General features: G+C 31.6%; 1 protein-coding gene and 1 long non-coding RNA gene across 2 annotated transcripts; one reads left to right on the top strand and one right to left on the bottom strand.

Annotated features, from left to right (window-relative positions):
• Positions 1-1,140: 1,140 nt before the first annotated feature.
• Positions 1,141-4,234, bottom strand: LOC127698314 (uncharacterized). The gene is made up of 4 exons (XR_007980785.1): positions 4,166-4,234; positions 3,175-3,272; positions 2,377-2,497; positions 1,141-1,452 (listed from the first exon to the last, which is right to left on the bottom strand). It is a non-coding gene; the product is annotated as an uncharacterized LOC127698314 (long non-coding RNA).
• Positions 4,235-10,844: 6,610 nt separating this feature from the next.
• On the top strand, positions 10,845-19,118 carry LOC127698287 (1-deoxyxylulose-5-phosphate synthase YajO-like). Its single transcript, XM_052201680.1, has 8 exons — positions 10,845-11,043; positions 12,720-12,865; positions 14,728-14,878; positions 16,058-16,231; positions 16,521-16,618; positions 17,073-17,254; positions 17,643-17,782; positions 18,723-19,118. Exons 1-8 carry the CDS (start codon positions 10,921-10,923, stop codon positions 18,843-18,845), a joined length of 1,137 nt encoding a protein of 378 aa, XP_052057640.1. The 5' UTR covers positions 10,845-10,920; the 3' UTR covers positions 18,846-19,118.
• The last annotated feature ends 51,575 nt before the right edge of the window (positions 19,119-70,693 follow it).

Here is a 70,693-nt window from a genome sequence, read left to right as displayed (position 1 = left end):
GATCTATACAAGTGTGTTTTTGTTGAACAATCTACTGAGCTTCAGAATTATACCACAATTGTCGTGATTACGAAATGTGTTAAGTTTTTAAGTTCAATTTCGATTAGCGGAAGTCGAATTTATATTATAAACGCGATTTTTTAAGCAGGTGAATATTCGAAGTGTCATGCACAGAGAGTTTTTTAGTTATTTTACCGTTTTTTTTTAATCATTATTATCATAGTTTAAGAGAAGATAAATAAAAGAAGCCTTTGAATTTGGATCATAATAACGGGATGAGTACTAGGTAGTGCAGTCAAAGAATTCTAAAATAAATTGAACACAGTTATTTCGTAGAGCAATTCTTTTTTTGGACAATAAATTCAAATAGAAAAAAAAATCGCTCCTGCTCTATCTATATGTTCGTTGTATTTTAGCACCCCAGTTTTTTTTTCTATTCTGTATATATGTTAGTACCCTATTACACTGTAAAAACAAGTGTTTCAAAATAAAACACTTTTAAAACACATATCAGACACAGTTTTAAAACACTTTTAAGTGTTTAGTTCTAAGCACTTGTGTTTTATATAAAACGTTAAAAATGTTTTATACAGTAATCACTAATGTTTTCCTTCAAAACACACATGTTTTGTCAATAACACTATGATGTTTTACCTAAAACACTTCAGCGTTTAATATAAAACACTTTTAAGTGTTTATGAAGGAGACACACTTTTAAAACACTTTTAAGTGTTTATAAATGAGATATGTTTTTGTTTAAACACATGTGTGATTTTTTGTGTACACCGCAAGTGTTTTTGCATTGTATGTTTTGAAATGTGTGTTTTTAAAATGTGTTTTAGCTAAGCATTAGTATTGTTCCTTTTGCTCTTCAAATGACAAGATCTGTATCATTGGCTTGTATAGAAAATCTTACCACTAAAATTTGTCCTTTGCAGTTTCCTATACCCCGAATATTTTAAACTTGTCAGGTTTCATGACTGGAGTATTTTGTCATTATTTACTCATTAATGTTAGAACTAAAAAATACCCTGCATAGTGCAACATGTTGTTTGTTTCCAAAACAAGGTACATGTTATACCAAGAGTAATCTCCTACACTAATATAAAATTTTGTATAGGCATCATAAATACTGAGAAATAAAAAAAAATGTATGAAATTTTATTCATTGCAATTATTCTTTATAAAATCACAAATATTTTCCAAGATTGATACAGTATAATAGATGTAACATGTAAAATAATATAAAGCTTCAGTCGCTATATCTGACATTTCTAATTGTTCTTGTCCCTTTCAAATATAAAGCTGATCTGAGTCCCTCCTCATGGTGGCTTTTTGTGTACTTATCCACTTCGTTTTCAACAACATTTTCATGTATGGATATGAAAGTAGTCGACTTCTTCCCTTTGCCTTTGAGTATCCAGTTTCAGAAAGAAATTTGTACTCTGCCTCCTGAAATATTGTTCAATTCATTTATGTATGGCCTTTGAAGGTAATAAAGTTTAAATTATAACTTAAAAGTGAATTTTTACTACCTAATATACTTGAATCTAGATGCCCCTTTTCTTGAAAATAATTGTGAGTTGATATATTGTCATTCTAAATAGAATCTATTTATACATTGAACAGTTAATTACAAAACATATGCAGATATATGTGTAAAGTCCATTAAAAATCAACAGATACCAAATTTATTGTGTTCAAAGTGATTTTCTGGAGAGAAAAAAAAACCTTAACCTTGAAAACTAATGGACAAATGTTAAGACTGAGTGCGCAAAAAAAGAAAGTAAACAAATCTGAGAATTGCTGCACTGTTCCCTGATAATAATGGTTAACAGATCAGTGGTAAACCTCACTTTTCCATTATAAAAGGGTTAACTGATAAGCAATTATTCAGCTGTACTTTCATATGGGGTTAACATTATACATCTTTTTAGTTACACCATTCTATTAATAAGCAACCAATCATATTACTCCTATAAATAAAGTCCACAGTAGATACATTTCGGGGTCTAAGACCGGCTTTTAATGCTGACTATGCGTTATGGGCTTTGCTCATTGTTGAAGGCCGTACGGTATACCTATAGTTGTTAATTTCTGTGTCATTTGGTCTATTGTGGAGAGTTGTCTCATTGGCTATCATACCACATCTTCTTTTTATACATATATGTTGATGTACAGATATTATGTCATATTGAATTTTTAATGGTAATATATATGACACCAGTTTATTTTCATTATAATACTCAAAATATTGATGATATCTGTCATAAAAAATGAATTATCATATCTTGTTAATATCTTAAACGAATAAAAATGATTTTATAAATAGGAGTTGCTTGAAAAATACATGTTACTATGTAAATCTAGTCATACCTTCAATTCTTTTTTTGTTTATCTTTGGTAAGACACCTCAGAACTTTTTCAGGTTTACTTCCTATAACCTTCATATTCATTTATACTTCAGCATCTTGATAAACTAAAATTCATCCAATATCTGGAACAGAAATATTTTTTTTTATGATATTTAGTCTGCAATCGTATAATTTATATGTACAATGTACGAAAATGTACATTGTTTGAATTGATAGCTTGCATTTGCACTTTTGGTTAAGGGTTTTGCTCATTGTTGAAGGCCATACAGTACCCTATAGTTGCTTACTTCTACATCATTTGGTGTCTGATGGAGAGCTATCTAATTGGCAATCATACTACATTTTATTCTTATATGTACCTACATGTACATCCCATTTTTGTAATCAATACCGTCAAAATGACTGAAACCTGAAACACATATTATTTTGTTTGGCATGACTCTACCAATAAATCTAAGTTTGTATTTTCAATGTTTTTTTCTGTTTTCTTCTCAATGAAATCATGGTCATATGAGGACCCTTAAGCTTACATGTAATGCTCTGGTTAAAATGTTGACTTTAAATTAAAAGGTAGACCCTGATAATATGTACTGCAACACACAAATACAAATATCTCAAAACCATTGTTTTTCTTATGCATGTATATTAACATGACTCAGTATATGTACATTTATGTTTCATTATTCAAAACAAAGTCAAGACAACTGTTTTGTTTGGAAATATTGAAGTCACAGAAGGATAGACATAGGTAGCACTATATGCCCCTGCCACTTATGGCCGGGGCATAAAAATAACATACCATGATTTCAGGTGTTTCTTCTTTTTCTTTTTTTTTTCTTTTGCCTGTTTCTGTGTTCTTCATTTTCTTCTTTTGAATGCTGTCCAATGTACTCACTGCTGAAAAACAGTAAAATAAAATATGATACAATATAATAGACAAATGAGGTAGTTAAATTGGATAGGCAACACAATTATGATTGCAGGCCATAAACCTAATTTGTCTTACAATCTTTAACTTTAGCCTGATATTCTACTTCCTTGTAAAGTCTTACATTTGTACAACAACTTATACTAAATAAAATGGAATTCTGAAGACAGAAGTACATTTTATCCTGAAAATTTTATATTTGTTCAGTTAACAGGTTAATTGTTGCAACATAATCATGACTTTTTTTCAATATAAATATTTAAATCACTAGCATGACCTAGCCCTTGCTACAGAATGTACATATGAACTGAGACTATATAAATCTATAACAGTACATGTATAGTCTCAGGTGTAATAAACAGAGGCAGATTTAGGGGGAGGGGGGGGGTAGGGGCCCCCATTTGTTGGTTGATTATCTAAGGAATCACTGAAGCATGACTGGAGCGGGCCCCCTCTTAGGCAGTCAGTTCCCCACCCTTATGAAAATTTCTGGATCCGCCACTGAAATTTTCTATATTTGCTACTGTACTGTCAGTAGATATCTCCATTTTCATTTATTTTCTTTCAATCTTAATAACAGTTTACATGCAAAAGACACATACACATACATACCCACAAATCAACAAACTACATTATTACCATGATTAGTATTACACCAGGGACTTTCTATACTAAGTACTTACTATAGAAAGTCCCTGATTACACACACATCGACACAGGAACAAAAACAGTGAAACGCCTTAAGTTAATCCGATATGATGTCATGTATTTTTTCTATTGATTATGAGATAACAATTAAGAAGCATAATTTACATTTTGTAATCTTATTGTTAATATTATAGTCTTACAAAAATTAAATAACATCTTTGTTGTGACTTGTGTGTCTGTTGAAAAACTACGGGAAAATAATACAGAAGATTGCTTTCAAGGGAGAAAACTTATCTTGCTAAATATATTGGTACGCACTGAAACCCGGACCGGACTCCGGACCCGGACTTTGGTATGAAACCCGGACCCGGACCCGGACTGGGCGCCGGACCCGGACTGGATGCCGGACCCGGACTGTGGGTTTTTTAACCACTTTAATGCTTTTAGGATTACTGTCATGATAAACAGTATAAATAAAAAAGAGTGAACCAAAATTTTCCCACATTCCGAACGCAAAATTAAACAAAAAAGAATAATACAATAAATAGATAAATAAGTAAGTAAATATTTGTGTTATACAAAATTACTCAAAGAGTTCAATATTTTTGCTTCATGCTTTTGTTTCTTAAAATGATAATTAGTGGTTTTATATGAAATGAAAGCAAATTAAACACTTGTCATACAAAGAGTGAAGAGCAATAGTTTGAAACATTCGAAGGGTGTATTTTTATGTGTAGGCCTACTGTTTTTCTTCTTCTAGCAAATACTGAAAAAAGAATTCCTCCTTTTCTAAATAATTTGTGTGTTTAAATTTCTATGATTAAACTGTATAAATAGATATTGAAAAAGGAAATAAAGATGAAATAATTGCGACTTTTTGTCTTATGATTTAACGTCTTACTTCTTACATCTATATATAGTATTTCCTGGTTAATTGTTCCCTCTTTAAACAATAAACTGTTAAACATTAATTGAAATTTACGATTTAGCCTAAAATTATGCCTTCCAGTTGAATTGACAAGAAATGATTTATTGTTTTGACAGTCTTACATCCGGGGGGGGGGGGGGGGGGGGGCACTTACTTTGGAATGAGTTGTAGGGATGAGCCGCTGGAATAGGTCACTATTTCATGCTCCATGATATATGAAAAGGATGAGAAATTCAGATTAACTATGTCAATAGGTTGACATTATCACCTGATTGATTATGTCATAAGTATCTGAAACTAATCACATGTCCATATTTATTTTTGATGCGGTTAAACCACAGTTGTAAATGCATCAGCTATGTGAAACCAAGTTAACCTCTATTTATTCCAATGTGATATTTCCACTGATGTTAGTTATAGATGCAATAAATCCGATCATTTTGACATTTGAACCTAATTAACATTCAAAGGTGTGTATACATGAAACATGATAACAATTATCAAAAGAAATTCCATAGTGTCAGCGTCCTTTTATACGAGGGAAAGGCAATGTAACTTGTTATCAGTTTTTCATTATAAAATTAAAATAAAACTCAGTGAAAGTGAAACTGGGGTGTTACTACATTTATCTGACCAAACATATTTTATTGTCTATTGAAATTGAAATTTCTTCATAATGAAAGATATAAAAGCGGCAAATAGATGAACAAATATGCACATCGACAGAGATATAAAACTGCAGACATTATTTGATGAAAAGAGGTTTTTCATGTTTATTCATTTACCCTTTTGCTTATTTGATTGTCATCGAAAAAAAATGACAAAAGACGTTTATAAGAGAAAGAGCAAAATAATACTAGGTGAGTCCGGGCCTTGACCTGAAGTAACCCCGGACTTATATAAACAGCAATAGAGAAATAAACATAATTAATTGCTAGATTGAAAGATGTGTTTTTTTTTCTTTTTTTCTTCTTCATTTATTTCTTCATTCAATTCTTTATATGTATGTTTAGGCGATTGTCATCGGAAAACTCAATAAAAGACACTTAATCAGCGATTAACGATGTAATACACAATCTTGGACAGGTGAGTCCGGACTGTGTCCTGACATGACCCCGGACTAGCTTGAAGTTACTATACTAGGGATACCTGTGTGTATTGCATTACGATAGCTATTAAACTGTATATAAACTGTTTATTGTCGTAAAGCTTGTTGACGGAAAACTTGATCAAAGGAAAAGTTTGGACTAAAATCTCCATTTATAAAAGATATTTATCCGAGATTCAACGAAATAATTTAATGTTGGTCATAATAGACGAGTCCGGGTGGTGACCTGAAATGACCCCGGACTAGGTGTATTTGCAAAACTGACAAAATGTGCACATCGACAGAGATGTAAAACTGCAGACATTATTTGATGAAAAGAGGTTTTTCATGTTTATTCATTTACCCTTTTGCTTATTTGATTGTCATCGGAAAAAAATGACAAAAGACGTTTATAAGAGAAAGAGCAAAATAATACTAGGTGAGTCCGGGCCTTGACCTGAAGTAACCCCGGACTTATATAAACAGCAATAGAGAAATAAACATAATTAATTGCTAGATTGAAAGATGTGTTTTTTTTCTTTTTTTCTTCTTCATTTATTTCTTCATTCAATTCTTTATATATATGTTTAGGCGATTGTCATCGGAAAACTCAATAAAAGACACTTAATCAGCGATTAACGATGTAATACACAATCTTGGACAGGTGAGTCCGGACTGTGTCCTGACATGACCCCGGACTAGCTTGAAGTTACTATACTAGGGATACCTGTGTGTATTGCATTACGATAGCTATTAAACTGTATATAAACTGTTTATTGTCGTAAAGCTTGTTGACGGAAAACTTGATCAAAGGAAAAGTTTGGACTAAAATCTCCATTTATAAAAGATATTTATCCGAGATTCAACGAAATAATTTAATGTTGGTCATAATAGACGAGTCCGGGTGGTGACCTGAAATGACCCCGGACTAGGTGTATTTGCAAAACTGACAAAATATGCACATCGACAGAGATGTAAAACTGCAGACATTATTTGATGAAAAGAGGTTTTTCATGTTTATTCATTTACCCTTTTGCTTATTTGATTGTCATCGGAAAAAAATGACAAAAGACGTTTATAAGAGAAAGAGCAAAATAATACTAGGTGAGTCCGGGCCTTGACCTGAAGTAACCCCGGACTTATATAAACAGCAATAGAGAAATAAACATAATTAATTGCTAGATTGAAAGATGTGTTTTTTTTCTTTTTTTCTTCTTCATTTATTTCTTCATTCAATTCTTTATATATATGTTTAGGCGATTGTCATCGGAAAACTCAATAAAAGACACTTAATCAGCGATTAACGATGTAATACACAATCTTGGACAGGTGAGTCCGGACTGTGTCCTGACATGACCCCGGACTAGCGTGAAGTTACTATACTAGGGATACCTGTGTGTATTGCATTACGATAGCTATTAAGCTGTATATAAACTGTTTATTGTCGTAAAGCTTGTTGACGGAAAACTTGATCAAAGGAAAAGTTTGGACTAAAATCTCCATTTATAAAAGATGTTTATCCGAGATTCAACGAAATAATTTAATGTTGGTCATAATAGACGAGTCCGGGTGGTGACCTGAAATGACCCCGGACAAGGTGTATTTGCAAAACTGACAAAATATGCACATCGACAGAGATGTAAAACTGCAGACATTATTTGATGAAAAGAGGTTTTTCATGTTTATTCATTTACCCTTTTGCTTATTTGATTGTCATCGGAAAAAATTGACAAAAGACGTTTATAAGAGAAAGAGCAAAATAATACTAGGTGAGTCCGGGCCTTGACCTGAAGTAACCCCGGACTTATATAAACAGCAATAGAGAAATAAACATAATTAATTGCTAGATTGAAAGATGTGTTTTTTTTTCTTTTTTTCTTCTTCATTTATTTCTTCATTCAATTCTTTATATATATGTTTAGGCGATTGTCATCGGAAAACTCAATAAAAGACACTTAATCAGCGATTAACGATGTAATACACAATCTTGGACAGGTGAGTCCGGACTGTGTCCTGACATGATCCCGGACTAGCTTGAAGTTACTATACTAGGGATACCTGTGTGTATTGCATTACGATAGCTATTAAACTGTATATAAACTGTTTATTGTCGTAAAGCTTGTTGACGGAAAACTTGATCAAAGGATTTATCTGACCAAACAGAAGATGAAAAATATCTAAATATATAAGGTAGGTCTGTTTTTAGTTAATTGATATATGACAAGGTATATATTTTTGATAAACAAAATATATGAAAAGGGTGTGGTACTTGATGTCTCAGCTGCTCACCCCTACCAAAAAAAGTTTGAAGTCCCCCCCCCCTCGAGAGTCTTACTTTTATTATTTGTTTCCTGTTAAGAAACATCAATTGGGGCTGTTGTTATGTCACTGCACGTGTAATATAAGTCTCATGTTTTATGGGGCGTATGACATTTGCGCCGATTTTATCCGAGATTCAACGAAATTATCAAATGTTGGTCGTAATAGGCGAGTCCGGGTGGTGACCTGAAGTGACCCCGGACTAGGTGTATTTGCAAAATATAGGCATCAATAGAAATATTAAACTTTACACATTATTTGATAAAAAGAGGTTTTTCAGTTTTATTCATCTAACTTTTTGCTTATTTATTTGTCATCGGAAAAATTAACAAAAGACGTTTATCCAAGAATCAACAAAATAAAACTAGGTGAGTCCCGGAAGTGACCTGAAGTAACCCCGGACTAGGAGTATAGGAATTATATATATATTCAATTAATTGCTGAATTATATATAAAGATGTTTTTTCTTCTTTTTTTTCTTTATTCATTTCTTTATTTCTTTAATTATTTAATTGTCATCGGAATAATCAATAAAAGACACGTAAGCAGCGATCAACGATGTAATACCCAATCTTGAACAGGTGAGTCCGGGCTGTGACCTGACACGACCCCGGACTAGCTTGAAGTTTACTATACCTGCGTGTATTGCATTACGATTACTAACTGTATATAAACTGTTTATTGTCGTAAAGCTTGTTGACGGAACATTTGATCTTACGTGTAATACATAGAAAATTTAAAAGACTTTTATCCGAGATTCAACGAAATAATCAAATGTTGGTCGTAATAGGCGAGTCCGGGTGGTGACCTGAAGTGATCCCGGACTAGGTGTATTTGCAAAATGTAGACATCGATAGAAATATTAAACTTTACACATTATTTGATAAAAAGAGGTTTTTCAGTTTTATTCATCTAACTTTTTGCTTATTTGATTGTCATCGGAAAAAATACGCATACACAGTTTAAAAAAAAGAATTAAATCAGACAAGGTTTTTACCTATTGACAAGCTATTTGTATAATAAACTACATACAGGATACGGAACAAGTTGTTTTTTTTTTTAAATAAATATAGTCAGTCGTTTTTAAAATGTATAGGAATTATAGATAAAATCACTTTTATAAATTATCTCATAGTTCAAAGTCAAACTAGCGGTGTTCCGTGTAAACAAAATTTTCAAAATCTGATTTTGTTCATAACGCTTTAATTTAATAAATTTGTTTAATTCGGTCCTTCCCTAATTTGATCATCAGCATGGCTACTGATTTATTGCCAGAGGTATTGTGAGGAGACATGACCAGGTATTTAAGCGATTTCCTGTCGGACTAAAAACACTTAGTATACAATTACGTAATGCTGGTTCATGCATCGCTGACTGCTGACCATATATACCACTGTGTATACATCAGAATACACGGCCGGTAGTTTGGAACGTTCAGGTGTAATATACATACACATTTTGTTTGTTTTGAGTCCGACAGTGATACACGATACATTTCTTAACTCATATGAGGCAAATTTACTACCACTTGTTTATGTATAACAAATTTGTAAATAAACACACTGTATGTATGATTTATTTATTATTATTATTATAATGCATCTTGTTATAGTTCTCCAAAAATTACCATCCTTCTCCTGAATAAAAAAGGAAAATATAATTCTAAGAAAATTCACTTTCCCCTATAATTTATCCAAAAATATTTCCATGTGTTTTAAGGTCATTTGTAAATATGCATACTGTAGGTAGGATTTATTTTTATTATTATAAATTATAATGCATCTTGTTACAGTTCTCCAAAAATTTAACTTCCTTCTCTTGAATAAAAAAGGAAAAAATAATTCGAAGAAAATTCACTTTCCCCCTATAAATTTATCCAAACAATATTTCCATGTGTTTTAAAGTTATTTGTAAATATACATTCTGTAGGTATGATTTATTATTATCATAATGCATCTTAATACACTTCTCCAAAAAACTATCTCCCTTCTCATGAATAAATAAGGGAAACATAATTCCAAGAAAAATCACTTTCCCCCAATAATTTTTACCCAGTCCGGGTCCGTCAGTTAGTCCGGGTCCGGCGTCCGGTCCGGGTCCGGGTTTCATACCAAAGTCCGGGTCTGGAGTCCAGTCCGGTCCGTGTTTCAGGACGTACCGGTTTTATATAATTGGGGTCCTAAATGGGGTGATTTTCAGATGAACAAAAATACAATTTGTCGAGTATTGTCGTTCGTAAATCAGTCGTTTCTTAGATTTTCTTTTGTGAATACACACACGAAAACTAGTCAGGCTTATCACTATATCACATGGGAACATATATATACTGTTTATCCTCGCTAAACGAAGAATTTATTACTATTTTTCTGTTGTTTAAGACACTTACGTTGACGTTTAGACGTCTTTTGTATATGTTTTAGTTGGGTTGGTGTTAATTAAAAGGAAAACAAACTGATTTTCAATAGGACGAGATAGGTGAGTGTATTCTAATATGTCATAATGCAGTTGTTTTCTAGTGTAAGATAGGTAACTCAAATATTTCATTATCGTAAACAAAGATTGGGCGAAGGTTATTTTTAAGAACTATATTTCAGAATTTTAAACAGATTACAGAAGTTAAACGAGTATAGGTGAAATGACGACCACTAAAGAGAGCTGTGGTGTAGAATATACCCATGTTGGAAAATCAGGGCTTAAAGTTTCCAACGTATGTCTTGGAACTATGACTTTTGGTAAAAACGATGATCACCCAGTAGCTGTAAGTAGCCAACTGTAAAAATAAGTAAAATTTTTAACAGGGTAAAAGGGCTGTGGTGACCAAGAATCGGGTATTCATTGGTCACTCAATACAAAATTTGGTTTGGGTTATTCCTACATTATGCCTGATAGATGAGCGTTTCGCTCGCTCAAAAGTCAGCGCTTCGAGTGGTGTCAGTGGTGCTAACCACGAGTCTGCTTGCACGTCTTTTGACAACTGGTAGTCTGTGCAGGGCTTAATTTATGCGTGTATTTAATTACCAGAATAATGGAATATGACTACTTTCTTGAACAGTAACACTTTATTTTGCAAAATTAGTTATAAAAAAACTGTCTTTATCAGTAAGAACAAATCGACCTACTTTTAGCCAGAATATACTTATTGAAGATAACCCATTAATCTGTTATGCAATTGTCACTAGACCAATATTACGTTTTTATTAAGTATCGAATGTATGTGCAAGTCATAGTACTCTGGGGATTTAAATAAAATCTTTAAAATGATATGCTATATAAAAACCGGGTTTCTTTTGTGATCATTCAAAACTCAAAACAAACAAAACAGAAAACAGTAAACAAATGATGTCATTTCAAATTAACTTTTTCGGTTTTGATGTATTTAGTACAGGTTTACATTTGATAGTACTTTTACCATTGCAATTATTAATTGTGTCGGCTGCTGACTTATTGTGCAAATGAAACAAGAAGCACAAATTCTTACAGATACAATCAATTCAAAGTTTGAGAAACAGATCTATAAATGTATAAAGTGTACGTATAAATGGCGAAAAAAATGTTTTATTCGGAATTTGTTCGTACACTCTATACAATTACTATAAATTGCGATTTCTGGATATACATTTGACAGAAGCTTATATTTTTTTATATATGATATTGCGAATATAATAGGAGAATAACAAATATAAAAAAAGTATTCATCTCGTGGACAAATAACATGCTAATTAACTCATCGATAATTAGGTCATCCGCATCATGCATTCATGAAGTATTGTTTTCTTATGTCACTCGTTGTTTATTTTTCAAAATTCGAGTTCTTGAGTTAGTTAAAATTATTCTATTGGTATTCAGAACATACAAGTAACAAAATAAACAATCACTCTCAATTTACTGGCGTATTGAATTTTAAGCCTAGTACCTTCTGCTAGCTATTATTCGTGTGTTTCTTTGTCCTATATGTTCTCCCATTTATTTGTATTGTGGTCCTGTCATGTGATGTTGTCGTTTTGGTGTTGTGTTTGACGTTGCCATAAAAGCGGGAGGTTTGGCATGCCACAAAAACAGGTTCAACCCACCATTTTTTTCTTAAAATGTCCTGTACCAAGTCAGGAAAATGGCCATTGTTATATTATAGTTCGTTTCTGTGTGTGTTACATTTTAATGTTGTGGTTTTGTTGTGTCGTTGTTCTCCTCTTATATTTGATGCGTTTCCCTCAGTTTTAGTTTGTAACCCGGATTTGTTTTTATCTCTATCGATTTATGAGTTTCGAACAGCGGTATACTACTGTTGCCTTTATTTACTCTGACAGTATTTCCAAATACTGTAGGACTTGTAAGTTGGCAACAATATCGTAAGTCTCTCTCTCTCTCTCTCTCTCTCTCTCTCAGGTAGATGTAAATTCAGCTAACATATTAAGTAAGATATTGTGAATATTTTAGGTGTACAGCTGTCCGACGCAAGCAGATGAGGAAAAGTCTCACAAATTGTTAGACCGCTATGTGGAACTTGGGGGCAACTTTTTGGACACTGCTAATGTGTACTGTTTTGGCCTGTCTGAAAAAATAATTGGAACATGGTTAAAGAAGTAAGCTCGATTATTGCAATTTGTAATTTGTTAAATTTTACACACTAAAATAACTTTAATGCTATTATTTTATTGTAAACGACGACGTATTTATGTTTGTTTTATATTTTAGACCCGAAATTGGCCAAAATACCCAGAATTAGCTACCAAAAGCGTAAAACTTCAGTATTTTTCTCAATTTTCAGTAATTACAATTTCCATCAATGTGTTTTTCATCTCTAAATATTGTGAACTTCTGCACAAAGATTCTATTTTATAGAAACACAATGTAAAAGATGTAGATATTTTCATTATATATAAAAATAAGGAGATGTGGTATGATTGAACCCCTTACTGTTTAGTAGGCTATAAAATTCCCTACATGATAAATGTAAAAAAATCCAAACGATTCATGTTCAAAATAATAAACGAAAAAAATAGAATAAAATGAATTACAGGCTCATGATTTAGGACCGGCACATATAGAATGTTGCGGGCTTAACAGGATTGCGATCTCTCAACCTTCCCTTACATGGGACAGAGATGTAAGAGCACAAATTGATAACAAACGCTAAAAAATAGTTGAAAAGAACTTAAGTGGGTTAGAGAATACCTAAGGAAGTTAACTCCGTTAAATTCAGCTGAACGTTTAATCACATAGTATTAGTAAAGAGAAATCAAGCATCTAAATGGTCAAAATTATTGTCAAACTGCTATATGTCTAACGAAATTATTCATGTAAATTGTGTAGTTTAAATTTCTTGAAATTTTTATATATTTATCAACAGGTCAAAATAAATATTTTGTCCAAATTTCATGAACATTAAACGAGCCAAATCTATTTTAATCAAAGTGTTGGGTACCTACCCCTTAACTCATCAGATCGATACAAAGTACAAAACAACTAAAATAAAAATGTTACAACAAAAATACCGAACTCCAATGAAAATTCAAAAGTCAATAAAAATAACAAAACCAACCGTATATCAACCAGCGGAACGAATAGACGAATATTCCTGACCTAGTATAGGCATTTCTGAATATAATAGCGGGTTAAACCTGATTTTATGGCTAGATTGCTAAACCATTTGTATGGTATGTGCCTATAGTTCATCAAATGACTACTGTCGAAGACGGGACATTAAAATGAGGAGACGTGTTATGATGGCAAGTGAGACAACTGAGACAACTATCCACAAATGGACAAAGATATTAACAACTACAGTTCATCATCGGCCTTCAAAACTGAACCAAATTCATACCGTATTGTGGACTATATAAAAGGCCCAGGTACAATAAGATTTGGAACAATTCAAAATAGACCAACGAATTTCATGATTTAAGCTAATTTCTGAAAAATTTAAAGCAGACAATAACCCTAGATTACTTGCTCCCGGTTCGGGACAGACACAAACAGCGGAGTTAAACATATTTGTTAGCGCATAACATTTCTTCTAATCTGGGACAGTAGTGAAAACAATATAAGAACAGACTGTAAAAACCATTTCGAAAAGATTTGACTTATTTGATCGGCACTTAGCAAAACAAAATTAATAGAGACAAAAGACACAAATTACAGATCTAACAGTACTCGCATATATTGGAATCTATTTCAAACCCCAGTTTCAAATAGCAAAAACATCATGATTTCCCAGACGAAAATATTGATCAGTACACCTCCAACGGATTTTATGTCACAACGTTACAAGCAGTAAGTTTAAATTATTACACGAAAGAATGCCAATTAGAATTGTACACACATTTCATTCTTGTAAATAAATAGATAAAAACAAAAAAAAATAGAGAAGGCTATCATGTCACAATCGGCTTGATTTTTAAAATTTTCGAACGATAGAAGATATTCAATTTTATTTTTTTTTCAGACAGAAAAGAGATAACATAGTTGTGGCTTCGAAGGTTCGGTTTCCGATAGGAATGGAACCTAACAGTGTTGGTCTTAGCAGACGACATATTATCAAGAGTTGTGAGGACAGTTTAGAACGACTTCAGACTGATTACATTGACCTTTATCAGGTGCTGTGTTTACATTTGAAATACCTCACACAAAATAAACATTGCTGATATGTCATATTTTTCATTTCACGTTTGTCTAGCAACAGTTTGGAGAAATATAGTGTGTGTTACCCTACATTGTATTTTTACGATATATTTTGCGTCTACGTGTGTTTATGTGTGTTTTTTGTTTGTTTGTTTTTGTTTTGTTGCCTTGTCGTTTCTCTCTTTGTTTAAACATTTGCCATTATTTGTGTCACTCTTTTTTTCATATTCATTTTCAGATTCTAGAAGAGCTATAATTCCAGATTGAAATGTCCAATATACCGAACTTAAAAAAAACACTGTGATAACGAATTTGCGTTTAATATATTTTAAACCGTTTAAAAATATTAACTCCATTTTATAATTGTAATGATATAAATATGTATGTGTTATTTATTGACATGAGGGGAGTAGATATCTTAAAAAACCGCAACATGTGTATGTGCCTTTTATGAACCTCCTCAGTGATTGTGTTTTGTCATATCTTAAAGTTCTATGTCATTTGGAGAAGTTAGGTGTTGAAAGCGCTTATTTGATTTCTTTCTCTCCTTTTTTAGACCCTTGAAGATATTGTTTAAACTTCTATGTATTTACTCCTCATGCCTTGAGTTTTTTTTTTGTCGTTGGGTCGCTTTCTCGTTGACGGATACCCTACAACTCCTTGTGCGCATATAACACTTGATTGTAATAACCCTTCTGTTAATTACCATCTTCATTTACATAAATTTAGCCAATCAATGTCAGGTCTGCACATTCGCGGTATACATATATAATGTAAAAAAAGACAGGTCAGATATTCAACTTGGTTGAAAAATAGAATGTTATGTATTGAATTTAAATGAATTTTAATGCTTTACTGATTAAACATTAATTGCCAACAGTTCAAGGACTGCTACTGGTTCTCTTTAAGGATATTTATTTTTAACATTCATACAAGACATCAATGCATATAACAATCACAAACACACATGCAAACACACCAACAACTTTAACCTTTTGTAAGATAAAAACAACACCAAATATATACAATTTGTTGAAACTGTCATTGCCAGATATAAGTAAATGAGTTTTTTAGTTAAGCTTACTAATAAAAATGCATTTAGATACCATGTTAATATCTAAGAAATTTAACTAGGTACATATCAACTATTGTAGACACATATATGGGATGATGCTACGCCAATTGAAGAGACTATGAGAACTTTGGATGACCTGGTACGATGTGGAAAAGTTCGCTATATCGGAGCATGTAATTTGGTCGGTTGGCAGATGCAGAAAGTTGTAGATCTTACGAAATATATGGGTCTTACACCACTGATAAGCCTACAGGTATGAAACTGCACTGTTCTTATAATGACGATTTCATTACTTCAAATTCACTGCTAATGTAAGCTTAATGATGAGTTTTGTGGGTGATGGGGTTACTGTTAAAATTTGTTAACGTCTGCAGTGCTTTTTATACTGATTAAGGTTTCTTATACTAAAATGGATCAAATTCTAGTAAAACTAACGACTTTTTTATGTTTCCCATATTTTTTTTTTTTAATTTATATAACGCTTTAAACAGCAAATAAAGTTATTAATGAATATATTGTAAAATACGAAGTTTCTCTTGTAGCAACAATATAATCTTTTGACCCGACATCCAGAATTTGAAGAATTCCAAGTTTGTAAAAATGAAGGTTTAGGAGTTCTTCCATGGAGTCCCTTAAAGGGGTAATATTATATATTAGACAAGTTTGGTCTTTACCGTTACTATTAAGGGAGGCGGATTTATATGTTTTTCTTATTTCCGAATACCTTATGTTTCTGTTGTACATTTTTCTTTTGTTCATTTTTGAAGGAAAAAATGTTAAAACTTAACCATTCTCTCAAAACGCAGGAATAAAAAAAAAAGAATCATCAAACGTGTTTTTCCATTCATTCATATTAGAATTTGATCATTTATCATTTTCATTCAAAAGAACATAAAATGACCATTGCTAAATGTTACGACATAAACTCTTAAATGAAGTTATACCAATGCCATGAGCTGTTTATAGTATGATCAACAACCTTGATCCGTAATACGATTAATGCACTATGTTATAGATGAAATACCGTGTCAACAATGTACTTGAGATAATATAAAGACAAAATTGTACCTAGTTGTTTTACATTATATTTATAGTGGTGTTTTAACTGGTAAATACAAACGAGGAGAGAAACTTGACCATACAAGTGGACGTATTGCTCATATAGCTAAAGATGAAAGTAAGGCCATGCAATCTGCTCCGGCATGGAGTCAGTATGCTAACAATGAATCGTACTGGAGCCTAATAAAAACAATGGAAGAAATAGGAAAGGCTCATGGTAATTTTAAGTTTAACAAACACCTATGATCGTTTAGAGTTAAGAGGTTTATTTTAAATTGAATTGACGTTAAAGTTAAATTCAAGTTAAAGACAAATGAAGACAATGTGAAAATCAACAATTTATATCCATTCCACTAAAAATAAATTCAAAACTATCAATTTATTTTAGTAATGTCATGCTTATATTTCCCAAAACTTCAGACTATTTCTATGGACAATATTTTTGTGCTTTATTAGCTAATAATAACATAATAGTCTTCGACTGTTTAATCGATTATTGCTTATAGATAGTTATATCTAATGAAATCTGTCTATGTAACAAAGTTGAAGGAAAAATTAATCGCAGTCAACCAACATCCTTAAATCTTTAATAACTTTTACTATAGGAAAATCAGTGGCTCAGGTTGCCTTGAGATGGACACTTCAGAAAGATGTTGTAGCATCTGTAATAATTGGTGCCACATCAATCAAACAACTAGAAGACAATATGGCCGTTGGTAGCGGTTGGAGTTTAACAAAAAAAGAGGTAATAATGACATGTTCATTCTTTCACATTGACATTAAACATGCCAGATTTCTTTTGCATGTTTATTTGAAATCATACTCAATTCGTGGTTATTTTTTTATTTTCAAAATTACTGTTTTTTTTTATACTTTTTCTACTTTTTCCATTAAAATTGATAGTGCTGGTATCAGAAATTGATTCATCCAACTCTTATAGTAAAAATAAATATACACATATAACAATAGCTTATACAAAACTGGGTCCCAAGAGAAATCTTCCAATTCCTTAAAATTAGTTAAAAACCAAAGTTAGATTATATGTCAAAAGGTCAACACCTTTTTTTTTTTTTTACATATATTCATTTATTCAGGAAAGACGTTTAAATAAAAGATATGAATTTTTAAGGCTATGCTATATATAATAGTCGATTTTCGAATTTTTAGGAAATTTGTATGCCTTCAGATATCGTTGAACTGTATCTGAATATCGAAAAAAATATATATGCAGGATGTCTTTTTTTTGTATGATGTTTGCATTTTAATGTATATATTATCAAATGCAAGTAACCCTAGTGAAAGAGCCAAAAAGATGCCAAAAGATAAATCTAGTTTGATGCCTGTGTGATGTTCGTTGTTGTTTGTCTTTTTGTACCCCTGGTGCATTTTTTCGGGGGAGACGACTCTTGATGGTTTGTGTGGTCTGTTGTAATGTTCAGTATTTTAAGTTATTCCTGTTTTCCATTTTGCAAGTAATATTGTGTCGATCGTCGATAATTAACATCTGTATGCTGGAAATCTTATTTGATTTTTTTGAAGCCGTATGCTCTCGATGTTTCATAATTTTTGGGTTGATCTGCTAATGTAGGTAACTTCTATTACTATTTTACTATAACTATTATTTTTGTTTATTTAGATGCAGTTATAGAATTCAATATACTCATTATGATTTTTGTGCATTGCAGATGGAGAAACTAGACCAGGTTTCTATACCAGATATACCTTACCCATATGAAATGTCATGGAGATGCAATTCTGCCCGAGTCAACAGATACAATCCAAGACCATTTATAGCAAATGTGTATTGACATATGGACTTTAGTGGGTGACATGCACATTGCTTATATGATATACATATAGATATATATTAGTTGAAAATTAAAATGTGTAGGCATGAGAAAACAGAGAAAATTATGATTATCTTTGAATTTTATAGCATTTGTTGAAATCTCAAATTATAACACTAATTATTTAGGTTTTAACAATGATATAAAACAAATAAATGATTGCAATATATTAGGTAAGAAGAGTTTTTATTTGTGTTATATATTTATGTTGATAAAAATTTAAATGATATGTTATATTTTTGTTATTTTGATAATATTTTAACCAGTAGATCATATAGATTCTATATGAAAAGAGATACCATTGATGACGAGGTGTTACTATAATCATAGCAGCAATAAGTTCTTTCTTTCAGTTTTTCCGTTTAGGTCAGTAAGAACGTTACCAGTTAACATTTACAATTTTTACAATTGTAGTACACATAATTTCAGATTTTACGAGGCGATGACTGAGTTTTACTGTAAGAAATAATTTTTCATTACAAAACCCCTTTTTTCAAGTTATCTTTTCATGATTTTAATGAATAATGACTATGTAAAAGCTTTAATACAACAAGTGTTAATCTATACTTTAATGATGAAGACATAATCTTTCAATCAGTTTAATTGATGTCTGGAACTTGCATGTCAGTAACTGCTAGTAGTCCTTTGTTAATTTATGTTATCGTTGTCATTTTGCTTAGTTTCCTTTGTTACCTATTCTGACATCGGGATCGGAATTCTTTTAAACTGAGTTTTACTGTGCGTATTGCTGTGTGTTTAGTTATTCTACATTGGCTAGAGGTATAGGGGAGGGTTGAGATCTCACAAAACATTACATGTTTAACCCCGCCGCATTTTTGCGCCTGTCCCAAGTCAGGAGCCTCTGGCCTTTGTTAGACTTGTATGTTTTTTAATTTTAGTTTATTTATAAGTTTTGGAGTTTAGTATGACGTCCATTTTCACTGAACTAGTACACATTTTTATTTAGGGGCCAGCTGAAGCCTGCCTTCGGGTGCCGTATTTTCTCGCTGTGCTGAAGACCCATTGGTGGCCTTTGGCTGTTTTCTGCTCTTTGGTCGGGTTGTTGTCTCTTTGACACATTCCCCATTTCCATTCTCAATTTTATCTAAATTATTAAATTAGTACACCTCTTTCTTTCATGCATCTTAACAAGATGATATACTTGTACCAAAGCATGCTGTAGATCAAGTACAACAGAACAGGTACAACTCCAACGACAGCTGTATTGGGAGGCTCTAAACGGGCTTCCATGAGACATTCGTTTTAAATATACGCATGGAGGGACTTTACCTTATTTTTCGGGGTGAGAATTCAATTTGTATGAGAGCACATACGCATCTGTTAGAATTAGTTCACAAACTGTCTTCAAACACGAATTTATCATTTAATGTAAATTAAAAAGACAAAAAATAAACAACAACAAAAACAATGCGATCATATGCGACTTCCGTTGTGAGAATGAGAACGTTGACTCGATGCCTCGTCTAGAAAGAGAGCGCCACGCTCTTTGCAAGCCAAAGAACCTTTGCAAGAACTCTTTACGGGTCCGTAGTTGGCAGGTTGAAAGGCAAAACTTCTCTCTCTTTCAGTCTTACATAACTTCTATTTCCAGTGGTAGTCTAAATTTCCAGCTCTACACCCCGATCGACCTCCTTTTTAGAACCTACCTATAAGATTAAGTGTTGTGTTATTCTCGTCCTGAAAATGCATGAAATGTTTTCGAGCCTCACTGATGAGTCTTTTGTAGACGAAACCTTACCTTACCTTACCTCTGAATCTTTAACCTCCTGTATAGGAGAACCATACCAGTGTCTTCATAGGCACCAGTATGTTTAACAGTAACAGGCCATGTGTAAATTTACAACAAATCTATGGCTTCCATGAATTATTTTGATTCTAATAGGACAAATAAGGTCATTAAAAAACTGAAGCGAGGGTGGGTATGCCGTGTGTGTCGCTATTCTTATTTACTCCCTGTTAGATAAAGCTTAAACTTTCTAATAAATATGTAGCTTGCAGCAAATATTTCGCAAATAACTGCTAGAAAAAATGTGTTTAATTCTTTTAACTCCCAAACCCAACATTTGCCATTTGTAATTTACATGTTTTTCTCGTAAGCTACCGTCAAATCCAAAGTTGACATTTCGTAACTAAGGAGCCGCCATGTTGACTTGCTGAAATCAGTAAATATTCGAATAATGCAATAGAATAGAAAATAAAACAAACCCTACCTCAAAAATTCATTTTAATGCAATATTATACGAACTTCCATGGTTCACGTAACGGAAAAACCTTCAGCTTTAGCGTTTTCATTTGTATGACGTCATGTTTTGAAATCACTTAAATGCGCCAAAAGCATTAACGGACTTTCGCGGAATTTTAATTTATTTTAGATTTTGTAGATTTCTCCGAGCTATTGTGCATTTATTTTTGTTTGAGAATAGAAGTTCTGTAGTCTTTTTTCAATTGTAGTTTTTAAAACAATAAAATCGGCATAGCGTTTGCAAATAAGTTCCGATACATGTGGATTTACGTAGGAGGTATTTTGTAACATCCATTATTATGTATATCTCTGAGTCTGCGCTAAGTATAGATATATCGAGTATTTTATCATGGTGTTGTTTACAAAGCGAAAGAAGCACGTCATATTAGAATTTCTATTCGGTATCATAGTTGTTTGGTTATTACACCTTTACGTTTTTCTTGTCCTTTTTCCATCCTTTTGACAGGAAACTATATCTGGTGGTGTGCAACAAAAAGAGAAGGCGGCGGCTACAATATTCAATTTTGGCCATAAATTTTGTGTCCAGTTTCAGATTTTCCCGGAGCATTGTAATGTCCAGAAGAATTTGCATCTTTACTTTTGATGTTTGCTCGTGAAAGTCTACATTTGTTGAACCCTTCAGAATGGCATTTATTTCATCCGCAATTGGGTTCCTGATGTCGGATAGACCTTCGCATTCTAGGATGAAATGTTCAAGCGTTTCGTCCCCTTGGTGGCATATGAGACACATCGGGTCTGTTTCATTTTCATACATTTTGATTCTGTGTGACTGCAGAATGTATGTGCCGGTTAGCATTTTTAGTTTTGGAGGAATTCTTCCTATATCTCTAGCTGATTGGCATTTGATTTTTAGCAGAGGATGTAGCTTCCCTTGGTAAAATTCCATGTAGTTTAAATGCCGTAGGCCTTTGTAGTAAGGAACGATCCTTGTTATTGAGTCATTCCAGTGTTTTTGGATAGTTCGGTTTATTAATAGGATCCATTTTTCTTTCTTCATTGGTGTATCAAGGTAGTTATTGATTTCGTCCATGTTGTATGTTATTAGGATCTTTTGTCCAGTGACTTTACCATAATTTGCCTTCGCGCCAGTTGTTTTTCTGTGCTGCTTTCATCTTGGTTGCAGATGTTATTAAATAACCCAAGTGCTCTTTTGTAAATCTGCGCTTCGACGGGTAGTATTCCTAATAGTATGTATACCACCGGGTATGATGTTGCTGTTAGGAGTGAAAGCAGTTGTTTCAGTATTCTTTCCTAGAATTTTTCTAGTTTTTGGTAGTAATAGTTCCATTCTGTAGAGTAGCACGGGGCTTATGTACGTTTTAAACAGGTGTACCACTCTTTCCGGATCTAGTCCATTGTGTACATGGAATCCACCACCAAATAGGCCGTATGCGCTTCTTCTAGCTTTCCTGATATTTTCCTCAACATTCATAGCAATGGTTTACTTCATTGAGGATGTCCGGATTATTCCCAGGTGTAGTGCCTGTTTGACTGTTGGCATTACAGATTTCCAATGTTGAATATGCACTCGTTGGTATTGTTCTTTTTATGAGGTTTAACGACACACTTTTCTTTGGTTGTAGCTCATAGCCTTCCATGTACGCAAAATCGTGCGCCATATTTATCAGCACTGTGTATCATCTTCTTGTGTACTCATTAGGGCTATATCATCTGCACAGGCGCTGGCATTGCATATTATATTACCAATCCTTATAACAAGATTTGAGTTTTCCAGTCAGTCTAGTAGTGGATTTACATAAAGTTTATATAGGTCTGTGCTGAGTATTCGGCCTTGACGTACACCTAGTGAAGCTGGGAAGCAGTCAGAGATATTTCCTCCACATTTAATGGTACTGGCAGCATTTTGGTGTAGACTACTTATTAGTGACCAATGTTTGTCTTCGATACCTGCGTGGCAAACTCTTCTCACGCTGATTTGGCATCTAGCAGTATTATTTGTGCCTCTGTTTCACCGTCATGTACTTCACGGTACACTTCTTCAACTGGTAGTGCTGAGTTCATTGGTCCCGAGGCACTTGTGAATCCACATTGGTATTTATGTTGCACGGATTTTACTGATGGTTGTGTTCTATTTTTCAGCACTGTGTCTATTACTTTGCTCACTACCGGCAGCACTGTTATTCCTCTGTAATTTCCTGCATCATTCTTACTTCCTTTTTTTTGAAAATTGGTGTCAGGAGTCCAATTTTTAGGAGATCTGGAACATATCCCTGTTGGAATATTTCATTTATGATACTTTGGAGCAAAATGACCATGTTTTCTCCAGCGTTAACGATATGTTCAATTGTGATGCCATAATTTACCCTTGTTGATATTTTTGATTGCGTTTGAAATTTCTTCATTCGACGCTTCAGGAATGTCCCTGCCTTTGACCAGCTCATTTATTATGCAAATTTCTTGTTCAACGTTTTGATGGTAGTCATGGTCAATGTTAATGTTTTCATCGTATGTTGCCAGTGTGCGGAAATGTTCCTTGAAACCAGCTAGTATATTTTCGTCTCCTGTATAGCAATGTTCATTCACATTCAAGTCCATTATAATTTCTCCGCCTTTTTACGGGTCTTTATGACTAGCCTATGGAATGGTTTCATATTTCTGGTTCTAGTTTCCATGATCAGATCTTTTTCTTCCTCTTTTCTTTTTGCAATTTCTACCCGGACTGTCTTTCGGAATTGTTGTTTTGTACGTCGTTTTTCCAAGAAAAAGACATCGTTTAGATCTTCGTGTTTTCCAGAATTTACCCACGCATTGTAACTTTTCCGCATCGCCCTGTATTGCAGGTGTCCATACCTTGTGTTTCGGTTTTGCATTATACAAGGATTTGATGCTAGAACATTTAATGGCTGATTATTGGATAGTTTTTCAACTATCACCTTTGATGATGTATCGACAATAGCTTTATATAGGTCCATGTCCATTTTGTCCCATTTTATTTTAGGAGTGATGTTGCTACTCTTCCTTTGCTTTAGTATGACATTGCTGAAATCGCGCACGAAAGTCATTTGTATTGGATGATGATCTGATACGTTCATTTTTAATGAATGTAGAACCGTTTTGTTTGTGTATAGCTTCTGGCCTTTGAAAGTGTGTAGGAAATAGTCAAGTTCTGAACATTCTAGTCCGGATGCCTTGATGAAGGTTTTTCCTGCATTGCTAAAGGACAGGTTACACTCTGAAATAAAGTTCCTCGGTTTCTTTTGCTTGTCGTCGCAGTGTCGTTTAAGTCCTCATTTAGGTCTCCTGCAATTATTATGTTGTGTGTTCCATAATATTTTTGATACAGTTCGTAGAGTTGATCAATAAATTCCAGAAATTCTTCAATATGGTCTCGACTTGCTTTGGACGGTAGGTAGACTGACACCAGCAACAAGTTATGTGCACTGTTGCTCATTATTTCTATGCATTGTATCATTTCTGATCCTTCGGATAGAGGTTTTATTATATGATCTATACTTTTTTGCCATATGATAGCAACACCGCCATAGCCTCATGGCATATACATTAGAAGTAGGGATGTCAACTTGGTGAAGATTTACTAATCGAGTACTCGTTGGATTCACCGAGCGATACTCGAGTACTCGCTCGGAAAACATCTACAAAATGGAAACACAAAATTATACCCATTTTACGTATTGTTGGTCGTTGTCTTATGGACTTAAAACCATCAACATTATTACCTAGTCGACTATGTTAATAGTCCCAGGAATTTTATACCATCATTAATAGCTCATTTACTACATGTACTAATTATGTAAACTTGCAATAATCGAATCAATTAATTAATAATCATCTATAGAAAAAGCATTACTCAAACAACATAATTTGGGAATCGTAAAGAAACATATTTGATGATCAACAAAGGGGTGATGATTAGAACTTACTGATGTCTTTAACCATTCTCTGAGGGTCGACACAGGGTAGAAATATTATCTTGTCAACTTTTTCAGGGACGAGTTGATTTCTCAACTTTGTTACGTAACTAACAGTCCTGCTGCTGAAAATATTTGCGCTGACGGTACATAGGTGGTGGAATGACAAGTGTAAGCCTTGGAAAGATGCTCTTGTTCATAGCCTACCTCTGTCCGAGCGGATTTTAAATGACAATGAAACGCAACATTCGAAACGTATTTTAATTTTGATTAATATTTAATTTCCCGGGAGGTGCTCTGAATAAAAGTTTTATTTTTCTTTAAGGCAACAGCATTCTAACAGGAAACCGATTAATCGAGTTTCATTTTGGTATTCGATACTCGGTACTACCGAGCGATACTCGAGTACTCGAGTAATCGTTGACATCCCTAATTAGAAGTAACGGGTTATTAATGTCGACTCTTTTTCCTGCATAGTTCATTTCTTGGTGCAGATCGCTTAACATATTAATTTGTGATTGGAAAAGCCAGTGTTCATGTAATAGAATTAAGTGATTTGATTTTATTAGTTTATCAATTGCATAACCACAGGTTTTGATGTTTTTACAGTTATAGGAGGCTATTGTCAGATGTTCCATCCCTTTGTTGCTATCGTCATGTGTTCCTGCTATATGTTGTGTTTCTTGAGGCCTGGTCTGTCTAAAAATGAGCATTTGTTGATTGTATTATTTTCTCTGTGGTTGTAGTGTTTACCATCTGTTGGTTGGCTTTGCCTTGTTTTTGGTTGAACAGCGCCCCTGATTGGTCAGTAGGTTGTTGTGAACTATATTTCTGCTGTCCTCTGTATACAAGGGGTTGACCTGTTAGGCTGTTGGCTAGGTTCCATTTGCTACCAACACTACTTGGTTCCATATGTCGTTGTGCGTTGTTCAGTATGGGTTGTCCCAATTGGGGAGCAGTTGCTACTGTGTCCTTGATGGTAATCGGTGTTTTGTCCTGTTTTGGTTGTTACGGTGTAGTTCTTTCAACATTATTCATTTGAGGATTTATTTGCTCTATTTCTTTCGTATCTGCCAAGCAAATTATGTCCAGTTATTTGTCAATTTGAGTGAAGACTATGTTCGTTAGCTTTTCGTGTAGGGCCAGAACCTTGTTGTTTAGCTGGGTTTGCATTGTATAGAACATATCATTCAGTACCAGCTTGCTTGTTTGTATGAACTGGTTCATTTTGACTGGTTTCTTCTGACAAGTTGCTCATTTCAATGCTTTTCCTTAAGCTTTTTACAGTTTGTTCTAATTCGCAGTTCCTTGCCTCCAGTCTCTGGTATCGTATTTCTAGTAATATTCTCTCTTTTTTGTATTCATTATCCACTTTTTCCCTAAGTTTCAGTTGCTCTTCAGTTTGTCTAAGTTTTAACTCTTTTTCTCTGAGTTCACTATGTTTGAGTTGAAGTTCTTCTTGACTTTGCAGGGAAGCTTTTGTTATCCTTTCTGGTAATACAATCTTTTTCAAGACACTCTTTTTTGGTTGAGGACTGTTACCAAGTATTACAGTTTTTGGAGTTGTCTCATCAGTGCTTGTATTTTCCTCAGGTATGTCCCCTATTGACTCGATCAAGTTCTGTTGGTTGGTGGGGAGCGTATTTGTTTTAATTATGCTAGTGGTGTCTTCCATCATTTCGCTACCTACGCATGCATTACAGTGGTGTTCATTGTTTTCAATGTTCATACAGTAAGTGTTACTCACATTGTTGCACAGATCGCAAACCTCCCACAGGATGTTATCATTTTGTTGATCACAAACAAAGCATAGGTCTTGGTTGCCCATTGCGGTTTCATCTTTTCTTGATGTTACCTCTTCTTGTAGTAGGTCATTAACTTGATCACAGTTGGCTAGTTGCAGAGTATGTGGTATTGCTAGTTTCTGGGAGTCTTGAGTACAGAATGTACATGTGTATGTGTTGTTTTCGTCTGTTTCAGCCTCTGTTATGTCCTCCAGTGTTAGTTTTTGGCATTTGTAATGCATCCAGTGGTTACCTGTCGAGCAATATGTACTAGTTTTCCTACATTTTTTCTTGCATTTGATACAGGAGATGTTATCAGACTCTTAATCTTGGGTATTTTGGCTTTTTACTTCTGCACACTTCATTTGATTTGCCATTAGTATGTTAGTTAGCTGTTCCCACAACATACGATTAAGTCCATCAATATTAAGTTTGGTGTTGTTGCTTGTACTAGCAGAGATAATATTGTGGATATACTGCAAGTCTCTATCAATAAATACAAACGCATTTCTACCATTCACCAAAAGTCTGCTTGTTGTATAGTATATATTCACTGTGTAGCTTTTGTTCGGTGGTTGTACTACTCGCACAGTGTTTTGGACTGTATGGACTTAAGTGCTGTCAGTTGTTTTCTTTATGTGTGCGACTCCATGATTGGGGGTGGGGGGAGGGGGGGGGGGGTTCATAATATCTCATTGCCGCCATTCTGAAGAGCTCAAACGTTGCTGCATCGGATGTGATAACCACGCCCCCGTTGGTAAATTTGTATTCAACATGTTGCAGACGTTTCGTGGCTTCGAGTTTTTTTTTCAGGGTTTTATCCACATTAAGAGTATAGTCACTTATTATAAGCTCGGTCACCTTTTTCTGTGAGTCTGTTATTTTTGCTTTCTGTACCAGGGAACTTGCCATTCTCGTTTTTGGTATTGGAAGTTATCGAATAGTTCAGTTATTTCTATGCACAGCAAACGGTATATTGATATTAATTACTTGAAGGGATCAGTGTGGCTTGGTCATTCCATGCCTCTTGATCTTCAAGCTTTAATATAAGGGTCACTAACTTATGCCCAACAGTCTTTCTGGACTTGTTCGACTATTTCTGCTAGCCAGGCTTTAGCTAGCAGCTGCTTTCGGTGAATACCGTCCTTGTACAATTTAACGTTATAATACTTTTTGCAAGGCTTGTGTTTCCCTCTGTTTTCCCCAATGGTCGCTCCTCCGCTACACCAAAAGATTATGTTTCTGTCAAACTTATTGACTGCCTGGTCCCTGAGGTATGACCCTTTGCTGTCGGAAAGGTTTGCTGGGGTAAGTTGTTGGGTACCCGAAAAGGTTTTCCTTGCTGTTTGCAGAAATTTCACTAGTCTTGTCTCGGACATAAAGTTGTGTTAAGGTTTACGATAATGTTATGGACGTAAAAAAGTACACTTGGGATCGATAGTTTGTGTTTTGGTTCCTTTATGTTTATGGAAACAACTATGCTTATAATATTGTAGTTGTAGAATAAACGCACTTTATTTATTTTTTTTTCAATCGGCCATATTGTAATGGTGGCCTTGATCTTCTGGCCGGGATTGAGCAGAAAATTAGTATTGAGTGTTGAGTGTGTGGTGTAATAACCAGCATACCTTTTGAATATGACACTAATGATGTTATTTACGCTTCGTTTAGGTAATGATGCACAGAAAGTCTTGTTCCAACAACATGTACAGCTAAAACAATAAAGTTTTTACAGAGCACAATTAAAAATCGCAAAACGGTAAAGATGTACCTAAGCACTATTTATATGGACCGAGGAAACTAGATATAATTCTAACCCAATTAAGATTCTCCTGGTCTTTCTTGAATTATGACTGGTCCGAGTACACAGTTATTTCGTAGTGCATTTCTTTTAGACAATAAATGAAAATTAAAAAAATCCCAACTGCGCTTTCTCAATAATATTTTTACAGTGTGTTGTACTACTTTTGCGACAAATTATATCAAAATTATAGAAAACTTCATCGGCTCTAACTCAAAATATGGACAATTTTATGTTAAGGGGGTCTTCAAATCTTTTGACAGCTTCCGAAGTGCTAATTTTTAACATTTTTCAGCTGGACCAAATCACTACTTTACTTTAAAATTCATGACCCAAATTTTTTTACAGTGTCATTTCACCCCCTTACTTGCTATTTGAGTCATAAAACATGGAGAAATAAATTTGGAAGGGGTATAAAAAAAAATGGCAAGTAACACACTGTCCACACTAGGGACTACATTTGTGGACAACGAAAATCAAAGGACGATAACTGTGTACTCGGACCTAATAGGGTAGAAAAAGTTGACCAATCTCAATGAAACTTGGTATGACCAAAGCTTAATAAATTATAAAACTGCCTACAAAGTTTCATGGCAATAGGATATATATTATAGACAATATGACTAATTCTATATTCAACTTTGCGTGTTAAATTTAGACGTTAAAATTGAAAAATTTCAACTATCAACATTTGGGGCTTAAAAAATTTAAATATTGCAAAAAAATACTTTTGAAATGCCTTAATATATAAAATATTATGTATTAAAAGCAATTGAGTACTCATTTGATTTATCAGACTTATCATAATTATTAAAAAGTCAAATTTATATGAGCCTGTGCCTAAAAATGGAGGTTTTCCAATGAAGGGGTGCCTTACATGAAGATGTAATATTTTCAAGCAATTTTAAATTTGTAAAGCTTTTTGGTTATAAATAATCCTTACATATGTATTTAATGTACTTTAAATGGAAAGAAAACTCACAAATAACATATCATATTAGTTTAAAAGGGTCTTAGGCCAAGTAAGACTGAAAATAATTTAGGGTCAATTTAGGCCGTAGCACATATTTACATTTAAAAATGCATATTGAAGCTATAGGAAATAAAAATTTGTGTCTTTTCTATCATTTCTATACTCAGGTGACATGATACAATAAATCTGAGCACAAAAAGACTCTTGCATTCAACTTTTTTTGCTGACAGTATGGTCTGATACAAAGATTTTTCACTTTTTAGTGAAAAACATGCATGCAATTTTAGTCGCAACAAGCTTATATTTGAACCACTTGCTATCCTACAGAAGAAAAGAAAGATATTATGTGACATGAAACAGGTACAAAAGACATTGTTAAGTGCTTTTTATACAAATTTAGTGAGGTCTTTATTATGGACTTCAACTTTTATGTTCTAAGCTTCTTACATTTAACTTGATCCAAACAGGGCGTTAGACGAGGGTCATATATACAACACATTTTGTACATATTGTCTGAGATAATCTTCTTTTCTGTAGATTCAGAGTTCACAAATGAGTAATACAACTGGATTGAAGCATAGAAACACAAATACTGACACATAAAAACCTGTCAGATAGAAAGTCAGAATGCCACTTATGCATCAAAATTGAAAAAGCTATGAAATGCTTATTTTGACCATAATATGCCCAAATTGGTCATTTTTGCAGAAATTCTATCAAATAAAAGTTTAAATCCTTTAGTTTTATGCTATTTGACAAATTGACACCATCAAATCATTCAGGGAAGTTGCCAAAGTACAGATTCTATATTTCCTGATTTCACCTCTTAGGTCCGAGTACACAGTTATTTCGTAGTGCATTTCTTTTAGACAATAAATGAAAATTAAAAAAATCCCAACTGCGCTTTCTCAATAATATTTTTACAGTGTGTTGTACTACTTTTGCGACAAATTATATCAAAATTATAGAAAACTTCATCGGCTCTAACTCAAAATATGGACAATTTTATGTTAAGGGGGTCTTCAAATCTTTTGACAGCTTCCGAAGTGCTAATTTTTAACATTTTTCAGCTGGACCAAATCACTACTTTACTTTAAAATTCATGACCCAAATTTTTTTACAGTGTCATTTCACCCCCTTACTTGCTATTTGAGTCATAAAACATGGAGAAATAAATTTGGAAGGGGTATAAAAAAAAATGGCAAGTAACACACTGTCCACACTAGGGACTACATTTGTGGACAACGAAAATCAAAGGACGATAACTGTGTACTCGGACCTAATAGGGTAGAAAAAGTTGACCAATCTCAATGAAACTTGGTATGACCAAAGCTTAATAAATTATAAAACTGCCTACAAAGTTTCATGGCAATAGGATATATATTATAGACAATATGACTAATTCTATATTCAACTTTGCGTGTTAAATTTAGACGTTAAAATTGAAAAATTTCAACTATCAACATTTGGGGCTTAAAAAATTTAAATATTGCAAAAAAATACTTTTGAAATGCCTTAATATATAAAATATTATGTATTAAAAGCAATTGAGTACTCATTTGATTTATCAGACTTATCATAATTATTAAAAAGTCAAATTTATATGAGCCTGTGCCTAAAAATGGAGGTTTTCCAATGAAGGGGTGCCTTACATGAAGATGTAATATTTTCAAGCAATTTTAAATTTGTAAAGCTTTTTGGTTATAAATAATCCTTACATATGTATTTAATGTACTTTAAATGGAAAGAAAACTCACAAATAACATATCATATTAGTTTAAAAGGGTCTTAGGCCAAGTAAGACTGAAAATAATTTAGGGTCAATTTAGGCCGTAGCACATATTTACATTTAAAAATGCATATTGAAGCTATAGGAAATAAAAATTTGTGTCTTTTCTATCATTTCTATACTCAGGTGACATGATACAATAAATCTGAGCACAAAAAGACTCTTGCATTCAACTTTTTTTGCTGACAGTATGGTCTGATACAAAGATTTTTCACTTTTTAGTGAAAAACATGCATGCAATTTTAGTCGCAACAAGCTTATATTTGAACCACTTGCTATCCTACAGAAGAAAAGAAAGATATTATGTGACATGAAACAGGTACAAAAGACATTGTTAAGTGCTTTTTATACAAATTTAGTGAGGTCTTTATTATGGACTTCAACTTTTATGTTCTAAGCTTCTTACATTTAACTTGATCCAAACAGGGCGTTAGACGAGGGTCATATATACAACACATTTTGTACATATTGTCTGAGATAATCTTCTTTTCTGTAGATTCAGAGTTCACAAATGAGTAATACAACTGGATTGAAGCATAGAAACACAAATACTGACACATAAAAACCTGTCAGATAGAAAGTCAGAATGCCACTTATGCATCAAAATTGAAAAAGCTATGAAATGCTTATTTTGACCATAATATGCCCAAATTGGTCATTTTTGCAGAAATTCTATCAAATAAAAGTTTAAATCCTTTAGTTTTATGCTATTTGACAAATTGACACCATCAAATCATTCAGGGAAGTTGCCAAAGTACAGATTCTATATTTCCTGATTTCACCTCTTAGGTCCGAGTACACAGTTATTTCGTAGTGCATTTCTTTTAGACAATAAATGAAAATTAAAAAAATCCCAACTGCGCTTTCTCAATAATATTTTTACAGTGTGTTGTACTACTTTTGCGACAAATTATATCAAAATTATAGAAAACTTCATCGGCTCTAACTCAAAATATGGACAATTTTATGTTAAGGGGGTCTTCAAATCTTTTGACAGCTTCCGAAGTGCTAATTTTTAACATTTTTCAGCTGGACCAAATCACTACTTTACTTTAAAATTCATGACCCAAATTTTTTTACAGTGTCATTTCACCCCCTTACTTGCTATTTGAGTCATAAAACATGGAGAAATAAATTTGGAAGGGGTATAAAAAAAAATGGCAAGTAACACACTGTCCACACTAGGGACTACATTTGTGGACAACGAAAATCAAAGGACGATAACTGTGTACTCGGACCTAATAGGGTAGAAAAAGTTGACCAATCTCAATGAAACTTGGTATGACCAAAGCTTAATAAATTATAAAACTGCCTACAAAGTTTCATGGCAATAGGATATATATTATAGACAATATGACTAATTCTATATTCAACTTTGCGTGTTAAATTTAGACGTTAAAATTGAAAAATTTCAACTATCAACATTTGGGGCTTAAAAAATTTAAATATTGCAAAAAAATACTTTTGAAATGCCTTAATATATAAAATATTATGTATTAAAAGCAATTGAGTACTCATTTGATTTATCAGACTTATCATAATTATTAAAAAGTCAAATTTATATGAGCCTGTGCCTAAAAATGGAGGTTTTCCAATGAAGGGGTGCCTTACATGAAGATGTAATATTTTCAAGCAATTTTAAATTTGTAAAGCTTTTTGGTTATAAATAATCCTTACATATGTATTTAATGTACTTTAAATGGAAAGAAAACTCACAAATAACATATCATATTAGTTTAAAAGGGTCTTAGGCCAAGTAAGACTGAAAATAATTTAGGGTCAATTTAGGCCGTAGCACATATTTACATTTAAAAATGCATATTGAAGCTATAGGAAATAAAAATTTGTGTCTTTTCTATCATTTCTATACTCAGGTGACATGATACAATAAATCTGAGCACAAAAAGACTCTTGCATTCAACTTTTTTTGCTGACAGTATGGTCTGATACAAAGATTTTTCACTTTTTAGTGAAAAACATGCATGCAATTTTAGTCGCAACAAGCTTATATTTGAACCACTTGCTATCCTACAGAAGAAAAGAAAGATATTATGTGACATGAAACAGGTACAAAAGACATTGTTAAGTGCTTTTTATACAAATTTAGTGAGGTCTTTATTATGGACTTCAACTTTTATGTTCTAAGCTTCTTACATTTAACTTGATCCAAACAGGGCGTTAGACGAGGGTCATATATACAACACATTTTGTACATATTGTCTGAGATAATCTTCTTTTCTGTAGATTCAGAGTTCACAAATGAGTAATACAACTGGATTGAAGCATAGAAACACAAATACTGACACATAAAAACCTGTCAGATAGAAAGTCAGAATGCCACTTATGCATCAAAATTGAAAAAGCTATGAAATGCTTATTTTGACCATAATATGCCCAAATTGGTCATTTTTGCAGAAATTCTATCAAATAAAAGTTTAAATCCTTTAGTTTTATGCTATTTGACAAATTGACACCATCAAATCATTCAGGGAAGTTGCCAAAGTACAGATTCTATATTTCCTGATTTCACCTCTTAGGTCCGAGTACACAGTTATTTCGTAGTGCATTTCTTTTAGACAATAAATGAAAATTAAAAAAATCCCAACTGCGCTTTCTCAATAATATTTTTACAGTGTGTTGTACTACTTTTGCGACAAATTATATCAAAATTATAGAAAACTTCATCGGCTCTAACTCAAAATATGGACAATTTTATGTTAAGGGGGTCTTCAAATCTTTTGACAGCTTCCGAAGTGCTAATTTTTAACATTTTTCAGCTGGACCAAATCACTACTTTACTTTAAAATTCATGACCCAAATTTTTTTACAGTGTCATTTCACCCCCTTACTTGCTATTTGAGTCATAAAACATGGAGAAATAAATTTGGAAGGGGTATAAAAAAAAATGGCAAGTAACACACTGTCCACACTAGGGACTACATTTGTGGACAACGAAAATCAAAGGACGATAACTGTGTACTCGGACCTAATAGGGTAGAAAAAGTTGACCAATCTCAATGAAACTTGGTATGACCAAAGCTTAATAAATTATAAAACTGCCTACAAAGTTTCATGGCAATAGGATATATATTATAGACAATATGACTAATTCTATATTCAACTTTGCGTGTTAAATTTAGACGTTAAAATTGAAAAATTTCAACTATCAACATTTGGGGCTTAAAAAATTTAAATATTGCAAAAAAATACTTTTGAAATGCCTTAATATATAAAATATTATGTATTAAAAGCAATTGAGTACTCATTTGATTTATCAGACTTATCATAATTATTAAAAAGTCAAATTTATATGAGCCTGTGCCTAAAAATGGAGGTTTTCCAATGAAGGGGTGCCTTACATGAAGATGTAATATTTTCAAGCAATTTTAAATTTGTAAAGCTTTTTGGTTATAAATAATCCTTACATATGTATTTAATGTACTTTAAATGGAAAGAAAACTCACAAATAACATATCATATTAGTTTAAAAGGGTCTTAGGCCAAGTAAGACTGAAAATAATTTAGGGTCAATTTAGGCCGTAGCACATATTTACATTTAAAAATGCATATTGAAGCTATAGGAAATAAAAATTTGTGTCTTTTCTATCATTTCTATACTCAGGTGACATGATACAATAAATCTGAGCACAAAAAGACTCTTGCATTCAACTTTTTTTGCTGACAGTATGGTCTGATACAAAGATTTTTCACTTTTTAGTGAAAAACATGCATGCAATTTTAGTCGCAACAAGCTTATATTTGAACCACTTGCTATCCTACAGAAGAAAAGAAAGATATTATGTGACATGAAACAGGTACAAAAGACATTGTTAAGTGCTTTTTATACAAATTTAGTGAGGTCTTTATTATGGACTTCAACTTTTATGTTCTAAGCTTCTTACATTTAACTTGATCCAAACAGGGCGTTAGACGAGGGTCATATATACAACACATTTTGTACATATTGTCTGAGATAATCTTCTTTTCTGTAGATTCAGAGTTCACAAATGAGTAATACAACTGGATTGAAGCATAGAAACACAAATACTGACACATAAAAACCTGTCAGATAGAAAGTCAGAATGCCACTTATGCATCAAAATTGAAAAAGCTATGAAATGCTTATTTTGACCATAATATGCCCAAATTGGTCATTTTTGCAGAAATTCTATCAAATAAAAGTTTAAATCCTTTAGTTTTATGCTATTTGACAAATTGACACCATCAAATCATTCAGGGAAGTTGCCAAAGTACAGATTCTATATTTCCTGATTTCACCTCTTAGGTCCGAGTACACAGTTATTTCGTAGTGCATTTCTTTTAGACAATAAATGAAAATTAAAAAAATCCCAACTGCGCTTTCTCAATAATATTTTTACAGTGTGTTGTACTACTTTTGCGACAAATTATATCAAAATTATAGAAAACTTCATCGGCTCTAACTCAAAATATGGACAATTTTATGTTAAGGGGGTCTTCAAATCTTTTGACAGCTTCCGAAGTGCTAATTTTTAACATTTTTCAGCTGGACCAAATCACTACTTTACTTTAAAATTCATGACCCAAATTTTTTTACAGTGTCATTTCACCCCCTTACTTGCTATTTGAGTCATAAAACATGGAGAAATAAATTTGGAAGGGGTATAAAAAAAAATGGCAAGTAACACACTGTCCACACTAGGGACTACATTTGTGGACAACGAAAATCAAAGGACGATAACTGTGTACTCGGACCTAATAGGGTAGAAAAAGTTGACCAATCTCAATGAAACTTGGTATGACCAAAGCTTAATAAATTATAAAACTGCCTACAAAGTTTCATGGCAATAGGATATATATTATAGACAATATGACTAATTCTATATTCAACTTTGCGTGTTAAATTTAGACGTTAAAATTGAAAAATTTCAACTATCAACATTTGGGGCTTAAAAAATTTAAATATTGCAAAAAAATACTTTTGAAATGCCTTAATATATAAAATATTATGTATTAAAAGCAATTGAGTACTCATTTGATTTATCAGACTTATCATAATTATTAAAAAGTCAAATTTATATGAGCCTGTGCCTAAAAATGGAGGTTTTCCAATGAAGGGGTGCCTTACATGAAGATGTAATATTTTCAAGCAATTTTAAATTTGTAAAGCTTTTTGGTTATAAATAATCCTTACATATGTATTTAATGTACTTTAAATGGAAAGAAAACTCACAAATAACATATCATATTAGTTTAAAAGGGTCTTAGGCCAAGTAAGACTGAAAATAATTTAGGGTCAATTTAGGCCGTAGCACATATTTACATTTAAAAATGCATATTGAAGCTATAGGAAATAAAAATTTGTGTCTTTTCTATCATTTCTATACTCAGGTGACATGATACAATAAATCTGAGCACAAAAAGACTCTTGCATTCAACTTTTTTTGCTGACAGTATGGTCTGATACAAAGATTTTTCACTTTTTAGTGAAAAACATGCATGCAATTTTAGTCGCAACAAGCTTATATTTGAACCACTTGCTATCCTACAGAAGAAAAGAAAGATATTATGTGACATGAAACAGGTACAAAAGACATTGTTAAGTGCTTTTTATACAAATTTAGTGAGGTCTTTATTATGGACTTCAACTTTTATGTTCTAAGCTTCTTACATTTAACTTGATCCAAACAGGGCGTTAGACGAGGGTCATATATACAACACATTTTGTACATATTGTCTGAGATAATCTTCTTTTCTGTAGATTCAGAGTTCACAAATGAGTAATACAACTGGATTGAAGCATAGAAACACAAATACTGACACATAAAAACCTGTCAGATAGAAAGTCAGAATGCCACTTATGCATCAAAATTGAAAAAGCTATGAAATGCTTATTTTGACCATAATATGCCCAAATTGGTCATTTTTGCAGAAATTCTATCAAATAAAAGTTTAAATCCTTTAGTTTTATGCTATTTGACAAATTGACACCATCAAATCATTCAGGGAAGTTGCCAAAGTACAGATTCTATATTTCCTGATTTCACCTCTTAGGTCCGAGTACACAGTTATTTCGTAGTGCATTTCTTTTAGACAATAAATGAAAATTAAAAAAATCCCAACTGCGCTTTCTCAATAATATTTTTACAGTGTGTTGTACTACTTTTGCGACAAATTATATCAAAATTATAGAAAACTTCATCGGCTCTAACTCAAAATATGGACAATTTTATGTTAAGGGGGTCTTCAAATCTTTTGACAGCTTCCGAAGTGCTAATTTTTAACATTTTTCAGCTGGACCAAATCACTACTTTACTTTAAAATTCATGACCCAAATTTTTTTACAGTGTCATTTCACCCCCTTACTTGCTATTTGAGTCATAAAACATGGAGAAATAAATTTGGAAGGGGTATAAAAAAAAATGGCAAGTAACACACTGTCCACACTAGGGACTACATTTGTGGACAACGAAAATCAAAGGACGATAACTGTGTACTCGGACCTAATAGGGTAGAAAAAGTTGACCAATCTCAATGAAACTTGGTATGACCAAAGCTTAATAAATTATAAAACTGCCTACAAAGTTTCATGGCAATAGGATATATATTATAGACAATATGACTAATTCTATATTCAACTTTGCGTGTTAAATTTAGACGTTAAAATTGAAAAATTTCAACTATCAACATTTGGGGCTTAAAAAATTTAAATATTGCAAAAAAATACTTTTGAAATGCCTTAATATATAAAATATTATGTATTAAAAGCAATTGAGTACTCATTTGATTTATCAGACTTATCATAATTATTAAAAAGTCAAATTTATATGAGCCTGTGCCTAAAAATGGAGGTTTTCCAATGAAGGGGTGCCTTACATGAAGATGTAATATTTTCAAGCAATTTTAAATTTGTAAAGCTTTTTGGTTATAAATAATCCTTACATATGTATTTAATGTACTTTAAATGGAAAGAAAACTCACAAATAACATATCATATTAGTTTAAAAGGGTCTTAGGCCAAGTAAGACTGAAAATAATTTAGGGTCAATTTAGGCCGTAGCACATATTTACATTTAAAAATGCATATTGAAGCTATAGGAAATAAAAATTTGTGTCTTTTCTATCATTTCTATACTCAGGTGACATGATACAATAAATCTGAGCACAAAAAGACTCTTGCATTCAACTTTTTTTGCTGACAGTATGGTCTGATACAAAGATTTTTCACTTTTTAGTGAAAAACATGCATGCAATTTTAGTCGCAACAAGCTTATATTTGAACCACTTGCTATCCTACAGAAGAAAAGAAAGATATTATGTGACATGAAACAGGTACAAAAGACATTGTTAAGTGCTTTTTATACAAATTTAGTGAGGTCTTTATTATGGACTTCAACTTTTATGTTCTAAGCTTCTTACATTTAACTTGATCCAAACAGGGCGTTAGACGAGGGTCATATATACAACACATTTTGTACATATTGTCTGAGATAATCTTCTTTTCTGTAGATTCAGAGTTCACAAATGAGTAATACAACTGGATTGAAGCATAGAAACACAAATACTGACACATAAAAACCTGTCAGATAGAAAGTCAGAATGCCACTTATGCATCAAAATTGAAAAAGCTATGAAATGCTTATTTTGACCATAATATGCCCAAATTGGTCATTTTTGCAGAAATTCTATCAAATAAAAGTTTAAATCCTTTAGTTTTATGCTATTTGACAAATTGACACCATCAAATCATTCAGGGAAGTTGCCAAAGTACAGATTCTATATTTCCTGATTTCACCTCTTAGGTCCGAGTACACAGTTATTTCGTAGTGCATTTCTTTTAGACAATAAATGAAAATTAAAAAAATCCCAACTGCGCTTTCTCAATAATATTTTTACAGTGTGTTGTACTACTTTTGCGACAAATTATATCAAAATTATAGAAAACTTCATCGGCTCTAACTCAAAATATGGACAATTTTATGTTAAGGGGGTCTTCAAATCTTTTGACAGCTTCCGAAGTGCTAATTTTTAACATTTTTCAGCTGGACCAAATCACTACTTTACTTTAAAATTCATGACCCAAATTTTTTTACAGTGTCATTTCACCCCCTTACTTGCTATTTGAGTCATAAAACATGGAGAAATAAATTTGGAAGGGGTATAAAAAAAAATGGCAAGTAACACACTGTCCACACTAGGGACTACATTTGTGGACAACGAAAATCAAAGGACGATAACTGTGTACTCGGACCTAATAGGGTAGAAAAAGTTGACCAATCTCAATGAAACTTGGTATGACCAAAGCTTAATAAATTATAAAACTGCCTACAAAGTTTCATGGCAATAGGATATATATTATAGACAATATGACTAATTCTATATTCAACTTTGCGTGTTAAATTTAGACGTTAAAATTGAAAAATTTCAACTATCAACATTTGGGGCTTAAAAAATTTAAATATTGCAAAAAAATACTTTTGAAATGCCTTAATATATAAAATATTATGTATTAAAAGCAATTGAGTACTCATTTGATTTATCAGACTTATCATAATTATTAAAAAGTCAAATTTATATGAGCCTGTGCCTAAAAATGGAGGTTTTCCAATGAAGGGGTGCCTTACATGAAGATGTAATATTTTCAAGCAATTTTAAATTTGTAAAGCTTTTTGGTTATAAATAATCCTTACATATGTATTTAATGTACTTTAAATGGAAAGAAAACTCACAAATAACATATCATATTAGTTTAAAAGGGTCTTAGGCCAAGTAAGACTGAAAATAATTTAGGGTCAATTTAGGCCGTAGCACATATTTACATTTAAAAATGCATATTGAAGCTATAGGAAATAAAAATTTGTGTCTTTTCTATCATTTCTATACTCAGGTGACATGATACAATAAATCTGAGCACAAAAAGACTCTTGCATTCAACTTTTTTTGCTGACAGTATGGTCTGATACAAAGATTTTTCACTTTTTAGTGAAAAACATGCATGCAATTTTAGTCGCAACAAGCTTATATTTGAACCACTTGCTATCCTACAGAAGAAAAGAAAGATATTATGTGACATGAAACAGGTACAAAAGACATTGTTAAGTGCTTTTTATACAAATTTAGTGAGGTCTTTATTATGGACTTCAACTTTTATGTTCTAAGCTTCTTACATTTAACTTGATCCAAACAGGGCGTTAGACGAGGGTCATATATACAACACATTTTGTACATATTGTCTGAGATAATCTTCTTTTCTGTAGATTCAGAGTTCACAAATGAGTAATACAACTGGATTGAAGCATAGAAACACAAATACTGACACATAAAAACCTGTCAGATAGAAAGTCAGAATGCCACTTATGCATCAAAATTGAAAAAGCTATGAAATGCTTATTTTGACCATAATATGCCCAAATTGGTCATTTTTGCAGAAATTCTCTCATAAAAATTTAAATCCTTTAGTTTTATGCTATTTGACAAATTGACACCATCAAATCATTCAGGGAAGTTGCCAAAGTACAGATTCTATATTTCCTGATTTCACCTCTTAGGTCCGAGTACACAGTTATTTCGTAGTGCATTTCTTTTAGACAATAAATGAAAATTAAAAAAATCCCAACTGCGCTTTCTCAATAATATTTTTACAGTGTGTTGTACTACTTTTGCGACAAATTATATCAAAATTATAGAAAACTTCATCGGCTCTAACTCAAAATATGGACAATTTTATGTTAAGGGGGTCTTCAAATCTTTTGACAGCTTCCGAAGTGCTAATTTTTAACATTTTTCAGCTGGACCAAATCACTACTTTACTTTAAAATTCATGACCCAAATTTTTTTACAGTGTCATTTCACCCCCTTACTTGCTATTTGAGTCATAAAACATGGAGAAATAAATTTGGAAGGGGTATAAAAAAAAATGGCAAGTAACACACTGTCCACACTAGGGACTACATTTGTGGACAACGAAAATCAAAGGACGATAACTGTGTACTCGGACCTAATAGGGTAGAAAAAGTTGACCAATCTCAATGAAACTTGGTATGACCAAAGCTTAATAAATTATAAAACTGCCTACAAAGTTTCATGGCAATAGGATATATATTATAGACAATATGACTAATTCTATATTCAACTTTGCGTGTTAAATTTAGACGTTAAAATTGAAAAATTTCAACTATCAACATTTGGGGCTTAAAAAATTTAAATATTGCAAAAAAATACTTTTGAAATGCCTTAATATATAAAATATTATGTATTAAAAGCAATTGAGTACTCATTTGATTTATCAGACTTATCATAATTATTAAAAAGTCAAATTTATATGAGCCTGTGCCTAAAAATGGAGGTTTTCCAATGAAGGGGTGCCTTACATGAAGATGTAATATTTTCAAGCAATTTTAAATTTGTAAAGCTTTTTGGTTATAAATAATCCTTACATATGTATTTAATGTACTTTAAATGGAAAGAAAACTCACAAATAACATATCATATTAGTTTAAAAGGGTCTTAGGCCAAGTAAGACTGAAAATAATTTAGGGTCAATTTAGGCCGTAGCACATATTTACATTTAAAAATGCATATTGAAGCTATAGGAAATAAAAATTTGTGTCTTTTCTATCATTTCTATACTCAGGTGACATGATACAATAAATCTGAGCACAAAAAGACTCTTGCATTCAACTTTTTTTGCTGACAGTATGGTCTGATACAAAGATTTTTCACTTTTTAGTGAAAAACATGCATGCAATTTTAGTCGCAACAAGCTTATATTTGAACCACTTGCTATCCTACAGAAGAAAAGAAAGATATTATGTGACATGAAACAGGTACAAAAGACATTGTTAAGTGCTTTTTATACAAATTTAGTGAGGTCTTTATTATGGACTTCAACTTTTATGTTCTAAGCTTCTTACATTTAACTTGATCCAAACAGGGCGTTAGACGAGGGTCATATATACAACACATTTTGTACATATTGTCTGAGATAATCTTCTTTTCTGTAGATTCAGAGTTCACAAATGAGTAATACAACTGGATTGAAGCATAGAAACACAAATACTGACACATAAAAACCTGTCAGATAGAAAGTCAGAATGCCACTTATGCATCAAAATTGAAAAAGCTATGAAATGCTTATTTTGACCATAATATGCCCAAATTGGTCATTTTTGCAGAAATTCTATCAAATAAAAGTTTAAATCCTTTAGTTTTATGCTATTTGACAAATTGACACCATCAAATCATTCAGGGAAGTTGCCAAAGTACAGATTCTATATTTCCTGATTTCACCTCTTAGGTCCGAGTACACAGTTATTTCGTAGTGCATTTCTTTTAGACAATAAATGAAAATTAAAAAAATCCCAACTGCGCTTTCTCAATAATATTTTTACAGTGTGTTGTACTACTTTTGCGACAAATTATATCAAAATTATAGAAAACTTCATCGGCTCTAACTCAAAATATGGACAATTTTATGTTAAGGGGGTCTTCAAATCTTTTGACAGCTTCCGAAGTGCTAATTTTTAACATTTTTCAGCTGGACCAAATCACTACTTTACTTTAAAATTCATGACCCAAATTTTTTTACAGTGTCATTTCACCCCCTTACTTGCTATTTGAGTCATAAAACATGGAGAAATAAATTTGGAAGGGGTATAAAAAAAAATGGCAAGTAACACACTGTCCACACTAGGGACTACATTTGTGGACAACGAAAATCAAAGGACGATAACTGTGTACTCGGACCTAATAGGGTAGAAAAAGTTGACCAATCTCAATGAAACTTGGTATGACCAAAGCTTAATAAATTATAAAACTGCCTACAAAGTTTCATGGCAATAGGATATATATTATAGACAATATGACTAATTCTATATTCAACTTTGCGTGTTAAATTTAGACGTTAAAATTGAAAAATTTCAACTATCAACATTTGGGGCTTAAAAAATTTAAATATTGCAAAAAAATACTTTTGAAATGCCTTAATATATAAAATATTATGTATTAAAAGCAATTGAGTACTCATTTGATTTATCAGACTTATCATAATTATTAAAAAGTCAAATTTATATGAGCCTGTGCCTAAAAATGGAGGTTTTCCAATGAAGGGGTGCCTTACATGAAGATGTAATATTTTCAAGCAATTTTAAATTTGTAAAGCTTTTTGGTTATAAATAATCCTTACATATGTATTTAATGTACTTTAAATGGAAAGAAAACTCACAAATAACATATCATATTAGTTTAAAAGGGTCTTAGGCCAAGTAAGACTGAAAATAATTTAGGGTCAATTTAGGCCGTAGCACATATTTACATTTAAAAATGCATATTGAAGCTATAGGAAATAAAAATTTGTGTCTTTTCTATCATTTCTATACTCAGGTGACATGATACAATAAATCTGAGCACAAAAAGACTCTTGCATTCAACTTTTTTTGCTGACAGTATGGTCTGATACAAAGATTTTTCACTTTTTAGTGAAAAACATGCATGCAATTTTAGTCGCAACAAGCTTATATTTGAACCACTTGCTATCCTACAGAAGAAAAGAAAGATATTATGTGACATGAAACAGGTACAAAAGACATTGTTAAGTGCTTTTTATACAAATTTAGTGAGGTCTTTATTATGGACTTCAACTTTTATGTTCTAAGCTTCTTACATTTAACTTGATCCAAACAGGGCGTTAGACGAGGGTCATATATACAACACATTTTGTACATATTGTCTGAGATAATCTTCTTTTCTGTAGATTCAGAGTTCACAAATGAGTAATACAACTGGATTGAAGCATAGAAACACAAATACTGACACATAAAAACCTGTCAGATAGAAAGTCAGAATGCCACTTATGCATCAAAATTGAAAAAGCTATGAAATGCTTATTTTGACCATAATATGCCCAAATTGGTCATTTTTGCAGAAATTCTATCAAATAAAAGTTTAAATCCTTTAGTTTTATGCTATTTGACAAATTGACACCATCAAATCATTCAGGGAAGTTGCCAAAGTACAGATTCTATATTTCCTGATTTCACCTCTTAGGTCCGAGTACACAGTTATTTCGTAGTGCATTTCTTTTAGACAATAAATGAAAATTAAAAAAATCCCAACTGCGCTTTCTCAATAATATTTTTACAGTGTGTTGTACTACTTTTGCGACAAATTATATCAAAATTATAGAAAACTTCATCGGCTCTAACTCAAAATATGGACAATTTTATGTTAAGGGGGTCTTCAAATCTTTTGACAGCTTCCGAAGTGCTAATTTTTAACATTTTTCAGCTGGACCAAATCTCTACTTTACTTTAAAATTCATGACCCAAATTTTTTTACAGTGTCATTTCACCCCCTTACTTGCTATTTGAGTCATAAAACATGGAGAAATAAATTTGGAAGGGGTATAAAAAAAAATGGCAAGTAACACACTGTCCACACTAGGGACTACATTTGTGGACAACGAAAATCAAAGGACGATAACTGTGTACTCGGACCTAATAGGGTAGAAAAAGTTGACCAATCTCAATGAAACTTGGTATGACCAAAGCTTAATAAATTATAAAACTGCCTACAAAGTTTCATGGCAATAGGATATATATTATAGACAATATGACTAATTCTATATTCAACTTTGCGTGTTAAATTTAGACGTTAAAATTGAAAAATTTCAACTATCAACATTTGGGGCTTAAAAAATTTAAATATTGCAAAAAAATACTTTTGAAATGCCTTAATATATAAAATATTATGTATTAAAAGCAATTGAGTACTCATTTGATTTATCAGACTTATCATAATTATTAAAAAGTCAAATTTATATGAGCCTGTGCCTAAAAATGGAGGTTTTCCAATGAAGGGGTGCCTTACATGAAGATGTAATATTTTCAAGCAATTTTAAATTTGTAAAGCTTTTTGGTTATAAATAATCCTTACATATGTATTTAATGTACTTTAAATGGAAAGAAAACTCACAAATAACATATCATATTAGTTTAAAAGGGTCTTAGGCCAAGTAAGACTGAAAATAATTTAGGGTCAATTTAGGCCGTAGCACATATTTACATTTAAAAATGCATATTGAAGCTATAGGAAATAAAAATTTGTGTCTTTTCTATCATTTCTATACTCAGGTGACATGATACAATAAATCTGAGCACAAAAAGACTCTTGCATTCAACTTTTTTTGCTGACAGTATGGTCTGATACAAAGATTTTTCACTTTTTAGTGAAAAACATGCATGCAATTTTAGTCGCAACAAGCTTATATTTGAACCACTTGCTATCCTACAGAAGAAAAGAAAGATATTATGTGACATGAAACAGGTACAAAAGACATTGTTAAGTGCTTTTTATACAAATTTAGTGAGGTCTTTATTATGGACTTCAACTTTTATGTTCTAAGCTTCTTACATTTAACTTGATCCAAACAGGGCGTTAGACGAGGGTCATATATACAACACATTTTGTACATATTGTCTGAGATAATCTTCTTTTCTGTAGATTCAGAGTTCACAAATGAGTAATACAACTGGATTGAAGCATAGAAACACAAATACTGACACATAAAAACCTGTCAGATAGAAAGTCAGAATGCCACTTATGCATCAAAATTGAAAAAGCTATGAAATGCTTATTTTGACCATAATATGCCCAAATTGGTCATTTTTGCAGAAATTCTATCAAATAAAAGTTTAAATCCTTTAGTTTTATGCTATTTGACAAATTGACACCATCAAATCATTCAGGGAAGTTGCCAAAGTACAGATTCTATATTTCCTGATTTCACCTCTTAGGTCCGAGTACACAGTTATTTCGTAGTGCATTTCTTTTAGACAATAAATGAAAATTAAAAAAATCCCAACTGCGCTTTCTCAATAATATTTTTACAGTGTGTTGTACTACTTTTGCGACAAATTATATCAAAATTATAGAAAACTTCATCGGCTCTAACTCAAAATATGGACAATTTTATGTTAAGGGGGTCTTCAAATCTTTTGACAGCTTCCGAAGTGCTAATTTTTAACATTTTTCAGCTGGACCAAATCACTACTTTACTTTAAAATTCATGACCCAAATTTTTTTACAGTGTCATTTCACCCCCTTACTTGCTATTTGAGTCATAAAACATGGAGAAATAAATTTGGAAGGGGTATAAAAAAAAATGGCAAGTAACACACTGTCCACACTAGGGACTACATTTGTGGACAACGAAAATCAAAGGACGATAACTGTGTACTCGGACCTAATAGGGTAGAAAAAGTTGACCAATCTCAATGAAACTTGGTATGACCAAAGCTTAATAAATTATAAAACTGCCTACAAAGTTTCATGGCAATAGGATATATATTATAGACAATATGACTAATTCTATATTCAACTTTGCGTGTTAAATTTAGACGTTAAAATTGAAAAATTTCAACTATCAACATTTGGGGCTTAAAAAATTTAAATATTGCAAAAAAATACTTTTGAAATGCCTTAATATATAAAATATTATGTATTAAAAGCAATTGAGTACTCATTTGATTTATCAGACTTATCATAATTATTAAAAAGTCAAATTTATATGAGCCTGTGCCTAAAAATGGAGGTTTTCCAATGAAGGGGTGCCTTACATGAAGATGTAATATTTTCAAGCAATTTTAAATTTGTAAAGCTTTTTGGTTATAAATAATCCTTACATATGTATTTAATGTACTTTAAATGGAAAGAAAACTCACAAATAACATATCATATTAGTTTAAAAGGGTCTTAGGCCAAGTAAGACTGAAAATAATTTAGGGTCAATTTAGGCCGTAGCACATATTTACATTTAAAAATGCATATTGAAGCTATAGGAAATAAAAATTTGTGTCTTTTCTATCATTTCTATACTCAGGTGACATGATACAATAAATCTGAGCACAAAAAGACTCTTGCATTCAACTTTTTTTGCTGACAGTATGGTCTGATACAAAGATTTTTCACTTTTTAGTGAAAAACATGCATGCAATTTTAGTCGCAACAAGCTTATATTTGAACCACTTGCTATCCTACAGAAGAAAAGAAAGATATTATGTGACATGAAACAGGTACAAAAGACATTGTTAAGTGCTTTTTATACAAATTTAGTGAGGTCTTTATTATGGACTTCAACTTTTATGTTCTAAGCTTCTTACATTTAACTTGATCCAAACAGGGCGTTAGACGAGGGTCATATATACAACACATTTTGTACATATTGTCTGAGATAATCTTCTTTTCTGTAGATTCAGAGTTCACAAATGAGTAATACAACTGGATTGAAGCATAGAAACACAAATACTGACACATAAAAACCTGTCAGATAGAAAGTCAGAATGCCACTTATGCATCAAAATTGAAAAAGCTATGAAATGCTTATTTTGACCATAATATGCCCAAATTGGTCATTTTTGCAGAAATTCTATCAAATAAAAGTTTAAATCCTTTAGTTTTATGCTATTTGACAAATTGACACCATCAAATCATTCAGGGAAGTTGCCAAAGTACAGATTCTATATTTCCTGATTTCACCTCTTAGGTCCGAGTACACAGTTATTTCGTAGTGCATTTCTTTTAGACAATAAATGAAAATTAAAAAAATCCCAACTGCGCTTTCTCAATAATATTTTTACAGTGTGTTGTACTACTTTTGCGACAAATTATATCAAAATTATAGAAAACTTCATCGGCTCTAACTCAAAATATGGACAATTTTATGTTAAGGGGGTCTTCAAATCTTTTGACAGCTTCCGAAGTGCTAATTTTTAACATTTTTCAGCTGGACCAAATCACTACTTTACTTTAAAATTCATGACCCAAATTTTTTTACAGTGTCATTTCACCCCCTTACTTGCTATTTGAGTCATAAAACATGGAGAAATAAATTTGGAAGGGGTATAAAAAAAAATGGCAAGTAACACACTGTCCACACTAGGGACTACATTTGTGGACAACGAAAATCAAAGGACGATAACTGTGTACTCGGACCTAATAGGGTAGAAAAAGTTGACCAATCTCAATGAAACTTGGTATGACCAAAGCTTAATAAATTATAAAACTGCCTACAAAGTTTCATGGCAATAGGATATATATTATAGACAATATGACTAATTCTATATTCAACTTTGCGTGTTAAATTTAGACGTTAAAATTGAAAAATTTCAACTATCAACATTTGGGGCTTAAAAAATTTAAATATTGCAAAAAAATACTTTTGAAATGCCTTAATATATAAAATATTATGTATTAAAAGCAATTGAGTACTCATTTGATTTATCAGACTTATCATAATTATTAAAAAGTCAAATTTATATGAGCCTGTGCCTAAAAATGGAGGTTTTCCAATGAAGGGGTGCCTTACATGAAGATGTAATATTTTCAAGCAATTTTAAATTTGTAAAGCTTTTTGGTTATAAATAATCCTTACATATGTATTTAATGTACTTTAAATGGAAAGAAAACTCACAAATAACATATCATATTAGTTTAAAAGGGTCTTAGGCCAAGTAAGACTGAAAATAATTTAGGGTCAATTTAGGCCGTAGCACATATTTACATTTAAAAATGCATATTGAAGCTATAGGAAATAAAAATTTGTGTCTTTTCTATCATTTCTATACTCAGGTGACATGATACAATAAATCTGAGCACAAAAAGACTCTTGCATTCAACTTTTTTTGCTGACAGTATGGTCTGATACAAAGATTTTTCACTTTTTAGTGAAAAACATGCATGCAATTTTAGTCGCAACAAGCTTATATTTGAACCACTTGCTATCCTACAGAAGAAAAGAAAGATATTATGTGACATGAAACAGGTACAAAAGACATTGTTAAGTGCTTTTTATACAAATTTAGTGAGGTCTTTATTATGGACTTCAACTTTTATGTTCTAAGCTTCTTACATTTAACTTGATCCAAACAGGGCGTTAGACGAGGGTCATATATACAACACATTTTGTACATATTGTCTGAGATAATCTTCTTTTCTGTAGATTCAGAGTTCACAAATGAGTAATACAACTGGATTGAAGCATAGAAACACAAATACTGACACATAAAAACCTGTCAGATAGAAAGTCAGAATGCCACTTATGCATCAAAATTGAAAAAGCTATGAAATGCTTATTTTGACCATAATATGCCCAAATTGGTCATTTTTGCAGAAATTCTATCAAATAAAAGTTTAAATCCTTTAGTTTTATGCTATTTGACAAATTGACACCATCAAATCATTCAGGGAAGTTGCCAAAGTACAGATTCTATATTTCCTGATTTCACCTCTTAGGTCCGAGTACACAGTTATTTCGTAGTGCATTTCTTTTAGACAATAAATGAAAATTAAAAAAATCCCAACTGCGCTTTCTCAATAATATTTTTACAGTGTGTTGTACTACTTTTGCGACAAATTATATCAAAATTATAGAAAACTTCATCGGCTCTAACTCAAAATATGGACAATTTTATGTTAAGGGGGTCTTCAAATCTTTTGACAGCTTCCGAAGTGCTAATTTTTAACATTTTTCAGCTGGACCAAATCACTACTTTACTTTAAAATTCATGACCCAAATTTTTTTACAGTGTCATTTCACCCCCTTACTTGCTATTTGAGTCATAAAACATGGAGAAATAAATTTGGAAGGGGTATAAAAAAAAATGGCAAGTAACACACTGTCCACACTAGGGACTACATTTGTGGACAACGAAAATCAAAGGACGATAACTGTGTACTCGGACCTAATAGGGTAGAAAAAGTTGACCAATCTCAATGAAACTTGGTATGACCAAAGCTTAATAAATTATAAAACTGCCTACAAAGTTTCATGGCAATAGGATATATATTATAGACAATATGACTAATTCTATATTCAACTTTGCGTGTTAAATTTAGACGTTAAAATTGAAAAATTTCAACTATCAACATTTGGGGCTTAAAAAATTTAAATATTGCAAAAAAATACTTTTGAAATGCCTTAATATATAAAATATTATGTATTAAAAGCAATTGAGTACTCATTTGATTTATCAGACTTATCATAATTATTAAAAAGTCAAATTTATATGAGCCTGTGCCTAAAAATGGAGGTTTTCCAATGAAGGGGTGCCTTACATGAAGATGTAATATTTTCAAGCAATTTTAAATTTGTAAAGCTTTTTGGTTATAAATAATCCTTACATATGTATTTAATGTACTTTAAATGGAAAGAAAACTCACAAATAACATATCATATTAGTTTAAAAGGGTCTTAGGCCAAGTAAGACTGAAAATAATTTAGGGTCAATTTAGGCCGTAGCACATATTTACATTTAAAAATGCATATTGAAGCTATAGGAAATAAAAATTTGTGTCTTTTCTATCATTTCTATACTCAGGTGACATGATACAATAAATCTGAGCACAAAAAGACTCTTGCATTCAACTTTTTTTGCTGACAGTATGGTCTGATACAAAGATTTTTCACTTTTTAGTGAAAAACATGCATGCAATTTTAGTCGCAACAAGCTTATATTTGAACCACTTGCTATCCTACAGAAGAAAAGAAAGATATTATGTGACATGAAACAGGTACAAAAGACATTGTTAAGTGCTTTTTATACAAATTTAGTGAGGTCTTTATTATGGACTTCAACTTTTATGTTCTAAGCTTCTTACATTTAACTTGATCCAAACAGGGCGTTAGACGAGGGTCATATATACAACACATTTTGTACATATTGTCTGAGATAATCTTCTTTTCTGTAGATTCAGAGTTCACAAATGAGTAATACAACTGGATTGAAGCATAGAAACACAAATACTGACACATAAAAACCTGTCAGATAGAAAGTCAGAATGCCACTTATGCATCAAAATTGAAAAAGCTATGAAATGCTTATTTTGACCATAATATGCCCAAATTGGTCATTTTTGCAGAAATTCTATCAAATAAAAGTTTAAATCCTTTAGTTTTATGCTATTTGACAAATTGACACCATCAAATCATTCAGGGAAGTTGCCAAAGTACAGATTCTATATTTCCTGATTTCACCTCTTAGGTCCGAGTACACAGTTATTTCGTAGTGCATTTCTTTTAGACAATAAATGAAAATTAAAAAAATCCCAACTGCGCTTTCTCAATAATATTTTTACAGTGTGTTGTACTACTTTTGCGACAAATTATATCAAAATTATAGAAAACTTCATCGGCTCTAACTCAAAATATGGACAATTTTATGTTAAGGGGGTCTTCAAATCTTTTGACAGCTTCCGAAGTGCTAATTTTTAACATTTTTCAGCTGGACCAAATCACTACTTTACTTTAAAATTCATGACCCAAATTTTTTTACAGTGTCATTTCACCCCCTTACTTGCTATTTGAGTCATAAAACATGGAGAAATAAATTTGGAAGGGGTATAAAAAAAAATGGCAAGTAACACACTGTCCACACTAGGGACTACATTTGTGGACAACGAAAATCAAAGGACGATAACTGTGTACTCGGACCTAATAGGGTAGAAAAAGTTGACCAATCTCAATGAAACTTGGTATGACCAAAGCTTAATAAATTATAAAACTGCCTACAAAGTTTCATGGCAATAGGATATATATTATAGACAATATGACTAATTCTATATTCAACTTTGCGTGTTAAATTTAGACGTTAAAATTGAAAAATTTCAACTATCAACATTTGGGGCTTAAAAAATTTAAATATTGCAAAAAAATACTTTTGAAATGCCTTAATATATAAAATATTATGTATTAAAAGCAATTGAGTACTCATTTGATTTATCAGACTTATCATAATTATTAAAAAGTCAAATTTATATGAGCCTGTGCCTAAAAATGGAGGTTTTCCAATGAAGGGGTGCCTTACATGAAGATGTAATATTTTCAAGCAATTTTAAATTTGTAAAGCTTTTTGGTTATAAATAATCCTTACATATGTATTTAATGTACTTTAAATGGAAAGAAAACTCACAAATAACATATCATATTAGTTTAAAAGGGTCTTAGGCCAAGTAAGACTGAAAATAATTTAGGGTCAATTTAGGCCGTAGCACATATTTACATTTAAAAATGCATATTGAAGCTATAGGAAATAAAAATTTGTGTCTTTTCTATCATTTCTATACTCAGGTGACATGATACAATAAATCTGAGCACAAAAAGACTCTTGCATTCAACTTTTTTTGCTGACAGTATGGTCTGATACAAAGATTTTTCACTTTTTAGTGAAAAACATGCATGCAATTTTAGTCGCAACAAGCTTATATTTGAACCACTTGCTATCCTACAGAAGAAAAGAAAGATATTATGTGACATGAAACAGGTACAAAAGACATTGTTAAGTGCTTTTTATACAAATTTAGTGAGGTCTTTATTATGGACTTCAACTTTTATGTTCTAAGCTTCTTACATTTAACTTGATCCAAACAGGGCGTTAGACGAGGGTCATATATACAACACATTTTGTACATATTGTCTGAGATAATCTTCTTTTCTGTAGATTCAGAGTTCACAAATGAGTAATACAACTGGATTGAAGCATAGAAACACAAATACTGACACATAAAAACCTGTCAGATAGAAAGTCAGAATGCCACTTATGCATCAAAATTGAAAAAGCTATGAAATGCTTATTTTGACCATAATATGCCCAAATTGGTCATTTTTGCAGAAATTCTATCAAATAAAAGTTTAAATCCTTTAGTTTTATGCTATTTGACAAATTGACACCATCAAATCATTCAGGGAAGTTGCCAAAGTACAGATTCTATATTTCCTGATTTCACCTCTTAGGTCCGAGTACACAGTTATTTCGTAGTGCATTTCTTTTAGACAATAAATGAAAATTAAAAAAATCCCAACTGCGCTTTCTCAATAATATTTTTACAGTGTGTTGTACTACTTTTGCGACAAATTATATCAAAATTATAGAAAACTTCATCGGCTCTAACTCAAAATATGGACAATTTTATGTTAAGGGGGTCTTCAAATCTTTTGACAGCTTCCGAAGTGCTAATTTTTAACATTTTTCAGCTGGACCAAATCTCTACTTTACTTTAAAATTCATGACCCAAATTTTTTTACAGTGTCATTTCACCCCCTTACTTGCTATTTGAGTCATAAAACATGGAGAAATAAATTTGGAAGGGGTATAAAAAAAAATGGCAAGTAACACACTGTCCACACTAGGGACTACATTTGTGGACAACGAAAATCAAAGGACGATAACTGTGTACTCGGACCTAATAGGGTAGAAAAAGTTGACCAATCTCAATGAAACTTGGTATGACCAAAGCTTAATAAATTATAAAACTGCCTACAAAGTTTCATGGCAATAGGATATATATTATAGACAATATGACTAATTCTATATTCAACTTTGCGTGTTAAATTTAGACGTTAAAATTGAAAAATTTCAACTATCAACATTTGGGGCTTAAAAAATTTAAATATTGCAAAAAAATACTTTTGAAATGCCTTAATATATAAAATATTATGTATTAAAAGCAATTGAGTACTCATTTGATTTATCAGACTTATCATAATTATTAAAAAGTCAAATTTATATGAGCCTGTGCCTAAAAATGGAGGTTTTCCAATGAAGGGGTGCCTTACATGAAGATGTAATATTTTCAAGCAATTTTAAATTTGTAAAGCTTTTTGGTTATAAATAATCCTTACATATGTATTTAATGTACTTTAAATGGAAAGAAAACTCACAAATAACATATCATATTAGTTTAAAAGGGTCTTAGGCCAAGTAAGACTGAAAATAATTTAGGGTCAATTTAGGCCGTAGCACATATTTACATTTAAAAATGCATATTGAAGCTATAGGAAATAAAAATTTGTGTCTTTTCTATCATTTCTATACTCAGGTGACATGATACAATAAATCTGAGCACAAAAAGACTCTTGCATTCAACTTTTTTTGCTGACAGTATGGTCTGATACAAAGATTTTTCACTTTTTAGTGAAAAACATGCATGCAATTTTAGTCGCAACAAGCTTATATTTGAACCACTTGCTATCCTACAGAAGAAAAGAAAGATATTATGTGACATGAAACAGGTACAAAAGACATTGTTAAGTGCTTTTTATACAAATTTAGTGAGGTCTTTATTATGGACTTCAACTTTTATGTTCTAAGCTTCTTACATTTAACTTGATCCAAACAGGGCGTTAGACGAGGGTCATATATACAACACATTTTGTACATATTGTCTGAGATAATCTTCTTTTCTGTAGATTCAGAGTTCACAAATGAGTAATACAACTGGATTGAAGCATAGAAACACAAATACTGACACATAAAAACCTGTCAGATAGAAAGTCAGAATGCCACTTATGCATCAAAATTGAAAAAGCTATGAAATGCTTATTTTGACCATAATATGCCCAAATTGGTCATTTTTGCAGAAATTCTATCAAATAAAAGTTTAAATCCTTTAGTTTTATGCTATTTGACAAATTGACACCATCAAATCATTCAGGGAAGTTGCCAAAGTACAGATTCTATATTTCCTGATTTCACCTCTTAGGTCCGAGTACACAGTTATTTCGTAGTGCATTTCTTTTAGACAATAAATGAAAATTAAAAAAATCCCAACTGCGCTTTCTCAATAATATTTTTACAGTGTGTTGTACTACTTTTGCGACAAATTATATCAAAATTATAGAAAACTTCATCGGCTCTAACTCAAAATATGGACAATTTTATGTTAAGGGGGTCTTCAAATCTTTTGACAGCTTCCGAAGTGCTAATTTTTAACATTTTTCAGCTGGACCAAATCACTACTTTACTTTAAAATTCATGACCCAAATTTTTTTACAGTGTCATTTCACCCCCTTACTTGCTATTTGAGTCATAAAACATGGAGAAATAAATTTGGAAGGGGTATAAAAAAAAATGGCAAGTAACACACTGTCCACACTAGGGACTACATTTGTGGACAACGAAAATCAAAGGACGATAACTGTGTACTCGGACCTAATAGGGTAGAAAAAGTTGACCAATCTCAATGAAACTTGGTATGACCAAAGCTTAATAAATTATAAAACTGCCTACAAAGTTTCATGGCAATAGGATATATATTATAGACAATATGACTAATTCTATATTCAACTTTGCGTGTTAAATTTAGACGTTAAAATTGAAAAATTTCAACTATCAACATTTGGGGCTTAAAAAATTTAAATATTGCAAAAAAATACTTTTGAAATGCCTTAATATATAAAATATTATGTATTAAAAGCAATTGAGTACTCATTTGATTTATCAGACTTATCATAATTATTAAAAAGTCAAATTTATATGAGCCTGTGCCTAAAAATGGAGGTTTTCCAATGAAGGGGTGCCTTACATGAAGATGTAATATTTTCAAGCAATTTTAAATTTGTAAAGCTTTTTGGTTATAAATAATCCTTACATATGTATTTAATGTACTTTAAATGGAAAGAAAACTCACAAATAACATATCATATTAGTTTAAAAGGGTCTTAGGCCAAGTAAGACTGAAAATAATTTAGGGTCAATTTAGGCCGTAGCACATATTTACATTTAAAAATGCATATTGAAGCTATAGGAAATAAAAATTTGTGTCTTTTCTATCATTTCTATACTCAGGTGACATGATACAATAAATCTGAGCACAAAAAGACTCTTGCATTCAACTTTTTTTGCTGACAGTATGGTCTGATACAAAGATTTTTCACTTTTTAGTGAAAAACATGCATGCAATTTTAGTCGCAACAAGCTTATATTTGAACCACTTGCTATCCTACAGAAGAAAAGAAAGATATTATGTGACATGAAACAGGTACAAAAGACATTGTTAAGTGCTTTTTATACAAATTTAGTGAGGTCTTTATTATGGACTTCAACTTTTATGTTCTAAGCTTCTTACATTTAACTTGATCCAAACAGGGCGTTAGACGAGGGTCATATATACAACACATTTTGTACATATTGTCTGAGATAATCTTCTTTTCTGTAGATTCAGAGTTCACAAATGAGTAATACAACTGGATTGAAGCATAGAAACACAAATACTGACACATAAAAACCTGTCAGATAGAAAGTCAGAATGCCACTTATGCATCAAAATTGAAAAAGCTATGAAATGCTTATTTTGACCATAATATGCCCAAATTGGTCATTTTTGCAGAAATTCTATCAAATAAAAGTTTAAATCCTTTAGTTTTATGCTATTTGACAAATTGACACCATCAAATCATTCAGGGAAGTTGCCAAAGTACAGATTCTATATTTCCTGATTTCACCTCTTAGGTCCGAGTACACAGTTATTTCGTAGTGCATTTCTTTTAGACAATAAATGAAAATTAAAAAAATCCCAACTGCGCTTTCTCAATAATATTTTTACAGTGTGTTGTACTACTTTTGCGACAAATTATATCAAAATTATAGAAAACTTCATCGGCTCTAACTCAAAATATGGACAATTTTATGTTAAGGGGGTCTTCAAATCTTTTGACAGCTTCCGAAGTGCTAATTTTTAACATTTTTCAGCTGGACCAAATCACTACTTTACTTTAAAATTCATGACCCAAATTTTTTTACAGTGTCATTTCACCCCCTTACTTGCTATTTGAGTCATAAAACATGGAGAAATAAATTTGGAAGGGGTATAAAAAAAAATGGCAAGTAACACACTGTCCACACTAGGGACTACATTTGTGGACAACGAAAATCAAAGGACGATAACTGTGTACTCGGACCTAATAGGGTAGAAAAAGTTGACCAATCTCAATGAAACTTGGTATGACCAAAGCTTAATAAATTATAAAACTGCCTACAAAGTTTCATGGCAATAGGATATATATTATAGACAATATGACTAATTCTATATTCAACTTTGCGTGTTAAATTTAGACGTTAAAATTGAAAAATTTCAACTATCAACATTTGGGGCTTAAAAAATTTAAATATTGCAAAAAAATACTTTTGAAATGCCTTAATATATAAAATATTATGTATTAAAAGCAATTGAGTACTCATTTGATTTATCAGACTTATCATAATTATTAAAAAGTCAAATTTATATGAGCCTGTGCCTAAAAATGGAGGTTTTCCAATGAAGGGGTGCCTTACATGAAGATGTAATATTTTCAAGCAATTTTAAATTTGTAAAGCTTTTTGGTTATAAATAATCCTTACATATGTATTTAATGTACTTTAAATGGAAAGAAAACTCACAAATAACATATCATATTAGTTTAAAAGGGTCTTAGGCCAAGTAAGACTGAAAATAATTTAGGGTCAATTTAGGCCGTAGCACATATTTACATTTAAAAATGCATATTGAAGCTATAGGAAATAAAAATTTGTGTCTTTTCTATCATTTCTATACTCAGGTGACATGATACAATAAATCTGAGCACAAAAAGACTCTTGCATTCAACTTTTTTTGCTGACAGTATGGTCTGATACAAAGATTTTTCACTTTTTAGTGAAAAACATGCATGCAATTTTAGTCGCAACAAGCTTATATTTGAACCACTTGCTATCCTACAGAAGAAAAGAAAGATATTATGTGACATGAAACAGGTACAAAAGACATTGTTAAGTGCTTTTTATACAAATTTAGTGAGGTCTTTATTATGGACTTCAACTTTTATGTTCTAAGCTTCTTACATTTAACTTGATCCAAACAGGGCGTTAGACGAGGGTCATATATACAACACATTTTGTACATATTGTCTGAGATAATCTTCTTTTCTGTAGATTCAGAGTTCACAAATGAGTAATACAACTGGATTGAAGCATAGAAACACAAATACTGACACATAAAAACCTGTCAGATAGAAAGTCAGAATGCCACTTATGCATCAAAATTGAAAAAGCTATGAAATGCTTATTTTGACCATAATATGCCCAAATTGGTCATTTTTGCAGAAATTCTATCAAATAAAAGTTTAAATCCTTTAGTTTTATGCTATTTGACAAATTGACACCATCAAATCATTCAGGGAAGTTGCCAAAGTACAGATTCTATATTTCCTGATTTCACCTCTTAGGTCCGAGTACACAGTTATTTCGTAGTGCATTTCTTTTAGACAATAAATGAAAATTAAAAAAATCCCAACTGCGCTTTCTCAATAATATTTTTACAGTGTGTTGTACTACTTTTGCGACAAATTATATCAAAATTATAGAAAACTTCATCGGCTCTAACTCAAAATATGGACAATTTTATGTTAAGGGGGTCTTCAAATCTTTTGACAGCTTCCGAAGTGCTAATTTTTAACATTTTTCAGCTGGACCAAATCACTACTTTACTTTAAAATTCATGACCCAAATTTTTTTACAGTGTCATTTCACCCCCTTACTTGCTATTTGAGTCATAAAACATGGAGAAATAAATTTGGAAGGGGTATAAAAAAAAATGGCAAGTAACACACTGTCCACACTAGGGACTACATTTGTGGACAACGAAAATCAAAGGACGATAACTGTGTACTCGGACCTAATAGGGTAGAAAAAGTTGACCAATCTCAATGAAACTTGGTATGACCAAAGCTTAATAAATTATAAAACTGCCTACAAAGTTTCATGGCAATAGGATATATATTATAGACAATATGACTAATTCTATATTCAACTTTGCGTGTTAAATTTAGACGTTAAAATTGAAAAATTTCAACTATCAACATTTGGGGCTTAAAAAATTTAAATATTGCAAAAAAATACTTTTGAAATGCCTTAATATATAAAATATTATGTATTAAAAGCAATTGAGTACTCATTTGATTTATCAGACTTATCATAATTATTAAAAAGTCAAATTTATATGAGCCTGTGCCTAAAAATGGAGGTTTTCCAATGAAGGGGTGCCTTACATGAAGATGTAATATTTTCAAGCAATTTTAAATTTGTAAAGCTTTTTGGTTATAAATAATCCTTACATATGTATTTAATGTACTTTAAATGGAAAGAAAACTCACAAATAACATATCATATTAGTTTAAAAGGGTCTTAGGCCAAGTAAGACTGAAAATAATTTAGGGTCAATTTAGGCCGTAGCACATATTTACATTTAAAAATGCATATTGAAGCTATAGGAAATAAAAATTTGTGTCTTTTCTATCATTTCTATACTCAGGTGACATGATACAATAAATCTGAGCACAAAAAGACTCTTGCATTCAACTTTTTTTGCTGACAGTATGGTCTGATACAAAGATTTTTCACTTTTTAGTGAAAAACATGCATGCAATTTTAGTCGCAACAAGCTTATATTTGAACCACTTGCTATCCTACAGAAGAAAAGAAAGATATTATGTGACATGAAACAGGTACAAAAGACATTGTTAAGTGCTTTTTATACAAATTTAGTGAGGTCTTTATTATGGACTTCAACTTTTATGTTCTAAGCTTCTTACATTTAACTTGATCCAAACAGGGCGTTAGACGAGGGTCATATATACAACACATTTTGTACATATTGTCTGAGATAATCTTCTTTTCTGTAGATTCAGAGTTCACAAATGAGTAATACAACTGGATTGAAGCATAGAAACACAAATACTGACACATAAAAACCTGTCAGATAGAAAGTCAGAATGCCACTTATGCATCAAAATTGAAAAAGCTATGAAATGCTTATTTTGACCATAATATGCCCAAATTGGTCATTTTTGCAGAAATTCTATCAAATAAAAGTTTAAATCCTTTAGTTTTATGCTATTTGACAAATTGACACCATCAAATCATTCAGGGAAGTTGCCAAAGTACAGATTCTATATTTCCTGATTTCACCTCTTAGGTCCGAGTACACAGTTATTTCGTAGTGCATTTCTTTTAGACAATAAATGAAAATTAAAAAAATCCCAACTGCGCTTTCTCAATAATATTTTTACAGTGTGTTGTACTACTTTTGCGACAAATTATATCAAAATTATAGAAAACTTCATCGGCTCTAACTCAAAATATGGACAATTTTATGTTAAGGGGGTCTTCAAATCTTTTGACAGCTTCCGAAGTGCTAATTTTTAACATTTTTCAGCTGGACCAAATCACTACTTTACTTTAAAATTCATGACCCAAATTTTTTTACAGTGTCATTTCACCCCCTTACTTGCTATTTGAGTCATAAAACATGGAGAAATAAATTTGGAAGGGGTATAAAAAAAAATGGCAAGTAACACACTGTCCACACTAGGGACTACATTTGTGGACAACGAAAATCAAAGGACGATAACTGTGTACTCGGACCTAATAGGGTAGAAAAAGTTGACCAATCTCAATGAAACTTGGTATGACCAAAGCTTAATAAATTATAAAACTGCCTACAAAGTTTCATGGCAATAGGATATATATTATAGACAATATGACTAATTCTATATTCAACTTTGCGTGTTAAATTTAGACGTTAAAATTGAAAAATTTCAACTATCAACATTTGGGGCTTAAAAAATTTAAATATTGCAAAAAAATACTTTTGAAATGCCTTAATATATAAAATATTATGTATTAAAAGCAATTGAGTACTCATTTGATTTATCAGACTTATCATAATTATTAAAAAGTCAAATTTATATGAGCCTGTGCCTAAAAATGGAGGTTTTCCAATGAAGGGGTGCCTTACATGAAGATGTAATATTTTCAAGCAATTTTAAATTTGTAAAGCTTTTTGGTTATAAATAATCCTTACATATGTATTTAATGTACTTTAAATGGAAAGAAAACTCACAAATAACATATCATATTAGTTTAAAAGGGTCTTAGGCCAAGTAAGACTGAAAATAATTTAGGGTCAATTTAGGCCGTAGCACATATTTACATTTAAAAATGCATATTGAAGCTATAGGAAATAAAAATTTGTGTCTTTTCTATCATTTCTATACTCAGGTGACATGATACAATAAATCTGAGCACAAAAAGACTCTTGCATTCAACTTTTTTTGCTGACAGTATGGTCTGATACAAAGATTTTTCACTTTTTAGTGAAAAACATGCATGCAATTTTAGTCGCAACAAGCTTATATTTGAACCACTTGCTATCCTACAGAAGAAAAGAAAGATATTATGTGACATGAAACAGGTACAAAAGACATTGTTAAGTGCTTTTTATACAAATTTAGTGAGGTCTTTATTATGGACTTCAACTTTTATGTTCTAAGCTTCTTACATTTAACTTGATCCAAACAGGGCGTTAGACGAGGGTCATATATACAACACATTTTGTACATATTGTCTGAGATAATCTTCTTTTCTGTAGATTCAGAGTTCACAAATGAGTAATACAACTGGATTGAAGCATAGAAACACAAATACTGACACATAAAAACCTGTCAGATAGAAAGTCAGAATGCCACTTATGCATCAAAATTGAAAAAGCTATGAAATGCTTATTTTGACCATAATATGCCCAAATTGGTCATTTTTGCAGAAATTCTATCAAATAAAAGTTTAAATCCTTTAGTTTTATGCTATTTGACAAATTGACACCATCAAATCATTCAGGGAAGTTGCCAAAGTACAGATTCTATATTTCCTGATTTCACCTCTTAGGTCCGAGTACACAGTTATTTCGTAGTGCATTTCTTTTAGACAATAAATGAAAATTAAAAAAATCCCAACTGCGCTTTCTCAATAATATTTTTACAGTGTGTTGTACTACTTTTGCGACAAATTATATCAAAATTATAGAAAACTTCATCGGCTCTAACTCAAAATATGGACAATTTTATGTTAAGGGGGTCTTCAAATCTTTTGACAGCTTCCGAAGTGCTAATTTTTAACATTTTTCAGCTGGACCAAATCACTACTTTACTTTAAAATTCATGACCCAAATTTTTTTACAGTGTCATTTCACCCCCTTACTTGCTATTTGAGTCATAAAACATGGAGAAATAAATTTGGAAGGGGTATAAAAAAAAATGGCAAGTAACACACTGTCCACACTAGGGACTACATTTGTGGACAACGAAAATCAAAGGACGATAACTGTGTACTCGGACCTAATAGGGTAGAAAAAGTTGACCAATCTCAATGAAACTTGGTATGACCAAAGCTTAATAAATTATAAAACTGCCTACAAAGTTTCATGGCAATAGGATATATATTATAGACAATATGACTAATTCTATATTCAACTTTGCGTGTTAAATTTAGACGTTAAAATTGAAAAATTTCAACTATCAACATTTGGGGCTTAAAAAATTTAAATATTGCAAAAAAATACTTTTGAAATGCCTTAATATATAAAATATTATGTATTAAAAGCAATTGAGTACTCATTTGATTTATCAGACTTATCATAATTATTAAAAAGTCAAATTTATATGAGCCTGTGCCTAAAAATGGAGGTTTTCCAATGAAGGGGTGCCTTACATGAAGATGTAATATTTTCAAGCAATTTTAAATTTGTAAAGCTTTTTGGTTATAAATAATCCTTACATATGTATTTAATGTACTTTAAATGGAAAGAAAACTCACAAATAACATATCATATTAGTTTAAAAGGGTCTTAGGCCAAGTAAGACTGAAAATAATTTAGGGTCAATTTAGGCCGTAGCACATATTTACATTTAAAAATGCATATTGAAGCTATAGGAAATAAAAATTTGTGTCTTTTCTATCATTTCTATACTCAGGTGACATGATACAATAAATCTGAGCACAAAAAGACTCTTGCATTCAACTTTTTTTGCTGACAGTATGGTCTGATACAAAGATTTTTCACTTTTTAGTGAAAAACATGCATGCAATTTTAGTCGCAACAAGCTTATATTTGAACCACTTGCTATCCTACAGAAGAAAAGAAAGATATTATGTGACATGAAACAGGTACAAAAGACATTGTTAAGTGCTTTTTATACAAATTTAGTGAGGTCTTTATTATGGACTTCAACTTTTATGTTCTAAGCTTCTTACATTTAACTTGATCCAAACAGGGCGTTAGACGAGGGTCATATATACAACACATTTTGTACATATTGTCTGAGATAATCTTCTTTTCTGTAGATTCAGAGTTCACAAATGAGTAATACAACTGGATTGAAGCATAGAAACACAAATACTGACACATAAAAACCTGTCAGATAGAAAGTCAGAATGCCACTTATGCATCAAAATTGAAAAAGCTATGAAATGCTTATTTTGACCATAATATGCCCAAATTGGTCATTTTTGCAGAAATTCTATCAAATAAAAGTTTAAATCCTTTAGTTTTATGCTATTTGACAAATTGACACCATCAAATCATTCAGGGAAGTTGCCAAAGTACAGATTCTATATTTCCTGATTTCACCTCTTAGGTCCGAGTACACAGTTATTTCGTAGTGCATTTCTTTTAGACAATAAATGAAAATTAAAAAAATCCCAACTGCGCTTTCTCAATAATATTTTTACAGTGTGTTGTACTACTTTTGCGACAAATTATATCAAAATTATAGAAAACTTCATCGGCTCTAACTCAAAATATGGACAATTTTATGTTAAGGGGGTCTTCAAATCTTTTGACAGCTTCCGAAGTGCTAATTTTTAACATTTTTCAGCTGGACCAAATCACTACTTTACTTTAAAATTCATGACCCAAATTTTTTTACAGTGTCATTTCACCCCCTTACTTGCTATTTGAGTCATAAAACATGGAGAAATAAATTTGGAAGGGGTATAAAAAAAAATGGCAAGTAACACACTGTCCACACTAGGGACTACATTTGTGGACAACGAAAATCAAAGGACGATAACTGTGTACTCGGACCTAATAGGGTAGAAAAAGTTGACCAATCTCAATGAAACTTGGTATGACCAAAGCTTAATAAATTATAAAACTGCCTACAAAGTTTCATGGCAATAGGATATATATTATAGACAATATGACTAATTCTATATTCAACTTTGCGTGTTAAATTTAGACGTTAAAATTGAAAAATTTCAACTATCAACATTTGGGGCTTAAAAAATTTAAATATTGCAAAAAAATACTTTTGAAATGCCTTAATATATAAAATATTATGTATTAAAAGCAATTGAGTACTCATTTGATTTATCAGACTTATCATAATTATTAAAAAGTCAAATTTATATGAGCCTGTGCCTAAAAATGGAGGTTTTCCAATGAAGGGGTGCCTTACATGAAGATGTAATATTTTCAAGCAATTTTAAATTTGTAAAGCTTTTTGGTTATAAATAATCCTTACATATGTATTTAATGTACTTTAAATGGAAAGAAAACTCACAAATAACATATCATATTAGTTTAAAAGGGTCTTAGGCCAAGTAAGACTGAAAATAATTTAGGGTCAATTTAGGCCGTAGCACATATTTACATTTAAAAATGCATATTGAAGCTATAGGAAATAAAAATTTGTGTCTTTTCTATCATTTCTATACTCAGGTGACATGATACAATAAATCTGAGCACAAAAAGACTCTTGCATTCAACTTTTTTTGCTGACAGTATGGTCTGATACAAAGATTTTTCACTTTTTAGTGAAAAACATGCATGCAATTTTAGTCGCAACAAGCTTATATTTGAACCACTTGCTATCCTACAGAAGAAAAGAAAGATATTATGTGACATGAAACAGGTACAAAAGACATTGTTAAGTGCTTTTTATACAAATTTAGTGAGGTCTTTATTATGGACTTCAACTTTTATGTTCTAAGCTTCTTACATTTAACTTGATCCAAACAGGGCGTTAGACGAGGGTCATATATACAACACATTTTGTACATATTGTCTGAGATAATCTTCTTTTCTGTAGATTCAGAGTTCACAAATGAGTAATACAACTGGATTGAAGCATAGAAACACAAATACTGACACATAAAAACCTGTCAGATAGAAAGTCAGAATGCCACTTATGCATCAAAATTGAAAAAGCTATGAAATGCTTATTTTGACCATAATATGCCCAAATTGGTCATTTTTGCAGAAATTCTATCAAATAAAAGTTTAAATCCTTTAGTTTTATGCTATTTGACAAATTGACACCATCAAATCATTCAGGGAAGTTGCCAAAGTACAGATTCTATATTTCCTGATTTCACCTCTTAGGTCCGAGTACACAGTTATTTCGTAGTGCATTTCTTTTAGACAATAAATGAAAATTAAAAAAATCCCAACTGCGCTTTCTCAATAATATTTTTACAGTGTGTTGTACTACTTTTGCGACAAATTATATCAAAATTATAGAAAACTTCATCGGCTCTAACTCAAAATATGGACAATTTTATGTTAAGGGGGTCTTCAAATCTTTTGACAGCTTCCGAAGTGCTAATTTTTAACATTTTTCAGCTGGACCAAATCTCTACTTTACTTTAAAATTCATGACCCAAATTTTTTTACAGTGTCATTTCACCCCCTTACTTGCTATTTGAGTCATAAAACATGGAGAAATAAATTTGGAAGGGGTATAAAAAAAAATGGCAAGTAACACACTGTCCACACTAGGGACTACATTTGTGGACAACGAAAATCAAAGGACGATAACTGTGTACTCGGACCTAATAGGGTAGAAAAAGTTGACCAATCTCAATGAAACTTGGTATGACCAAAGCTTAATAAATTATAAAACTGCCTACAAAGTTTCATGGCAATAGGATATATATTATAGACAATATGACTAATTCTATATTCAACTTTGCGTGTTAAATTTAGACGTTAAAATTGAAAAATTTCAACTATCAACATTTGGGGCTTAAAAAATTTAAATATTGCAAAAAAATACTTTTGAAATGCCTTAATATATAAAATATTATGTATTAAAAGCAATTGAGTACTCATTTGATTTATCAGACTTATCATAATTATTAAAAAGTCAAATTTATATGAGCCTGTGCCTAAAAATGGAGGTTTTCCAATGAAGGGGTGCCTTACATGAAGATGTAATATTTTCAAGCAATTTTAAATTTGTAAAGCTTTTTGGTTATAAATAATCCTTACATATGTATTTAATGTACTTTAAATGGAAAGAAAACTCACAAATAACATATCATATTAGTTTAAAAGGGTCTTAGGCCAAGTAAGACTGAAAATAATTTAGGGTCAATTTAGGCCGTAGCACATATTTACATTTAAAAATGCATATTGAAGCTATAGGAAATAAAAATTTGTGTCTTTTCTATCATTTCTATACTCAGGTGACATGATACAATAAATCTGAGCACAAAAAGACTCTTGCATTCAACTTTTTTTGCTGACAGTATGGTCTGATACAAAGATTTTTCACTTTTTAGTGAAAAACATGCATGCAATTTTAGTCGCAACAAGCTTATATTTGAACCACTTGCTATCCTACAGAAGAAAAGAAAGATATTATGTGACATGAAACAGGTACAAAAGACATTGTTAAGTGCTTTTTATACAAATTTAGTGAGGTCTTTATTATGGACTTCAACTTTTATGTTCTAAGCTTCTTACATTTAACTTGATCCAAACAGGGCGTTAGACGAGGGTCATATATACAACACATTTTGTACATATTGTCTGAGATAATCTTCTTTTCTGTAGATTCAGAGTTCACAAATGAGTAATACAACTGGATTGAAGCATAGAAACACAAATACTGACACATAAAAACCTGTCAGATAGAAAGTCAGAATGCCACTTATGCATCAAAATTGAAAAAGCTATGAAATGCTTATTTTGACCATAATATGCCCAAATTGGTCATTTTTGCAGAAATTCTATCAAATAAAAGTTTAAATCCTTTAGTTTTATGCTATTTGACAAATTGACACCATCAAATCATTCAGGGAAGTTGCCAAAGTACAGATTCTATATTTCCTGATTTCACCTCTTAGGTCCGAGTACACAGTTATTTCGTAGTGCATTTCTTTTAGACAATAAATGAAAATTAAAAAAATCCCAACTGCGCTTTCTCAATAATATTTTTACAGTGTGTTGTACTACTTTTGCGACAAATTATATCAAAATTATAGAAAACTTCATCGGCTCTAACTCAAAATATGGACAATTTTATGTTAAGGGGGTCTTCAAATCTTTTGACAGCTTCCGAAGTGCTAATTTTTAACATTTTTCAGCTGGACCAAATCTCTACTTTACTTTAAAATTCATGACCCAAATTTTTTTACAGTGTCATTTCACCCCCTTACTTGCTATTTGAGTCATAAAACATGGAGAAATAAATTTGGAAGGGGTATAAAAAAAAATGGCAAGTAACACACTGTCCACACTAGGGACTACATTTGTGGACAACGAAAATCAAAGGACGATAACTGTGTACTCGGACCTAATAGGGTAGAAAAAGTTGACCAATCTCAATGAAACTTGGTATGACCAAAGCTTAATAAATTATAAAACTGCCTACAAAGTTTCATGGCAATAGGATATATATTATAGACAATATGACTAATTCTATATTCAACTTTGCGTGTTAAATTTAGACGTTAAAATTGAAAAATTTCAACTATCAACATTTGGGGCTTAAAAAATTTAAATATTGCAAAAAAATACTTTTGAAATGCCTTAATATATAAAATATTATGTATTAAAAGCAATTGAGTACTCATTTGATTTATCAGACTTATCATAATTATTAAAAAGTCAAATTTATATGAGCCTGTGCCTAAAAATGGAGGTTTTCCAATGAAGGGGTGCCTTACATGAAGATGTAATATTTTCAAGCAATTTTAAATTTGTAAAGCTTTTTGGTTATAAATAATCCTTACATATGTATTTAATGTACTTTAAATGGAAAGAAAACTCACAAATAACATATCATATTAGTTTAAAAGGGTCTTAGGCCAAGTAAGACTGAAAATAATTTAGGGTCAATTTAGGCCGTAGCACATATTTACATTTAAAAATGCATATTGAAGCTATAGGAAATAAAAATTTGTGTCTTTTCTATCATTTCTATACTCAGGTGACATGATACAATAAATCTGAGCACAAAAAGACTCTTGCATTCAACTTTTTTTGCTGACAGTATGGTCTGATACAAAGATTTTTCACTTTTTAGTGAAAAACATGCATGCAATTTTAGTCGCAACAAGCTTATATTTGAACCACTTGCTATCCTACAGAAGAAAAGAAAGATATTATGTGACATGAAACAGGTACAAAAGACATTGTTAAGTGCTTTTTATACAAATTTAGTGAGGTCTTTATTATGGACTTCAACTTTTATGTTCTAAGCTTCTTACATTTAACTTGATCCAAACAGGGCGTTAGACGAGGGTCATATATACAACACATTTTGTACATATTGTCTGAGATAATCTTCTTTTCTGTAGATTCAGAGTTCACAAATGAGTAATACAACTGGATTGAAGCATAGAAACACAAATACTGACACATAAAAACCTGTCAGATAGAAAGTCAGAATGCCACTTATGCATCAAAATTGAAAAAGCTATGAAATGCTTATTTTGACCATAATATGCCCAAATTGGTCATTTTTGCAGAAATTCTATCAAATAAAAGTTTAAATCCTTTAGTTTTATGCTATTTGACAAATTGACACCATCAAATCATTCAGGGAAGTTGCCAAAGTACAGATTCTATATTTCCTGATTTCACCTCTTAGGTCCGAGTACACAGTTATTTCGTAGTGCATTTCTTTTAGACAATAAATGAAAATTAAAAAAATCCCAACTGCGCTTTCTCAATAATATTTTTACAGTGTGTTGTACTACTTTTGCGACAAATTATATCAAAATTATAGAAAACTTCATCGGCTCTAACTCAAAATATGGACAATTTTATGTTAAGGGGGTCTTCAAATCTTTTGACAGCTTCCGAAGTGCTAATTTTTAACATTTTTCAGCTGGACCAAATCACTACTTTACTTTAAAATTCATGACCCAAATTTTTTTACAGTGTCATTTCACCCCCTTACTTGCTATTTGAGTCATAAAACATGGAGAAATAAATTTGGAAGGGGTATAAAAAAAAATGGCAAGTAACACACTGTCCACACTAGGGACTACATTTGTGGACAACGAAAATCAAAGGACGATAACTGTGTACTCGGACCTAATAGGGTAGAAAAAGTTGACCAATCTCAATGAAACTTGGTATGACCAAAGCTTAATAAATTATAAAACTGCCTACAAAGTTTCATGGCAATAGGATATATATTATAGACAATATGACTAATTCTATATTCAACTTTGCGTGTTAAATTTAGACGTTAAAATTGAAAAATTTCAACTATCAACATTTGGGGCTTAAAAAATTTAAATATTGCAAAAAAATACTTTTGAAATGCCTTAATATATAAAATATTATGTATTAAAAGCAATTGAGTACTCATTTGATTTATCAGACTTATCATAATTATTAAAAAGTCAAATTTATATGAGCCTGTGCCTAAAAATGGAGGTTTTCCAATGAAGGGGTGCCTTACATGAAGATGTAATATTTTCAAGCAATTTTAAATTTGTAAAGCTTTTTGGTTATAAATAATCCTTACATATGTATTTAATGTACTTTAAATGGAAAGAAAACTCACAAATAACATATCATATTAGTTTAAAAGGGTCTTAGGCCAAGTAAGACTGAAAATAATTTAGGGTCAATTTAGGCCGTAGCACATATTTACATTTAAAAATGCATATTGAAGCTATAGGAAATAAAAATTTGTGTCTTTTCTATCATTTCTATACTCAGGTGACATGATACAATAAATCTGAGCACAAAAAGACTCTTGCATTCAACTTTTTTTGCTGACAGTATGGTCTGATACAAAGATTTTTCACTTTTTAGTGAAAAACATGCATGCAATTTTAGTCGCAACAAGCTTATATTTGAACCACTTGCTATCCTACAGAAGAAAAGAAAGATATTATGTGACATGAAACAGGTACAAAAGACATTGTTAAGTGCTTTTTATACAAATTTAGTGAGGTCTTTATTATGGACTTCAACTTTTATGTTCTAAGCTTCTTACATTTAACTTGATCCAAACAGGGCGTTAGACGAGGGTCATATATACAACACATTTTGTACATATTGTCTGAGATAATCTTCTTTTCTGTAGATTCAGAGTTCACAAATGAGTAATACAACTGGATTGAAGCATAGAAACACAAATACTGACACATAAAAACCTGTCAGATAGAAAGTCAGAATGCCACTTATGCATCAAAATTGAAAAAGCTATGAAATGCTTATTTTGACCATAATATGCCCAAATTGGTCATTTTTGCAGAAATTCTATCAAATAAAAGTTTAAATCCTTTAGTTTTATGCTATTTGACAAATTGACACCATCAAATCATTCAGGGAAGTTGCCAAAGTACAGATTCTATATTTCCTGATTTCACCTCTTAGGTCCGAGTACACAGTTATTTCGTAGTGCATTTCTTTTAGACAATA

Source organism: Mytilus californianus, unplaced genomic scaffold (assembly GCF_021869535.1).
Source record: "Mytilus californianus isolate M0D057914Y unplaced genomic scaffold, xbMytCali1.0.p SCAF_4, whole genome shotgun sequence".
NCBI classification, from domain to species: domain Eukaryota; kingdom Metazoa; phylum Mollusca; class Bivalvia; order Mytilida; family Mytilidae; genus Mytilus; species Mytilus californianus.
This window is presented reverse-complemented; position numbering and strand designations above follow the sequence as displayed.

What these genes read in the sequence shown, in the direction of transcription:
- LOC127698287 (XM_052201680.1), top strand. Translation starts at nt 10,921, where the DNA reads ATGACGACCACTAAAGAGAGCTGTGGTGTAGAATATACCCATGTTGGA. An exon ending in CACCACTGATAAGCCTACAG is followed by an intron (nt 16,232 to 16,520) that starts GTATGAAACTGC and finishes TTTCTCTTGTAG; the next exon opens with CAACAATATAATCTTTTGAC. An exon ending in CCATGGAGTCCCTTAAAGGG is followed by an intron (nt 16,619 to 17,072) that starts GTAATATTATAT and finishes TTATATTTATAG; the next exon opens with TGGTGTTTTAACTGGTAAAT.